Source organism: Mustela lutreola, chromosome 1, assembly GCF_030435805.1.
Source record: "Mustela lutreola isolate mMusLut2 chromosome 1, mMusLut2.pri, whole genome shotgun sequence".
Classification (NCBI taxonomy): Eukaryota; Metazoa; Chordata; class Mammalia; order Carnivora; family Mustelidae; genus Mustela; species Mustela lutreola.
In genome coordinates, this window is record NC_081290.1 from 108777826 (window position 1) to 108849914 (window position 72089).

The 72089-nt window shown below is 39.1% G+C and overlaps 2 protein-coding genes and 1 pseudogene across 4 annotated transcripts; all 3 read left to right on the top strand.

Annotated features, from left to right (window-relative positions):
• The first annotated feature begins 12633 nt into the window (after window positions 1-12633).
• Window positions 12634-14793, top strand: LOC131824195 (uncharacterized; annotated as a pseudogene).
• A 9753-nt stretch (window positions 14794-24546) lies between these two features.
• On the top strand, window positions 24547-57254 carry LOC131830028 (alcohol dehydrogenase E chain). Of its 2 annotated transcripts, none has more exons than XM_059172433.1 (10): window positions 24547-24758; window positions 30847-31023; window positions 34881-34982; window positions 35472-35610; window positions 38598-38685; window positions 38782-39001; window positions 41121-41258; window positions 49760-49895; window positions 50499-50637; window positions 53932-57254. In XM_059172433.1, the coding sequence occupies exons 2-10, from the start codon at window positions 31006-31008 to the stop codon at window positions 53954-53956; spliced, it is 1005 nt and encodes a 334-aa protein (XP_059028416.1). In that variant the 5' UTR covers window positions 24547-24758; window positions 30847-31005; the 3' UTR covers window positions 53957-57254. The 2 variants fall into 2 exon arrangements, with proteins under 2 accessions (XP_059028416.1, XP_059028413.1); XM_059172430.1 differs by having other exon boundaries at window positions 24552-24758; window positions 41121-41381.
• On the top strand, window positions 36818-37537 carry LOC131830046 (sorting nexin-3). Of its 2 annotated transcripts, XM_059172452.1 has the most exons (2): window positions 36818-37012; window positions 37079-37537. In XM_059172452.1, exons 1-2 carry the CDS (start codon window positions 36917-36919, stop codon window positions 37403-37405), a joined length of 423 nt encoding a protein of 140 aa, XP_059028435.1. In that variant the 5' UTR covers window positions 36818-36916; the 3' UTR covers window positions 37406-37537. The 2 variants fall into 2 exon arrangements, with proteins under 2 accessions (XP_059028435.1, XP_059028425.1); XM_059172442.1 differs by having other exon boundaries at window positions 36818-37537.
• Window positions 57255-72089: the final 14835 nt, after the last annotated feature.

Consider the following 72089-nt stretch of genomic DNA (forward strand, 5'->3'; position numbering starts at 1 on the left):
TTAAGGGTTTGTGTCTCTCATTTTCCCCATAATTCTAACTTATAAAATATCACATTTATTTAATACTAAGATATTTCTTGACAATACAACTTTCCTCTTATCAATACAAAATTGATACCTCTGTCAGTTTTCATACTTTTTTGCCTTGCCAGCTACTCTATATGATATTTATGAAAACATTTTGATTTCTTTTTCATTTGAATTTTCACAGTGTATGCCTAAAATGTAATAGATACTTAATATAATTAAGTTAAAATTAAAGTTACTGTCATCTTTTCTTTTATTTTTAATCCTTATCACTTTAAGAAATTCTTTTTTTAACTCATTCTACAGCTTCTTGATGAGTATCTCAAGTTTGTCCTCCAGATTATTGATATGTCAGAAGTGTTAATTCTATTTACTACTTCCATTTTGAGAGGATCTTTAAACTAGTGTACCTATAACTTATCGTATAAGTTTCTCATTCACTCAGATAATACTTGGATCCCAGCTTTTGCCTTAGCCCGATGGGCAAAGTACCTATTTCATGGAGGCTACCATTCATGTGTTTAGAGACCAATGAAGCAATTGCTTTCTAAAATGATATATATTTATATAGATTTGTTTTCTTTTATATTTGGGGGTGTTTCTCTCTTTCCTTAAGCTATAGTATCCTTTTATAAGCCCCATTGTAGATTTTTCTTGTTTACTTTTTCTTAAATGACATCCAGGCACTGTATTTTTCAAAAGATAGGATGAGTGGAATAGTCTTCAGTTTCCATTCTTTGCACTTGAGAGCTCATTTTATAACTAAAGCTAAGGATTCAGTCTATGTGCACAGTTCCTAGGTCATTTTACATTGGCTAGCAATGCAACTTCCATTCAGTGCTCGGTTCCTACTTGAACGAAATAACATATGGGACTAGACTTCATAAACTGTTCCCACACCTTAATTCTATCCACATTTGCAACACTTTTCCTTAGGTCACTAAGCATTTCAGGATGCCATGTGATTTCTCCAGGTCCCTTTTCATATAACATGTTATATTCATAGAAAAGCCTGGACCAGGGAAAGGAGGCAGTGACACTGTAGGATCTGGTCAGGAAGAGAAGAATAATTCTGATGGAAAAAGATAATACTTCATAGTTAAGGAACTCGAATTTCCCAATGGTTGTTTTAGAACCCTTTCCGAAGAAGAAAGAAGAAAGAAGAAGAAGAAGAAGAAAGAAGAAGAAGAAGAAAGAAGAAAGAAGAAAGAAGAAAGAAGAAAGAAGAAAGAAGAAAGAAGAAGAAGAAGAAGAAGAAGAAGAAGAAGGAGGAGGAGAAGAAGAAGAAGGAAAGAAAGAAAGAAAGAAAGAAAGAAAGAAAGAAAGAAAGAAAGAAAGAAAGAAAAGAAAAATAAAAAAGGAAAAGGAAAAGAAAAAAACATATAGGAGAGAGAGAGAAAACAAAATACTTTTCTTTTTCTTTGTTGTTAAATTTCCATCTGGTTCAAAGGCTGAAGTATGTGGTATGCTTCAAAGAAAATGCTTCTCAATACAAATGGGAACTCTATTCTGACTATGGCCATCTGAATTTCTACTGTGGACACCATTTTTATAGCATTGCTGATTTGGTTTTGTTGACTGGAAGTGTAGCAGACAAGCTACTCTCCTATCATGCTGAAGCAAGGGTGCGATAAGGTTAGAGAACTAAGACACCTGTGGTCAGACCCCTGTGTTGGTGAGATATACTAGAAAGCACATGAAGCTCCTATTCCAGATAATTTGTCAGCTCTGTGTGACCTGAATACATTGCATAATCTCAGAGAACCTTTGGTTTTATCATGTATAAAATAACTTAGACCTTAATTATCCCATCCAACCACAGAAAGTTTGTAAAAAAAAAAAAACCTCAAAGTGCAATAGGAGTGTTTTTATTTTTCTTACAGAGTTTTAGTGTCAGAAAAGCCTTATAAAGCAGATGTTCTCCACTTTTCAAAAGACAGAGGACCTAGAATTTAAAATGGTCTTAATGGAATATTGTGTAATGTTAACATTAAACTCAGAGCAACTAATTATGCAATTCTGAGATAATAGAATAAACACATAGACAGAGGTGTCAAAAGTTTAAGTTTATGGCAGGAAGAGAAAACATGTTCTTTTGCCTAAGTCTACTTCCTAACATTATTTTCATGCTCTATACAATAAACTGACACACATACTCTTTTCAATTATCTATTGTTTTTAAGATTTTATTTATTTATCTTAGAGAGAGACCACAGGGAGAGGGCCAAAGAGAGAGGGAGAGAATCTCAAGCAGACTCCATGCTAAGCACAGAACCCAATGTGGGGATCAATCCCAGGACCCTGAGATCATGACCTGACCCAAAACCGAGAACCAACACTCAATCAACTGCACTAAATGGGCCCCTCCACCTATTGTTTTTAGAAGTTTTACAAACTTAAGATTAACTTTAATTGAATTTCTGTCTTTCAGACCCTTGAGAATATTTTATAGGAGGTTGCAGAATACAGCCTGCTTTTAAAGTTTTTAAACTAATTATTTCAATTGTGTGACAACATGAGTAGGAAGAAATCAGCCAACTCTGACTCAAGGGCCCAGGCACTTTGCTGAAAGAAATACTGCTCCTCTTCACAGTCGCTGAGCAGTGTTCCAAACAGATTTTAATCCTATGAGAGTAAGATTTTACATTTCTTTTTTTCTTTTTCTTTTTTTTTTCAGGTCAGAGGTTTTAAAACAAAATTGAAAAGTGTGGTCTCATTGTACCTGGAACATGAAACAAGAAATACTTTCTATTATATTTGGTGAGCAGTGCAAACAGGGTTAGCACGTAAGGGGAAGCCACAACTGGCTGTGTTTTTATTAGTGTATAGGTGTATCTGGGAGGGCTTGTCTCTTAAGGACTGGGAGATTTTCATTTATTTTTCATGTGGTAACTCTAAAATTATTGCAAATCATTGCAAATCACTGCAAAAGCATTGCAATGTATTCAGTGAGGACATATTAAAGGTCAGAGAGCATGATGCTTTCCAAAAGTGAAGGAAAATATCTTCCTAGAAGGAGGGTGAATGGATGTTTCTACTCAACAGTCATACTCTGTAGCTTTGGTCAGAACAGGGAAATTAGAAAAACACTGGGGGGCGCCTGGGTGGCTCAGTGGTTTGGGCTGCTGCCTTCGGCTCGGGTCATGATCTCAGGGTCCTGGGATCGAGCCTGCTTCCCTCTCTCTCTGCCTGCCTCTCTGCCTACTTGTGATCTCTGTCTGTCAAATAAATAAATAAAATCTTTAAAAAAAAAAAAGAAAAAGAAAAACACTGGAATTTTCTACCCAGTTCCAAAAGCTGGCCTGCATTACAAATGTTTGCTTCTCTATGACACCATCTCCTGCTAAGAGCTTCTTCTCAATTGACCAGAAATATCCATTTGACTGGTGGTTAAAGAAATATGGATAAGCATTTTTCCTGTTCAATTCATGACAGTTAATATAGGACTTCTAAGTAAGACAAGAAACTCAAAAGCCAAGACTTTATAGGAAGAGAAATTTCTAAATTCCTTTCTTTCATTTGTTTAAATCTGGAGAAGACTCCGATTTCTCACACAATGTAACACCTATGTGCCCTCTGTGCATGATAGCCAGGTCTTATTGCATGGTGATAGGAAGAAGATGTGATGCAGAAGAAGGCAGGGAAGTCAGTCCCTGTTACTAGGGGGCTATAGGAAGGAAAAGGGAAAGAGAGATGTGGAAAACAGTCAGATCCAAGTGTCCCAGCTTCTCTCTGGGCTTCAGCCAGAATTGGGTGTTAGGAAAGACAATAGGGTTATTTTAGATATGGTTTTAAAAACATATCTTACGTATATAAGATGCAGTATGCATAAATTTTTTTTACCTTATTACAAATGCTTGTTGAATAAATTAATGATAAGTAAATGAATGAACCAAACAATATAAGGGAGAAAAAAATAAGAGCTTAAGATAATTAATCATCTTCAACAGTAAAGTTCTCCAGAGAAATACTAAAATCTCGGCAATATCTTTAGCACTAAGATTATGGTTTTCCCCAGTATTAGGTCCAGTAGGGATGAGCCTGAAAAAAATTGCCAAGTAGATAGTAATTTCTTTTCTTTTCTTTCATGAATATTTAATATTAATAGAAATCGCAAACAATTCTATTTATGATTTTTGGATAGAAACATGTTGCAGGAGCTACGAAATTCACACTTGTGGTCTTCGATGAGAGGTCTTTCATGATGGTGCTGGTGGGTAAAAAGAAGGAGTTTTAATTTGTCGGTTATGTTTTCTTTAACAAAAAAGATCTGAAACAAATATGACATAATGTTGCTGGTTTTTAAATGACAAATGTTAACATTGATTAATTCCATAGGCTTTATTTTTTTAATTTTTGTGTTTAAATTTTTCAAAATTAAAACGAAATCAGAGGAAAGGCACTGAATTTTCCCAGGGAAGCTTGGAAAATCTCCAAGAAAAGGTGACAGCTGGGTGTTAAAGGCAGGCTAGGAGTTGGCAGGTTTTACTGGGTGCAGGGGACTTAAGAAAAGGAGATGCAGAGTGTTCAAGGCCAGGGCATATGTGCATTTTTTTTTTAAGATTTATTTATTTATTGGTGGTGGAACAGAGGGAAAGAATAGTCAAGCAGACTCCCTACTGAGTTCAGAAGAACTTAATCCCAGGACGCTGAGATCATGATCTGAGCCAAAACTGAGAGTCAGAGGCTTAACTGACTGAGCCACCCAGATGCCCACTCTGTACTTTTTAAATGTTAGTTGAATGACTTATTTTTATCAAGATGCCCCTTCCCTGCTACCTTCCTCATCGTCATTCCAGCTCCTCTATTTCTGGGCTGGGTACATAGTAAGTAGGCTTTTGTTTGAAAAGTTAAGTGTCATTTGATGATTATTTTAGCCCCAGATAATCTAATGGGGTTGGAGGAGGAATGACCCAAATATATAAAATTGAAGATTAAAATAGGGAAATAACCACAAATTCAGAGAAAAGAGAAAGTATTCTTGGAGAATATTATGCTTGACCACACACAAATTCAGCTGGGAACCAGTTGAAACTGGAAATTTTCTGAGAAAATATAAGTCACCAGTTTGACTCAAAAAGAAAACCTCAACAGACTAATATCATGAAAGAAACTGGTAAAGAAGATCTCTTTAATGTGAGAGGAGGCAAGATGGAGAATAATCAGGGGACCCTGTTTCAACTGGTCCCCTGAATTTACCTGGATATCTACCAAAACATTTTTAACATCCACAAAATCAGCCTAAGATGTTAGAATATATATCTGGATCTCCACATGCAGAAAAGTGAGTGCTTTTTGCAAGCTAGGACAGGCGGAGCTGTGAATCTGCAGGGATATATTGGAAGATAAACAGAAGGCGGAAGGGGCTTCCATAAGCTGACTCCTGGAAAGTGATACAACATCAGAGTGCAAAGCCATAGAAATCTGCTTTAGGGATAGACAGTCCTCTCTGAAAGATGCTCTGGAAATGAAAAGGCAGAATTCTACATGGGACATTGTGGTCTCAGGATAGGAAGAGCCACAGAGTAAAAGAGGGGCCCTGAACCATAGAGTGCCCAACCAGTAGAGCCAGGGAGCAGGTTATGGTTAGTGAGTTCAGGAAGGAACTCTCAGATCAGATCACCATAAACAAGGAGCTATAATCACTGGTCTATAATCACTCTTCTCTTGGGCAGCCTGAAAAAATCTTGAACCTGTGTCCACAACCAGGCAAAATCTTGCAGAGTGGTAGAGGCCCAGAAAAGGCTCTAGAGTGGCACTCAGACATGATCCAGGAACTCTGGGTGTGACCTGAGCCTGCAGCTGCTTGAGGTTTTAGAATCACAAAAGCCAGTGCTCCTGAGCTCCTGGGCCTACCTCTGAAAGAATTGCTGTGGGTGTGCACCATAGGCGTCTGCAGTTTTCAGGGGTACATAGGGAAATGGAGACTGTTTGTCCTGGAGGGTTTATTAAAGAGGGCAGACTGTAAATTTTCTGCTTTGGGCCAGAGGTTTGGGTGTAGCCATTTTTGCTCTGATCCTCTGAAGAGGAGCAGATAACTCCAGGGAAAAAAAGACACATGAAATACCAGTTTCCACTGAACCTATCCCCCTGACAGAAGGTGGGAGAGACTCCACACAGGGAAGGTTACCTGAGAAAGAGTAAGGCAGGCCCGTCCCTCAGAAGACAGGCTAGAAGACCAGGTGGAAGACAATGCTATGGATCCCACAAGATTGTAAAATCGCAATGCCAGGGAAAAATTATATATTGAACTCCAGGTGTAGCCTCATGAGTTGTTTAGTTTTCAGTAAATTCTCACTTTCTTTTTATTTTTTATTTTTTTTCTTTTTCTTGTGCTTTTTCTTTTTTTTTTCCTTTTACCTTCTCATTTCAACTAGATGTTTACTATGTCAAATTGTATTTCATAGTAGCTTTTTAATGTATATTTTTTCACACCTATGTCTTTTATAGATATATGCTTTATTGTTGTCCTTTTCCCACTATTCAATTTTACCTTTATATATATACACGAGTTTTACTTTCTTTACAATTTTGGGATGTGGTTTCTTCTAACACACAGACCAAAATACACCCAGGAACAACTGAAACACCCTGTTTTGTCCACATTGAGAGATTATTCCACTCCCTTTTTAAAAATTTGTTGAATTTCACCCTTGTGTTTCATTTTGGCTTAGTTTTTTTGGTGGTGGCTTCAGACCACTCCAGATTTTGCTAGGGTTCATCTTGCTCAGGTCGTGGTTGGTATTTTGGACTCTGCTCATTCACTTAACCAACCCTTGACAGAATGAGCAGGAAGAACTCTCAACAAAGAAAAGAAACAGAGACAATGTCCTCTGCCACAGAACTAATGGATATGAATATAAGCAAGATGTCAGAGATAGACTTCAGGACAGCAATCATAAAGTCAATAGCTAGGTATGAAAAAAGCATTAGTGACAATGTAAGATCTCTAAGAACAGAAATGAGATCTAATCAGGCCATACTAAAAAAATATTGTGAAGGAGATACAGTCTAAACTGGATACTCTAACAGCCAGGGTAAATGAGGCAAAAGAAAGAATTAGTGATCTACAAGATAAGCTGATGGAAAGGAAGGAAGCTGAGGAAAATACATATAGCCCTCTAGTAGCACATGAGAAAAGGATTAGAGAGATTAAGATACTATGAAATGTTCCAGAGTTAGAATTATTAGGATCCCCGAGGGGGTGGAGAAAAAGAGGGCTAGCACATATATTTCAGCAAATCATAGCTGAGAACTTCCCTAATTTGGTAAATGAAACAAGTATTCATATCGAAGAGGCAGAGAGGACCCCTCCCAAAATCAATAAAAATAGATCAACACCCCAACATATAATAGCAAAGCTTGCAAATTTACAACTAAGGAAACAATCCTGAGAACAGCCACAGAGAGGAGGTTGCTTGCATTTGGAAGGAGGAGCATCAGAATAACATTAGACCGATTCACAGAAACCTTGAAAGTTAGAAAGGGCTAGCAAAGACATATTCAGTGTACTAAATTAAAAAAAAATATGAAGCCAAGAATATTTTATCTAGCAAGGCTGTCATTCAGAATGGATGGAGAGAGAAACAGCTTTCAGGACAGGCAGAAACTGAAAGAATATGTGACCACCAAGCCAGCCCTGCAAGAAATATTAAGGGAGATTATGTAAACCTGGAGAGACTCCCAAGAGTCACATATACCAGAAAGAAACAGAGAAAACCTATAACAACAGGGACTTCACAGGCAATACAATGGCACTAAATTCACATCTTTCAATAATTACTCTGAATGTAAATGAGCTAAATGTTCCCATGAAAAGACACAGGACTTCAGACTGGATAAAAAACCAGGACCCATACATATGCTCATTTTTGAACCTAAAGATACCTCCAGATTGAAAATACGGGATGGAGAACCATTTATCATGCCAACAGACTTCAAAAGAAAGCTGGGGTAGCAGTTTTTGTATCAGACAAATTAGATTTTAAACTAAAGACTAGTCAGAGATGCAGAGGGACACTATATCATACTTAAAGGGTCTATTCAACAAGAAGATCTAACAATTGCAAATATCTATGCCCCCCAACATGGGAGCAGCCAACTACATAAGTCAATGCTGACCAAAATGAAGAATCATATTGATAATGATACTTTAATAGTAGGAGACCTCAACACTCCATTCTCTGCAATGGATAGATCATCTAAGCAGAAGATCAACACCGAAACAAGAGCTTTGAATGACACATTGGACAAGATGGACTTCATAGATATATACAGAGCATTCTACCCTAAAACAACAGAATATTCATTCTTCCCAGATGCACATGGAACTTTCTCCAGATAGACCACATACTGGGTCACAAATCAGGTCTCAAATAATACCAAAAGATTGAGATTATTCCCTTCATATTTTCAGACCACAATGCTTTGAAACTGGGACTCAATCACAAGAAGAAATTTGAATAAACTCAAATTTTTGGAAGTTAAAGAGCACCCTGATAAAGAATGACTGGGTCAACCAGGAATTAAAGAGGAGCTTCAACAATTCATTTAAACCAATGAAAATGAAAACACATTGGTTCAAAACCTATGGAATACAACAAAGGCAGTCCTAAGAAGGAAGTACATAGCCATCCAAGCCACCCTCAAAAAATCAGAAAAATCCCAAGTGCACAAGCTAACCTTACATATAAAGGACCTGAAAAAAGAACAGCAAATAAGGCCTACACAAAACAGGTGAAGAGACATAATAAAAATTAGAGCAGAAATCAATGAAATAGAAACCAGAAAAACAGTAGAACAGATCAACAAAACTAGAAACTGGTTCTTTGACTCAATAAGATCAATAAACTACTAGCCAGACTTATCCAAAAGAAAAGGGAAAGGACCCAAATCAATAAAATCATGAATGAGAGATCATGACTAACACCAAGGAAATAGAAACAATTATTAGAAATTATTGGGAATCAAGATGGCAGAGTAGCAGGCTGAGACGACATCAGGTAGCAGGAGATCAGCTAGATAGCTTATCAAACCATTCCAAACACCTACAAATCCAACAGGAGATCGAAGAGAAGAAGAACAACAATTCTAGAAACAGAAAATTAATCACTTTCTGAAAGGTAGGGCTGGCAGAGAAGTGAATCCAAAGCAATGCAAAGATAGACCGCAGGGGGAGGGGCCAGCTCCTGGCAAGCTGCAGAACATTGGAGCACAAAATTAGTACTTTTAAAAGTCTGCTCCACTGAGGGACATCTCTCCAGAGGCTAAACCAGGGTGAAGCCCACGCAGGGTCAGTGTGGCCCCAGGTCCTGCAGGGTCACAGAAGGATCGGGGGTGTCTGATTGTTGCAGAGCTCACAGGTGTTAGAGTGGGGAAGCTGGCTACAGAAACAGAGCTGAGGAGTGAGCTCTCAACTTGGGGTTACCTTGAACCATAATCCATGGCACAGGCCACTGCTCTGTGAGTGGGGTCCCCACAAGATCCGGGGAGACTCCCCCTGGAAGACCTCAGGGATCTGCAAGGGTCAGAGACTCCAGGCAGAGTTGTGTGCCAGAGACAGAGATGCTTGGTCACAGGCTGGGTGAGCTCGGAGCACGGCCGGAAGCCAGGGAGATGGGAGTGATTGAGTGCTTTTCTCTGAGGGCATACTGAGGAGTGGGGCCCCGAGCTCTTGGCTCCTCTGGGCTGGAGCCTGGGAGGCCACCATTTTCATTCCCATCCTTCAGAACTCTACATAAAGCATTCAGGGAACAAAAGCTCCCGAAAGTGAATCCGAGCGGATTACTTAGCCCAGTCCCTGGTAAAGGCAGTGCAATTCTGCCTTCGGCAAAGACACTTGAAAATCACTACAACAGGCCCCTCCCTCCCTCAGAAGATCAACAAGAAATCCAGCCAAGACCAAGTTTACTTACCAAGGAGAACAATGGAATTCCAGAGGAGAAGAAAGCAAAGCATGGAATTCATGGCTTTCTCCCCATGATTCTTTAGTCTTGCAAAGTTAACTAATTTTTTTAATTTTATTTTTTTTCTTCTGCTAAATTTTTTTTAACTTTTACCCTTTCCTCTTTCAACATTTTTAAACTAGTTTATCTTAACAATACCTTTCATAAAATAATAATAATAATAATCTTTTTTGAACCTTCATTATTATAGTCATATTTTATCCTTCATTGTATCTAACTTTATTTTTTGTATACACATAGGATTTTTTCTTCTAAAAAATTTGGGGTACAACTTCTTCTAATAGATCAAAATACAATGTAAATCTAGCACTAGGATTGTTCTAGTCTCCAGCCCGAGCAAATTCTCTCCACTTTCTTTTGATTCCCCCAAGCAATGTACCTTATCAACTCCTTTTTTTAGAAATTAATACATTTTTTTTCATCTTTATAGACATAATTCATCCCTTCATTGTGTTTACCCTTATATATGTTTTTCATTCTTTAAAATTTTGGGAGGTTTTTTTCTTCTAAGAGACCAAAATACTCCCAAAATTAAGTGGGTGTCCCTGTTCTAGTCACCAGTCTAATATTTATATTTTTTTTCTTTTTTATATTTTTTTCTTATTTGTTTTCTATTTTAAATTTTTTTTTCCTGAACTTCTTTTTACCCCCTTTCTCCCCCACTCCCATGATTTGGGGTCTCTTCTGATTTGTTAAAGCACATTTTCCTGGGGTCTTTGCCACTCTTTCAGTATTTTATTTGCTCCTTCATATATTCTTATCTGGACAAAATGACCAGACAGAAAAACTCACCACAAAAAAAAGAACAAGAGGCAGTACTGAAGGCTAGGGACCTAATCAATACAGACATTGGTAATATGTCAGATACAGAGTTCAGAATGACGATTCTCAAGGTTCTAGCCAGGCTCGAAAAAGGCATGGAAGATATTAGAGAAACCCTCTCAGAAGATAAAAGCCCTTTCTGGATAAATAAAAGAACTAAAATCTAACCAAGTTGAAATCAAAAAAGCTATTAATTGTGGAGGCTGAGAAAAATCAAGGCCATCCCACCTCAGGTTTAGCCTTAACATAAATACAGCCATCTTCGCTCCAGCAGCCATCTGAGACTCCTGTGCCCAACGGCTGATCTTTCCCCTACTTTACTTTAGTTCTAAGGACCCCCGCCCTGTTTTAGTAACAAGAACCCCCACCCTGCTTTGGTTCCAGAAAGCCCCACCCTGCTTTAGTAACAGGATTATATAATAATATTATATAATATATATTATATAATATTATATAATACCCCTGCCTTAACTAAGCTTGGGGTCCAAGTCCCTACTCCGCTGTGTCAGGTATACTTGGGCCCAACCTTAAGCTTGTTAAATAAACCCTCATGTGATTGCATTGGTGTTGGATCCTTGGTGGTCCCTTGGATGCAAAAACTTGGGTACAACATTTGGAGGTCCCACCGAGATCTGGGAGACTCGCAGGACCCCAACCTGGAGGGTCTTGCGCCAGCTGGTGAGTGCACTCCTTTTTATCTATTTGTGCACATAATTTGGGAGCTCCAATCTGCATTTTTACCTGTAAAAATTCCAACTTGTATCTGGACCAACATTGGCTCAAGCAGACGCGGACACGTGGTGGGCTGTTGTCCCTTGCCTCCACAGGAGGTTTGAGTCCCCCACCGTTTCAGGGGGTTAGAGTCCCCCTAGGCCATCACCAGGGGGTTCGAGTCCCCCATTGTTTCAGGGGGTTAGAATCCCTTAAGCAATCACGAGGGGGTTCGTGGTCCCCCAAGACAGCCAGGGGGTTCGAGTCACCTAGGTGGTCAGGCGTCTTGTTTCTGTTGTCAGTTGTGCTGTTTGTTAAATGTATGCTAGTTGTTAAGTTTATGGGAATTTTTGGAAGAGGCATCCCTTACCCCCGCCTGGAGGGCAAGATCCTCATCTATGAGGAAAGCTGGCTGCCCTTGCGGTCAGATTCTCTCTTAACTTCCTTTCAATTTTGTCTTCGCGGCCACGCCAGATCATTTGTTTGTGTGAGTGTGTTCTTGTTAATTATTGTAAGTTTACGTGCCTTGTTGTGGACTGAAGGCGTGATGGGACAGACACAGACTAACCCTCTAATGATTAACCTGATGATTAACTACTTCTTGGATGTCAGGGAGAGAGTTCATAACCTGAGCACAGATTACGAAAGGGAAAGTTTCGGACTTTCTGCATGTCTGAGTGGCCAGCTTTAAATGGAAAATGGGCCTGGGAGGGAACTTTTCAACTGCCTATTATCCTACAGGTTAAGGCCATCATCTTCAGAGAAAAACCACACGGCCACCCTGACCTTATATACTCTGACCTTATATACTGGTCTGACAAGACATGATAGAGAATCCTCCCTCCTGGCTTAAACATTTTCTCCCTCCCAAAGCAGGACCTACACCCAACATCCTGGCCCTGTGGAAACCAACTCCTAAGTCTAACAAGAAAGCAGAGTCCAAACCAAAGACTCTGCTTTACCCGGTGTTCCAGGACACTCCCACGGAGGACCTAATTTTTCTGCTGCCCTACCAAGTCTCCCCAGCCCCCCATCTGCCCCTCCAGCAGAGGCCTCAGGGGCTGTCGAGGGAGTGCCACCCCCTCTCCCAGATCAGGGGCCCCCATGCATGGGCCGGCAGCAGGGACACATGGACGGACCCATTGAGTGGCCCCAGCCTCAAATCTGGGATGAGGCAATTCCATTGTCCTTCCCCTTAATGCCATGGGACCCCCCGAATGAAACAGGGGGAAAACCAATGTTATATCGGCCATTCTCTACTAGTCATTTATACAATTGGAGAACTCAACATGCAAAGTTCTCCGATAACCTAAAGGATCTGATTGGTCTTTTGGATACTGTTCTTTTCAGCCAACAGCCCACCTGGGATGACTGTCAACAGCTCTTGCAGGTCCTCTTTACCACTGAGGAAAGAGAGCAAATCCAGATGGAAGCCTGGAAGTCCATGCTGGGTGATGACAGACAGCCAACACAGAACTCCGATCTCATAAATGTAGCTTTCCCCTTGTCTTGCCCCATTAGGAACTACAACTTGGCAGAAGGTAAGGAAAGGCTCCGGGTCTACCGCCAGACTCTAATGGCAGGTCTCAAGGCTGCAGCACACAAGCCTACCAATCTGGCCAAGGTATATGATGTAAAACAGGGTAAAGATGAGAGTCCCAGTGGCATTCCTAGAAAGGATCATAGAGACATTCAGAAAGTACACCCCTATGAATCCAGAGGGTCCAGAGGCCAAAGCTGCCATAGTTATGGCTTTTGTTAACCAAGCCGCTCCAGACATGAAAAGGGAATTACAGAGGCTAGAAAGACTAGGAGAGAAGAGCCTACAGGATCTGATAGTGGTAACAGAAAGAGTCTACAATAACAGAGACACCCTGGAGAAGCAACAGGCTAGGATAAGTGACCACCATCAGAACTGGAACCTGGCTAAGATCCTACTGGCCATGACCATGTATGGCCCACATGAAAAATAGAGAAGTCTCAAGAAGCTGGCTTCAGGAGAAGGTAAGGGGGATGGCCCCCACTGAGAATGCCCCAAACTGAATATAAACCAGTGTGCTTATTGCAGGAAAGAAGGCCACTGGGCAAGGGCCTGCCCCTGGTTAAAGCAATCCCCCAACAAAAGACCAAAGGCCTCCACTACTATTAGAAGTCGAAGAGTTAGATGACTAGGAGAGTTGGGGTTTGGCACCCCTCCACAAGCCCAGGGTAACCCTTAAGGTGGAAGAGCAACCAATTAAATTCCTATTAGACGCAGGGGCCCAGCACTCTGCCTTGCTACAACTTCAAGGGAAGTTAGCAAATAAGACCTCATGGGTCCAGGGGGCCACAGGCACTAAACAATATTCATGGACTACCTGAAGAACAGTGGATCTCAGCATGAACTTGGTAAACCACTACTTCATGGTCATTCCTGAGTGCCCCTACGCCCGGTTAGGCTGGGACCTACTCACCAAGATGGGAGCCCAAATTAGTTTCCACCCTGAAGAGGCAAAGGTTCTGGATAAAGAGGGACACCCAATCCAGGTGCTTGTCATGAACCTGGAGGACGAATATTGTCTTTACCAAATGCCCCTAGAATCAATGACCAACATTGACCACTGGTTGCAGGAGTTTCCCCAAGTGTGGGCAGAAACCAGGGGAATGGGATTGGCCCAACACTGGCCAGGAATATACAATGAACTAAAGCCAGGAGCAGAACCAGTCAGAGTCCGCCAATACCCCATGCCTCTCACAGCACTCACAGGGATCACCTCACACATCCAGCGACTGCTAGACTCAGGCATACTGCAGCCTTGTCAGTCGGCATGGAACACTCCCCTGCTGCTGGTATGAAAGCCACACTCTAATGATTATAGACCGGTACAGGAATTGAGGGAAGTTAACCGACAGGTGATGGACATGCACTATGGTACCAAACCCCTACACCCTCTTCTCCACCTTGCCCCCAAATGAGACTTGGTATACAGTGCTAGACCTAAAGGATCCCTTTTTCAGCTTGCCCTTGGCCCCAAAGAGCCAAGACCTCTTCGCTTTTGAATGGGTGGACCTGGAGAAGGGCATCAATGGCCAACTCACCTGGACTCAACTACTGCAAGGATTCAAGAATTCGCCCACCATCTTCAATAAGGCACTGCATGAAGACTTAGGTGAGTTCCATGCCAAACATCCTAATCTGACTCTATTACAATATGTAGATGATACCCTGTTGGCAGCAGAGGACCAGGAAAATGCCTACAAGGCACCAAGGACTCGCTCCAAACAATAGCAACTCTGGGATACCAGGCTTCAGATAAGAAGGCTCAGATCTGCAGAATGGAGGTGAGCTACCTGGAGTACAAATTAAAAGATGGACAAAGATGGTTAATGGATGCAGGAAGGAGACCATCATGAGAATCCCACATCCCACATCCATGGGGCCATTTATAGAGAAATAGAACTCTTAACAACAGAAGGAAAGACTACTAAAAACAAGGCAGAAATCCTTGAGCTCCTAAGAGCCCTTTGGCTGCCTAAGGCACTGGCCATTATCCATTGTCTAGGACATCAAAAAGCAGACACACCAGGTCAGGGGAAACAAGCTGGCCAACTTAAAAGCAAAAGAGGCAGCTCTTTCAGTGGACCATGTCTTAGTCACCACAATGCCAGATCCAGGAGCACCGAGCTTGCCAGACAACCCCAACTTCGCTGACACAGACTTACAATGGATTAGGCATCTACCCAGGGCACAATGACTACATGGCTGGTGGAGAGCTGCAGATCGCAGCATAATCCTACCAGAGGAACTGGGATGGTGAGTCCTATCCAAAATGCACAGGAGTACACACATGGGAACAAAAAAAAAATGGAAGACTTGGTGCGACATGCAAAGATCACTATCAAAGACTCCCAATCAAAGATCTAACAGATTGTGGTAAGCTGCCACACATGCCAATTAACTTATGCCACCGCCCATGGATCTAACCCAGGCACCCGGCTCCAGGGGGACTGCCCAGGAGCCTACTGGGAAGTGGACTACACCAAGATAAAACCTGGAAAATACGGATACAGGTATTTACTGATATTTGTAGATACTTTTTCAGGATGGACAGAGGCATTTCCCACCAAACATGAAACCACACAGACCATGACCAAGAAACTACTGGAAGGCATCTTACCAAAGTATGGTTTTCCTGTTAAGATTGGATCAGACAACAGACCCGGATTCATCTCTATGGTAACAAAGTGTGCGGCACTAGTACTTGGGGCAGATTGGAAATTACATTGCACATATATGCCCCAAAGTTCAGGACAGGTAGAGAGGATGAACATAACATTAAAAGAAACCTTGACTAAATTAGCCTTGGAGACTGGCGGGGATTTGGTGACTCTCCTTCCCTTCACCCTATATATGGAGTGAAACTCCCCATATTAGATGGGACTTACCCCTTATGAGATCATGTTCAGTATTCTTCCACCTATTATTCCCAATTTAAAATCTGAGGTGCTTGCTGAGTTTGATGATCACCAGCTCCTTTTCTCCCTCCAAACATTACAACGAACCCATGAGCAGGTGTGGCCTAAGCTGAGGGCCCTCTATGAGACTGGGCCACCCCTGGACCCCCATCAATATCAGCCAGGTGACTGGGTGTATGTCTGGAGATACCAACACCAGACACTTCCATGCTGGAAGGGACCCTACATCATGATCCTGACAACTCCCACCGCTCTCAAAGTCAACGGGATTACTCCCTGGGTCCACTACACCCACGTCCGGCCAGCTGACCTACACGCCAGCATCAAGGACTTTGTCCCAGAATGGAAAAGTCAACCTGACAAGGACAATCCCCTAAAGCTAAGACTGCACCATTATCACTTACCCCACTAATGTTGCTTACTTTTGTCAAAGACAAAGTCAGTACAGTTCAGTTCATGGTACTCAGACAGTAATACCAACCATTGGACCTTGTTGCTGAGACCAGCCTGGACCCATGATTGGGTCCTTCCTTAGGTTCCTCTGAGAGGGGGAAATGTGGAGTCCAAGAAAAATTAAGGCCATCCCACCTCAAGTTTAGCTTTAGAATAAGTACAGCCATCTTAGCTCTGGCAGCCACCTCAGACCCCTGTGCCCAAGGGCTGCAGTTTCCCATACTTTGCTTTAGTAACAAGAACCCCCATTCTACTTAGGTTCCAGAGACCCCCACCCTGCTTTAGTAACAAGAATCCCCACCCTGCTTTAGTAATAGGAACCCATAAATACCCCTGCCTTAACTAAGCTCAGGGTCCAAGTCCGAACTCCGCTGTGTTGGGTATACTTGGGCCCAACCTTAAGCTTGTTAAATAAGCTTGTTAAATAAATCCTTGTGTGATTGCATTGGTGTTGGCTCCTGGTGGTCTCTCAGATGTGAAAACTCGGGTACAACATTAATGTGGTGCAATAAAAAATGGAGGCCCTTACTGCTAGGATAAATGTGGCAGAAGAAAGAATTAGTGATATAGAAGACCAAATGACAGAGAATAAAGAAGCTAAGCAAAAGAGAGACAAACAACTACTGGACCATCAGGGGAGAATTCGAGAGATAAGTGATACCATAACAGGAAACAAATTTGAATAATTGGGATTCCAGAAGAAGAAGAAAGAGAGAGGGGAGCAGAAGGTTTATTGGAGAGAATTATTGTGGAGAATTTCCCTAATATGGCAAAGGGAAAAAGCATCAAAATCCAGGAGGTGCAGAGAAGCCCCCCTCAAAATCAGTAAGAATAGGTCCACACCCCATCATCTAATAGTAAAATTTACAAGTCTCAGTGACAAAGAGAAAATCCTAAAAGCAGCCTGGGATAACAAGTCTGTAACATACAATGGTAAAAATGTTAGATTAGCAGTGGACCTATCTACAGAGACCTGGCAGGCCAGAAAGAACTGGCATGATATATTCAGAGCACTAAATGAGAAAAACATGCAGCCAAGAATACCATATCCAGCTAGGCTATCATTAAAAATAGAAGGAGAGATAAAAAGCTTCCACGACAAGCAAAAACTGAAAGAATTTGCAAACACCAAACCAGCTCTATAGGAAATATCAAAAGGGGTCCTCTAAGCAAAGAGACACCCTAAAAGTAGTAGACCAGAAAGGAATACAGAAAATATATAGTAACAGTCACCTTACAGGCAATACAATGGTACTAAATTCATATCTCCCAATAGTTACCCTGAATGTACATGGGCTAAATGCCCCAATCAAATGACACAGGGTATCAGAATGGATAAAAAAAAAACAAAACCCATCAATATGCCGCCTATAAGAAACTCATTTTAGACCTGAAGACACCACCAGATTTAAAGTGAGGGGGTGGAAAACAATTTACCATGCTAATGGACATCAGAAGAAGGCTGGAGTGGCAATCCTTATATCAGATAAATTAGATTTTAAGCCAAAGACTATAACAAGAGTTGAGGAAGGACACTATATCACACTCAAAGGGTCTGTCCAACAAGAAGATCTAACAATTTACAAAATCCATGCCCCTAATGTGGGAACAGCCAACTACATAAACCAATTAATAACAAAATCAAAGAAACACATTGACAATGATACAATAATAGTAGGGGATTTTAACACTCCCCTCACTGAAATGGAAACATCATGCAAGCAAAAGACCAACAAGGAAATAGATGGCTAAAGTGGCCAGATGGACATCACAGATATATTCAGAACATTCCAACTCAAAGCAACAGAATACACATTATTCTCTAGTGCACATAGAACATTCTCCAGAATAGATCATGTTTTGGGTCATAAATCAGGTCTCAACCAGTACCAAAAGATTGGAATCATTCCCTGCATATTTTCAGACCACAATGCTCTGAAGCTAGAACTCAATCACATGAAGAAATTTAGAAAGAACGCAAATACATGGAAACCAAACAGCATCCTTCTAAAGAATGAATGGGTCAACCAGGAAATTAAAGAAGAATTGAAAAAATTCATGGAAACAAATGATAATGAAAACACAACAGTTCAAAAATCTGTGGGACACAGCAAAGGCAGTCCTGAGAGGAAAATATATAGCAGTACAAGTCTTTCTCAAGAAACAAGAAAGGTCTCAAATACACAACCTAACCCTACACCTAAAAAAGCCGGAAAAAGAACAGCAAAGAAAGCCTAAACCCAGCTGGAGAAGAGAAATAGTAAAGCTCAGAGCAGAAATCAATGAAACAGAAACAAAAAAAAAAAAAAATAGAGCAAATTAACAAAACTAGGAACTGGTTCTTTGAAAGAATTAATAAGATTGATAAACCTCTGGCCAGACTTATCAAAAAGAAAAGAGAAAGGACCCAAATAAATAAAATCATGAATAAAAGAGCAGAGATCACAACCAACACCAAAGAAATACAAACAATTATAAGAATATACTATGAGCAACTCTATGCCAACAAATTTGACAATCTGGAAGAAATGGATGCATTCCTAGAGACGTATGAACAACCACAACTGAACCAGGAAGAAATAGAAAACTTGAATGCAGACCCATAACCAGTAAGGAGATTGAAACAGTCATCAAAAATCTCCAAACGAACAAAAGCCCAGAGCCAGATGGCTTCCCAGGGGAATTCTACCAAACATTTAAAGAAGAATTCATTCCTTCTCCTGAAACTGTTCCAAAAAATAGAAATGGAAGGAAAACTTCCAAACTCATTTTATGAGGCCAGCATCATTTTGATCCCAAAACCAGACAAGGAGCCCATCAAAAAAGAGAATTACAGACCAATATCCTTGATGAACACAGATGCAAAAATTCTCACCAAAATATTAACCAATAGGATCCAACAGTACATTAAAAGGATTATTCACCACGACCCAGTAGGATTTATTCCAGGGCTGCAAGGTTGGTTCAACATCCACAAATCAATCAATGTGATACAATACATTAATAAAAGAAACAACAAGAACTGTATGATACTCTCAATAGATGCTGAAAAAGCATTTCACAAAGTACAGCATTCTTTCTTGATTAAAACTCTGCAAAGTGTAGAGATAGAGGGTACATACCTCAATATCATCAAAACCATCTATGAAAAACCCACCACAAATAACATTCTCAATGGAGAAAAACTGAGAGCTGTTCGGATAACTAAGGTCAGGAACATGGCAGGGATGTCCATTATCACCACTGCTATTCAACATAGTACTAGAAGTCCTAGCCTCAGCAATCAGACAACAAAAAGAAATTAAAGACATCCAAATCGGCAAAGAAGAAGTCAAACTATCACACTTTGCAGATGATATGATACTATATGTGGAAAACCCAAAAGACTCCATTCCAAATGTGCTAGAACTTGTACGGGAATTCAGTAAAGTGTCAGGATAGAAAATCAATGCACAGAAATCAGTTGCATTCCTATACATCAATAACAAGACAGAAGAAAAAGAAATTAAGTAGTCCATCCCATTTACAATTGCACCCCAAACCACAAGATACCTAGGAAGAAACCTAACCAAAGAGGCAAACAATCTATACTCAGAAAAGTGTAAAGTACTCATGAAAGAAATTGAGGAAGATACAAAGAAATGAAAAAAATATTTCATGCCCATGGATTGGAAGAATAAATATTGTGAAAATGTCTATGCTACCTAAAGCAATCTACACATTTAATGCAATCCTTATCAAAATCCCATCCATTTTTTTCAAAGAAATGGAACAAATAATCCTAAAATTTGTATGAAACCAGAAAAGACTCAAATATCTGGAGGAATATTGAAAAAGAGAGCCAAAGTTGGTGGCATCACAATTCCGGACTTCAACTCTATTACAAAGCTGTCATCATCAAGACAGTATGGTACTGGCACAAGAACAGACACATAGATCAATGGAACAGAATAGAGAGCCCAGAAATAGACCCTCAACTCTATGGTCAACTAATCTTCGACAAAGTAGGAAAGAATGTCTAATGGAAAAAAGACAGTCTCTTCAACAAATGGTGTTGGGAAAATTGGACATCCACATGCAGAAGAATGAAACTGGACCATTTCCTTACACCACACATGAAAATAGACTCAAAATGGATGAAGGACCCAAATGTGAGAAAGGAATCCATCAAAATCCTTGAGGAGAACACAGGCAGCAAACTCTTTGATCTCAGCCTCAACAACTTCTTCCTAGGAACAACGCCAAAGGCAAGGGAAGCAAGGATAAAAATGAACTACTGGGACTTCATCAAGATCAAAAGCTTTTGCACAGCAAAGGAAACAGTGAACAAAACCAAAAGACAACTGACAGAATGGGAGAAGATCTTTGAAAACGACATATCAGATAAAGGGCTAGTATCCAAAATCTTTAAAGAGCTTAGCAAACTCAACACCCAAAGAACCAATAATCCAATCAAGAAATGGGCAGAGGACATGAACAGACATTTCTGCAAAGAAGACATCCAGATGGCCAACAGACACATGAAAAAGTGCTCCACATCACTCAGCCTCAGGGAACCTCAAATCAAAACCACAAGGAGATACCACCTGACACCAGTCAGAATGGCTAAAATTAACAAGTCAGGAAATGACAGATGCTGGCGAGGATGTGGAGAAAGGGGAACCCTCCTCCACTGTTGGTGGGAATGTAAGCTTGTGAAACCACTCTGGAAAACAGCATGGAGGTTCCTCAAAACTTTGAAAATAGAGCTACCTTATGACCCAGCAATTGCACTACTAGGTATTTACCCTAAACATACAAATGTAGTGATCCAAAAGGGCACATGCACCCAAATGTTTATAGCAGCAATGTCCACAATAGCCAAATTATGGAAAGAACCTAGATGTCCATCAACAGATGAATGGATAAGAAGAGGTGGTATATTAAAAAAAGAAAAATGGAACACTATGCAGCCATCAAAGGAAATGAAATCTTGCCATTTGCAAAGACTTGGATGGAACTAGAGGGTATTATGCTTAGCAAAATAAGTCAGTCAGAGAACGACAACTATGGATCTCCCTGATATGAGGAAATGGAGATGCAACATGAGGGGATTTGGGAGGTAGGAAAAGAATAAATGAAACAAGGTGGGCTCCTGAGGGAGTCAAACCAAAAGAGACTCTTAATGTCACAAACAAACTGAGGGTGGCCGGGGGAAGAGGGGTAGGGAGAGTGTGGTGGGGTTATGAACATTGTGGAGGGTATGTCCTATGGTGAGTGCTGTGAAGTGTGTAAAACCTGGTAATTCACAGACCTGTACCCCTGGGACTAATAATACATAATATGTTTATAAAAAATTTTTATTAAAAAAACAATTATTTGAAATTATTACCAGCACTGGGAAAATTGGACAGTTATGTATAGAAGAATGAAACTTAACCATCCTCTTATATCATACACAAAGATAAACTCGAAATGGTTAATAGACCTCAACATGAGACAGGAATCTATCAAAATCCTAGAGGAGAACATAGGAAGTAACCTCTTCAACATCAGCCACAGCAACTTCTTTCAAGATATGTCTCCAAAGGCAAAGGAAACAAAAGCAAAAATAAACTTTGGGAACTTCATCAAGAAAAAAAAGCTTCTGCACAGCAAAGGAAACAGTGAACAAAACAAAGAAGCAATCCACGGAATAGAAGAAGATATTCACAAATGACACTAGAGACAAAGGGTTGATATCCAGGATCTATAAAGAACTCCTCAAACTCAACATTCAAAAAACAGATAATCATGTCAAAAAATGGGCAGAAGACATGAACAGATACTTCTCCAAAGAAGACATACAAATGGCTTACAGACACATGAATAAATGTTAATCATAATTAGCCATCAGGGAGATTCAAATCAAAACCACATTGAGATACCACCTTAACACCAGTTAGAATGGCCAAAATTAAAAGACAGTAAACAACTGTTGGAGAGGATGTGGATAAAGTGGAACCCTCTTCTTACACTGGTGGTAGGAATGCAAGTTGGTGCAGGCACTTTGCAAAACAGTTTGGAGATTCCTTAAGAAATTAAAAATAGATCTACCTTATGACCCTGCAATTGCACTACTGGGTATTTACCCCAAAGATACAGATGTAGTGAAAAGAAGAGTCATCTCTACACCAATGTTCCTAGCAGCAATGGCCAAAATGTGGAAAGAGCCATGATGCCCTTCAACAGATGAATGGATAAGGAAGATGTGGTCCGTATATACTATGGAGTATTATGCCTCCATAAGAAAGGATGAATACCCAACTTTTGTATCAACATGGATGGGACTGGAAAAGATTATGCTGAGTGAAATAAGTCAAGCAGAGAAAGTCAATTATCAAATGGTTTCACTTGTTTGTGGAGCATAAGGAATAACATGGAGGACATGGGGAGAAGAAGAGGAAAAGGGATTTGGGGGAAATTGGAGGGGGAGATGAACCATGGGAGACTGTGGACTCTGAGGAACTAACTGAGGGCTTTGGAGGGGAGGTGGGTGGGAGGTAGGGTGAGCCTGGCGGTGGGTATTAAGGAGGGAGCATATTGCATGTAGCACTGGATGTGGTACATAAACAATGAATTCTGGAACACTGAAAAGAAGTTGAAATAGTAAATAAAAATTTTAAAAAAGAAAGAAGAAAAAAAACCTTATGCTTTTCTAATGACACCATTAAGGAAGTGAAAATGCAAGCCACAGAGTGGAAGAAAATATTCTTGACACAGATATCTGACAAAGTACTGGTATCTAGAACATTTCAAGAACTCTTACAATTCAATATTAAGAAGACAGCCCAATAAAAATAGGTAAAAGATTTAAACAGCTCACACAAAAGAAAATATACAAAGGGCCGATATGAACATGAAAAAATGCTCAGTAAGTACAGATTTTAAAAAGAGTTATTTATTTATATATTTATTTGAGAGAGAGAGAGAGAAAGCATGTGCACGTGTGTGGGGGGAGGGGAAGAGAGACAGAATCTGGAGCAGACTCCCCACTGAGCAGGGAGCCCAACACCAGGCTGGACCCCATAACCCTGATCATGACCTGAGCCAAAACCGAGAGTCAGACTCTTAATTGACTGAGCCACCCAGGAGCCCCTGAAGTAAGTGCAAATGTAAACCACACTAAAATAACACTATACCCAATACACTGGCTAAAATTTAAAAGACTGACAGTCTCAAGTGCTGATGGGGATGCAGAACAATGGGAATTTACATGCAGGGCTTGTGGGAGTGTAAAATGGCAGAGTGGCCATTTTTCATAAAATTCAATATCCACCTATCACATGACCTGCAAATCTACTCCTCAATATTCATTCAAAAGAAATGAAAACATATGTCCACAAGAGAACTTGTCCACAAGTGTTTCTAGTGGTTATTTTCCTATTGTCCCAAACTGCAACAACTGAAATGTCCATCTCCCAGTAAATGGATAAACAAATTGTGGTAAATCCATGCTATGGACACAGTCTAACAATAACAAGGAATAAACTACTGATACCCACAAGATACTTACATCTCAAAAACTGCAGAAGCTAAACACAAAAAAGGGTGTACTGGCATGATTTTATTTATATGAAATGGTAGAATAGACAAAACAATCTATATTAATAGAAAGCGCAGCAGTGGTTGCCTGGCATTGGGTATATGTGGGTGGATTGACTGCAAAGGAGCCTTAGAGGAACTTTGGGGGGTGATGGAAATGTCCCATATCTTGTTTGTGGTAGATTTAAAGGTCTATTAATTGGTCAAAACTCATTGAATATACACAGCATGGGTGCATCTTTCTTTGTGTAAAGTTGACATCAATCAAGTTAATTTTAAAAATAAATAACTAAACTGCTCAAAGGAGCCCAGAACCCTCAGACCTGATAATTGCCTACTGCTTAAGTTGTAATCTTTGGAATGTCCCTGTAGGAGGAGAAGACACCATGTGTCTTATAAATAGCCCATGAACTCCTCTAAACCCTTCCTGCTATTTTTATTGGAGCATGGGGGGAGGGGCAGGGGAAGGGTGGTGCCTTTGAACTCTCTTTTATAAAGGAATATACTGCACTCCAGACTTTCTTTTAGAGTCTACTTTACCAGGGTCTGAATTTAGACTCAGGAGAAAAACCTATTCCTAAAGTTGTTTTTTTAGCATTCTTCCCTTCTCCTCTCCGCAACTTAGATTCCAGACAAGGCATTTCATGAAGATACTTACTTTTAACATTAAAGTAAACGATATTAGTTCTGTTTTGAGACTACAGTGATCGACTTTAAGACAACTAGAGTCTGCCAAGATTACCACAATTCCTGGATTTCCAGGTGAGTAGTAAATCAGAAACATCAGGCTTACATAAGAATGATCTTGCTTTTTCTCTGATTTGCCTTCATTGAAAAGAAAATTTATTATGTTTGTTGGCATAGTAAATGCCTTAAAAAGCTTACCTGGGCAATCTTTCACACAGCTGTGCAAACCAGGATTTTTTTTTTTTTTTTAATTTCCACTTAGCATGCAGTTTACACAAATAAGCAAGTTCTTTCTCTGTTGTTTATACTAGCAGCACACAGAATGTCTTCTGGATTGTAAGTCAGGGAAAAAAGAAAAACAACCAAGTCCACATTTATGACCATTAAATTCTACAAATACCAATTTGATTAAAGCTATAGTATAACCATTGCACTTTTCATTCTTTCTCATTCCAATAATTCTATCTGTTCTTATGCAATGGCCCATTTCCAGGTTCTTGCAAGTTTTATACAAATAAAACTTCAATGCAGTCACTGCTTTCAGATCTTTCAGTGACTACTTGATTAAGGTTTTGTTCTACTCATTTCCTAACAAAATTAAATATTTAACTATTATATAAATATTGAATACAGAATTTGATTCATTCTAACTCAGCTTCTGAGAGTAATTTTCTTATGAGTCTGTCAAATTTTTTAAATCACATTAGTCTTTTCTTTTTTTAACTCTAGACCAGCTTATATATTATTCATAAAGTAGTAAAGGTTAGCTAAGTGATACTTTGTACTACTCTTTATAGTTAATTGTCACAATATCACTGAAATAGATCACAACCACCAGAACTAAGTAAGTGGCAAGCAGTTTTTAAGTTCTAATTCTTGAAACTCTGAGGTTTGTTCTCTTCCCAGCAAGCCTTTTGGAGCTAACTAAATCTAGGTCCCATCCAGGGTGTCCATGAGCCTCTGTTCAGGCTCACACAGAAGGAGAAGCAGGGTAATCCCATAATTAACCACCTGAACTAGCACACTTCTGAAAGCAAGGGGTAAGCTATTATAATCACTCTGGGATAACAGTCAATGTCTCTGGCACACTGAGATGTGTTATTATTAAGCTGTCACTGTTCAAGCTGTAGCAGAGGTCTGAACTGGACCATGAACTTATCCGTCATCCTAGCAATATTATCTACAATTTCTCAGGAGACTAACAGGCATGGTAACAAAAAAAAAGAAGAAAGAAAGAAAGAAAGAAAGAAAGAAAGGAAGAAAGAAAAAGAATCAGGTCTCCTGTTTCCATGAATATAAGATGTATAAATTCAGAGGTGACAATTTGGGGGCAAGCCAGCCAAAGTAGAAGCTCTTAATCTTGGAAATCAAATTTTTCATTGCTGGCACCCTGCTGCTCATCACCCCAGGCTTCAATTCCACGGCACCTCCTGCCCGAGACCTGCAACTGACAATGAGGCATCAGTGCTAGGTTAGCTGGTACCCTCAAGCCCTAGGAGGACTGTGCAGGCTTTGGAAACCCTATGCCACCTGTGCCTTCATGTAAGAAGAGGTTTGAAGCTGGAGGGAGCACAAATACAAAGAGATAGTAAAAGGAAAAAGGGGCTGGGGAGAGAAAGAGAGTAGTGTGTCAACATATTCCCTATATGAATAAGAGGAGTTCCAGAATGAAGGAAAGAACAGAGAAGGCAGGGTGGGAGAGAGAAGGAGTGAGTATGAATGAAACCGTTTAGATAAATTTTCCCAAACTGAAAAGTTAATCCTCATTTTGTTTAAAACCACTGCATGCCAGAAAGACAGCACGTGCCTTTAGTCTGACCCAGAACAGATCACTGTAAAACTGTCATGTGAAGGAAGAGGAAGAAGGGAGCTGGGAAGGAAAGGGTGGAGTGTGAGGCCGCAAGCCGGGGAATGTGGCAGCTGCCGGAAACTAGAAAAGGCAAGGAATGGAGTCTCTCTTCAAACCTCTGCTGACACTTGATTTCAACCCAGTGATAGTGACTTCAAATCTTGGGCCTCCAGAACTGGGGAAAAATAAAACTCCACTGTGTTAAGCCTCCCAGTTTGTGAACATTTGTTACATCAGCCACTGGAATTCAATACCACACGTTGCCCCAGGGGCAGAGCCATTCTGGAGCACCCAGGCCATTCTGGAGCAAGTCAAAGCTCTAGGTGGGATTTCTCTACAAGACAAAATGGGGGGGGGGTGTGCTTGATGGCATCTATTTGTCTAAAGTGGTGAATTAGACCACTGGAGACACTTTGGGCATTGAATTTGTTATAAGTATAAAAACAAAATCAAGCGAGGTGGTTTTTTTTTTTTTTTTTCTCATTCATCAATAATATTTATTTTTTTAAATTTAATTTAATTTAATTTTCAGTGTTCCAAGATTCATTGTTTATGCACCACACCCAGTGCTCCATGCAATATATGCTCTCCTTAATACCCATCACCAGACTCACCCAACCCCTACCCCCTCCCCTCCAAAGCCCGCAGTTTGTTTCTCAGAGTCCACAGTCTCTCATGTTTCAACTCCCCCTCCAAGTTCCCCCAACTCACTTCTCCTCTCCAGCTCCCAATGTCCTCCATGTTACTCCTTATGCTCCACAAGTAAGTGAAACCATAGGACAATTGACTCTCTCTGCTTGACTTATTTCACTCAGCATAATCTCTTCCAGTCCCACCTATGTTAACACAAAAGTTGGGTATCCATCTTCTGATGGAGACATAATGCTCCATTGTATAAATGAACTGTATCTTCTTTATCCATTTGTCTTTCAAAGAGCATCTTGGTTCTTTCCACAGTTTGGTGACTGTGGACATTGCTGCTATGAATGTTGGGGTACAGATGGCCCTTCTTTTCACTACATCTCTATCTTTGGGGAAAATACCCAGTAATGCAATTGCAGGGTCATAGGGTAGCTCTATTTTTAATTTCTTTTTTTAAAGATTTTATTTATTTATCTGAGAGACAGAGATCACAAGCAGGCAGAGAGGCAGGCAGGGGACGGGGGAGCGGGGAGCAAGCTCCCCACTGAGCAGAGAGCCCAATGCGGGGCTTGATACCAGGACTCTGGGATCATTATGTGAGCCAAAGGCAGAGGCTCTAGCCCACTGAGCCACACAGGTGTCCCTATTTTTAATTTCTTAAGGAATCTCCACACTGTTATACAAAGCGGCTGCACCAACTTGCATTCCCACCAACAGTGTAAAAGGGTTCCGCTTTCTCCACATCCTCTCCAACATTGTTGTTTCTTGCTTTGTCAATTTTTGTCATTCTAACTGGTGTAAGGTGGTATTGATGACGTTTTAGAATATAAGTCAGGTACGGTGGGGTGAGGTCCAGGGCCAATGACCAAGAAAGAATTCTTGAGACATCTTCAGTGCAAAATAGTGGTTTATTAAAGCATGTGGACAGGACCCATGGGCAGAAAGAGCTACTGCTCCAGGGCTGTGAAGGGTGGTCCATTATATTCTTGCAAGTGGGAGGGAGTCAGGGATGGTGTAAGTCTCTAAGGAACTTTGGAAGCAAGGTTTCCAGGACCTTGAGGGGCTTCTATTATTGGGGAAAAGGTTATTCATTACTGGTAATAAAACTTTTGTCCTGAGACCCTTTAGATCAGTGGGCCATATGCTTGGGGATAATTGTCAACACTATCTTAGAGGGTTTAGAGATAAAGGAAGTTCCCAAAGAAATTGTTAAAGTAGGCTCACAGGATCCTGGTTGGGCATAGGGGTTGGTGGGTCAGGCTAGGATAGCCCTTTGCCCTTAGCGAAGCCTTAAGGTGGAGAATCCCTAGAGGAATCACTCTGCCTATTTCAAGGGCTTGTCAGTGGGTAAGGAAACTTAATAATTTTTCTTCTGCCTCTGTTTCCCACATTAGTATCTCAATGTGGTTTTTATTTGAATCTCCCTGGTGGCTAATGGTGATGAACATTTTTTCATGTGTCTGTTAGCCATAAAACCAAGCTAGTTAAAAAAAAAAAAATTTAATCCTAGGGGAAAGCAGAATTGCTTAGGTAAAGGGAGAAAACAAAAACAAAAAACACTTTAAACTACACAGCTCACCCGTAAGCAGCATTCACATAGTCCTAATAATACGAATTATTCTGTTACTCCTTTGAGAAGCAGAAGAGTAGAGTATTTTTGTGGTATTGTCAGTCTCAAATTTTTATCCTCCAAATTGTGAAGTTAATAGACATGCACAAAGAAAAACCAAGTTAAGAACATAGGCATACTACTTAGAGATGTGGAAATAAAAAACAATATAGTAAGTTTCAAAAGTTGAAAGCTGTGGATGCTAGGGAGGAATAAATGTAGGAAGAAGTAGGAGGGTCAATACTGCTGCTTGTCTTAAGAGGTTGCTTCTTTTTTCCTTTTTAATTATATTTATTAACATATAATGTATTATTTGCTTCAAAGGTACAGGTCTATGAATCATCAGTCTTACACAATTCACAGCACTCACCATAGCACATACCCTCCCCAATGTCCATCACCCAGCCACGCCATCCCTCTCCCCCAGCCCCCAGCAACCCTTAGTTTGTTTTGTGAGATTAAGAGCCTCTTACGAGATTTTGTAGAAAAAAATTTTTGCCTACGTATAGGCATGTATAATTTTGGTAAAAATGAAAATGAAAAATCAAAAACTAGAAAAATGATGAAGACAAAAGAGTTGGTCATATTCTAGGAGTCATAGAATACAAAATAAATGGGAATTCTAAAACAAATTTCATAGCTTTGCGCAAATAGGTGGTTGTGACCAATCATTACATTTTCAGTGGCTTTATCATATCAGGATTCAAAAGGTACTATATTTTGAACCCCTTGCAGGTGCTCTGGAAAACTACTGGAAGGCACATGGACAGTGTGCAAAACATTGCAGATGAGGCCTACATTCGATCTGTAATGGAAAAGAGCAACTGGGTCCTGTTAGTCATCTCTCCACTTCTCTATTGATGATTCTGGATCTTTTCCTTTCTTCTCAACCTCCTTAAACATACCCATTCCAGTGCTTTCTGTCAGCAAACTGCGACCATTACAAAGACATCAACTCTGTCTGCGCAAATACTTTTGTTTACTTGAGAATGCACTTCCAGGAGGACTCTTGGTGAGAAGAACTGTCTTAGTTTCCAGTAAGGGAAATAGAAAACTATTTCAAACAAAGGGGATTTAATACAGAAAACTGGTGGCATAATTGCTGGAAAGATCGCAAAAGGCATGTTAAGGCCACACAGAACATTAAGAACATTCAGCCCCTGGAGTGCTTGGAGAACAAGAAGAAAGTGGTAATAAGGCAGTCAGCACTGAAACCTTAGCAAGTAGCTAATATGCATCCAAGTTTGTCCTATTTCAGGCTCTCTTTTAAGCGCTTTAAAAGGATGATCTGTTTTCCTCAGACAACTCTTTTTTTTTTTCAAAGATTTTATTTATTTATTTGACAGAGAGATATCACAAGCAGATGAAGAGGCAGGCAGAGAGAGAAAGAGGGAAGCAGGCTCCCTGCTGAGCAGAGATCCCGATGCGGGACTCGATCCCAGGACCCTGAGATCATGACCTGAGCCAAAGGCAGAGGCTTAACCCACTGATCCACCCAGGCGCCCCTCCTCAGACAACTCTTTGATGATGTTAGTCATCCTCATTTTATAGATAACAAAACTGAGACCAAAGACACTTAAACAAAAAATCCAAATGCACACAGCTGGTAGGGTTAAGGTCTGCCTGGGGTGCCTGGGTGGTCCAACTGGTTAAGCATCTGCCTTCAGCTCAGGTCATGCTGCCAGTGTCCTGGGATCGAGTTCCGCATTGGGCTCCTTGCTGAGCAGGGAGCCTGCTCCCCCCCCCCCCCCACCGCCTGCTTGTGCTTTCTCTCTCTCTCTATGACAAATAAATAAATAAAATCTTTAAAGATTAAAAAAAAAAAAGAAGAAGCAGTTGGACATTAGTGCAGGCAAAGAGAAAACAGAACTCTGAACACCCTATGTGGGATTGAGAGAGAAGAAATATAGAATCCAGGAAAAAGAGGGAGATTAAAATTTATATGTAGGGAAATATTTAACCTAATGAAATCAAGATATTAATTGAAGTTGGCATATTGCAAAAAAAAGTCAGGTTGTGAACGCTGGCTCAGTGATCTTTCCTTTCTGATTTGACTTGGCTAGAGAATAAACGGAGGAGATTGGCTTAACACCCTCAGATCACGTGGGTGCAATGGGTCGTTACTGAAGCAAACAACCTGTGCAATGTATCAGCTTTATGTACTCAAGCAGAAAACAGTATAAGGATTCACCAGTCTCCTGCCTTGAAGAGAAAACGGAGCCATGAGCACAGCAGGAAAAGTAAGCAAAAAAACTTTTTTTTTTCCTTTCGGAAATATATTCTTATTATATAATACACAAAGAGATAGTATTAATGAATAATTTAAAATTCACATGAAAATTAGAAATAATAATGTACTTAGGGGTGCCTGGGTGGCTCAGCTGGTTAAGCGACTGCCTTTGTTCTGCTCCGGTTGTGATCCTGGAGTCCTAGGATTGAGTCCTGCATCCGGCTCCCTACTTGGGAGTCTGCTTCTCTCGCTGATTTCTCTCCTCTCATCCTCTCTCTCTCTCTCTCTCAAATAAATGAATAAAATCATTAAAAAAAATTTTTTTAAATAAATAAGATGTACTGAAATACAACAACATTATGTGCTTCAATATGCTATTCTACTACACTACAATGAAAATTGGCTATTCCTCTGTTAAGAGTATTTATAGACAAATTTATTGTGACAAAACTGGGACTTATTTCTTATCAATTATTTTGAAGTATAACTTATAGTACACTTATAGTTGATGACTTTCAGAACACTTTTTTCTAAAAAAATTTAGCTCTTTGTACACCTGAGTGTCCTGTCTGAATTCAGTTTTAAATGCTATGCAATGGCAATTTAATGTTTCCTACAGCATTTGCTGTAATTTGCAGAAGTCACATGAGAAAACTAAGAGTACCTTCATGAAATCATGCAAAATATCTGTTTATGCATTGTCTCCCTATCTGTTCAATTAAAAGGAAAAATATTTTTTAAATTGTCTTGTTAATAATTGGTTTATGCAAAGTTCATGTAAAAAGCAGTGGAGGGTTTTTTTTTTTTTTTTTCTGTTGAACTGGGTGATCTTTAAATTTAATTTCTATTTCTCAAAAAAAAAAAAAAGGCAATTCCTAAATATCTTTATCAAGAATGAATAGCATCTGTACCTAATAGTCTTGACTTCCTATATTAATGTGCAATAGGTATGGCCAATCACTAATAATTTGCAAACCTAAAATTCTATGTTCTTAATCAAGAAGTTATCTTTATATGAAGAAACCATAATTTAAATGTGGGGGTTTTTTTTTGTAATCATATATTTAGGAACGCAGGGAAGTTACATCTGACAAAAGGTCTATGACAGGAATTTGATTCAGAGAACTTTATCCTTTGAAGCTTCCTATGAAATCTCTTACAAAAGGCATATCGATTTCAAAGCATTAGAATCATCAAGGTTAAGCAAGCCAATATCAGCATGCAAATTCTGAATTAAAAGGGTCTTATTGGGGTGCCTGGGTGGCTCAGTGGGTTAAAGCCTCTGCCTTCGGCTTGGGTCGTGATCCCAGGGTCCTGGGGGGGATCGAGCCCCACACTGGGCTCTCTGCTCCGTGGGGAGCCCGCTTCCTCCTCTCTCTCTGCCTGCCTCTCTGCCTACTTGTGATCTCTGTCAAATAAATAAATAAAATAATTTCTAATAAATAAATAAATAAATAAATAAGCGGGTCCGGTTGTGGCATAATCCAGGAAATTTCCATAGAAATCCTATGGAAATCCTTTTCTGTTTCTTGTTTTTTGTTTTTTTGTTTTTTACAAAAAAGTAGTAAGACTAACACAGTTTGAATCACTTATTAGCACCGGGAACACAGATAACCGGTTCCAAGTCTTCCATAGATCACGTCTATTTGTTCAGGGTGCTCACGGGGGCAGAGAAACACGCAAGTGGTCATGCAACATAAACAATTCATGTTGTTTAACTGCTTAATTGCAAAAGCCTGTGCAGCTGTTTCCAGTATAGGTGTTATGCTAGGAGTGGACCCCACCCACAGTATGCTATCTTGCTAAGAGAAATTAAAGATTCAGAGGTTTCTGCACACACTGTGATACAACACTCCTGTTGTATCAGTAAGATCTGCTGAAAATCACACAGGCCACCAGCTGTCAGTTTTCTCATTGCAACTCTCTTTATTTTCATTCATTACTAGTTACCCTTTACAATGGCATTAGGTTTCAAATGAAGAACAGTTAGGAAAAAGGAAAGTTAAATATGCCAAAACTCAGCTTAAAAGAAGGAGGTCAGAGAGCAAAAGCGTAAACCAAATGTATTAATGAAAACAATCCTCTCCTTTGGATGCAACATCAACACTTTCAGCTTTGTGCAACACCATTCATGTTTATCCTTCCTGCATTCTATTGTCCTCAAATGCCAAGAGGCAGTAATATCTATTTTATAAGGTGGTTATGAGAACTTAATAAATCAATACTGTAAAACACTTAGGATAGTGCCTAGCACATAGAAATAATTCAATAAACATTAGTCACCGCTATTACTACTGTTGTTGCTACTACTATTTAACCTTTGTTAATCTTTCACTGCCATGGGGTAGCAAACAAATAAAGTTGGATGATTCTTTTTTAAGTTGGAGTCTCTGGACAGCCAGCTTTGTGACTTTTGGGGAAATTATTCAATTAATTACTGAGTCAATTGAGCTCAATCTTCTTAGTTGTAAAATAAGACCAAAAATTCAATAATACTGCTATGGTAGCATCATGTGAGGTTTACAGATCAAGCATGTAATTCACCCAGAACAGAATCCTATAATTAGGACCTATCTACATTAGTGTTTTTTCCAAGAGCTTTCACATTTTTTGTGGCATTGACTATGGTCAATGCAAAAGTCTTGCAAAGTTTAAGGATTTGACATATAAATAATGAAAATGAATTGTCAGAGGATATATTCCTATTGAAGATTTTTTTTTTTATCATATTTGCAATTACATCAGTTCTTTTTGGAAAAAACTCCCTTACCCGTATAAGCTTTGCAACAATGAAGACAAGCTTTTTTGTTTGTTTCTTTTTTTGTTTGTTTTTGTTTTATTTTGTTTTGTTTTTAAGAGAAGGAACACAAGCAAGTGGAGTGGGAAGAGGGAGAAGTAGGCCTCCCGCCCAGCGGGGAGCCCGATGCGGGACTCCATCTCAGGACCCTGGGAGCTCAGGATCCTGGGATCATGCCCTGAGCCAAAGGCAGACACTCAACAGCTGAGCCACCCAGGAGCCCCAAGACAAGTTTTATATTATATTCCCAAGCACTAAAAACATGTTTTCACCTTTTTATTTTAAAGAACTTCCATGAGTCACCTGTACAAGCTAGAAATTCAAGCACACCATTCTCCCATTTTTATATATATACATGCAAATTTGTGGGTATGAGTGGGTGCGTACAGCTATAACCTGGGCAATTTTTGTTGCAAATCTAATATGGAAGAATTTCTATACATACATTTGATGAAAAAGACAGTACTACCAAAGCTAACTGCCAAATGAGTGATGCAAACAAGTAGCACACACAAACAGTAGGGAAAACAAAGTCAAGAGAAGAGAACAGGCAAATAGAGAAAAAGAAGGCATTGTAGGCAGGGAGGCAAATGTGCAAAGGAAATAATAAAGTTAGATCATTTGGGTTGCAGCAGAGAACTGAGCAAGAAGGCAATAGATTTCATGTGAATAGCACTATACCTGTCAGCAAAATTATTTCGATTCAGAACTTCATGCACTAGCAACAGGTGTGGATAAACAACCAACTTAAGGACCACATTAAGAAATATAAGAAAGAAACATCCCTTGGAGAAGAAAAACCAACATACAGAGGCCCAAAAGAATATATTCCTTTTTATCTCAATATCTCATTATAGTTAATTCTGTTTCTCTTTCCTTGTGTTATTGCTTTGCCTGTTGTTTAAAAAGGTATTTTTATTCTCTTTGTAAATCAGAGGTCCTTCATGTCTATGGAACCCTTGTTAGTTTCCAGACATGGGGATAGATGTTGCACATAACAAAATGAAAGTCACTCTCCTTGACTTTAAGAGTGGGGAAAAACTGGTATCATCGTTCTGTTCAATTTTCAGGTAATCAAATGCAAAGCAGCTGTGCTATGGGAGATAAAGAAACCCTTTTCCATAGAGGAGGTCGAGGTCGCACCACCTAAGGCCCATGAAGTTCGTATTAAGGTGAAACATTTTTCCATTGCTATTTAGTTTTAGGTTTAAAAATTTCAGAAAATGGTAAAATTGGAAATAAGCAAAAATCCATTAAAAGGCACTTTTTATATGGTGATCCAAGCAGTGGAATTACATTTATTGTCAAGAAAGATGTACATACAAATCATCACATTTTTAAGAAGGAACCAAGGAGTATATACAGGATAATCCTAATAAAATAAAAAAAGAACTTATGCGTTTGTACAGGAAAAAAGCACAAAGGGATATACATCAAGATTTTGAAATCAATTAGCATCAGATGGTAAAACTTAAGTGACAATTTTCTTAGTGTTAACCTGAAATTTCTACTTCTATAAAAAAGGATATATTCTTATATATTAAATAAGATTTAAATATTTCAGAAACAACTATTTTATGGACTATTCCAAATTATTTGATGAGGAAAAGGAAAGGGTCTTTATCTTTTATAAATCTAAATATCCTCCCTTTACTGTGTAGATGGTGGCCTCAGGAATCTGTCGTTCTGATGATCACGTGGTTAGTGGAACGCTTGTCACACCTCTCCCTATAATCTTGGGCCATGAGGCAGCTGGCATTGTGGAAAGCATTGGAGAAGGAGTGACTACAGTAAAACCAGGTACAGAATTCTCACTTAAGGAATGTGTCTCAGTTCAGGACCCCAAGATCATCCAGCCTGGAAAGACCTTACAGAAGGTCATGGCAAAGCTGGGACTAGAACATAGGTCTCCTCCTTTCTTTCCTCCCTCTCTGACTCAGACATGTGTGCATTCATGCACTCATAAATTCTCTCATTCAGCAAGTGCCTTTTGAGTACCTACTAGATGTCAGACACTAGGTTAGATCCCAGGGACACATCAGGATTGAGAAAGATGCAGCGCCTGCCAAAGTTAGAGTTCATAAACAAATAATTTCCATTTTACTGTTGCTGAGTATTGTCTTCTGTCAGGTCCAAAAAGAATGACAAATGAGATAAAATAAGAAAAATTAAGACTATGTCCTGATCCTCCAAATCAGTGTGTGGAAACTGTTCCATGCTGATTTCACAGGATGGGGGCCATGAGTCTACGATTAAATCAACATGATCTCCTCTTAGATGGGAAGAGGAGCCCATTCACTGGTTTCCTCTCCCAGTATGGCCTCCCATCGTGAACACTAAATGAATGAGACAGTCTAAATGGAAGGGAAGGAAGTATACCCAGCAGAAAACTTCCTGACATAAACAATATCTGTTTTAGTACCTTTAAAGTGGTTAAATGTGATTGGTGATAAAGTACTACTTTATCTTTAATATTTATTTTATCCTATAGAATATCCTATCCTAATAGTTTAACAATTAAGGGGTGACATAGAAAATTTCCATGTCATCATCTCCATATACAATTTATGTATTAAATGTTATGACCTAACCACTTTTCTGGGTTTTGTGGATAGGTTGCTTAGGTGATTAAAAATAAAAATTCTGTCTAATTTTAAAAAATCACTTTAACAGTAAATGTGTCCTCCCCCTTACCAAATACTTAATTGGCCTATCATCAGAAAATAATAAAATAAATCATCTGGCTTGAGTTTCAGCTCTTAATCTTTCCTTTAGTTAGAAATAAATTAATAATAAATGACACACTTACTTTTTAGCTCTGTTCCTTCTACCAAAGCAGAAAAAATAATTAACCAATTCGGTTGCCAGATACAAACATTTGAAAGACAGTTTTTTTTCCTCAAAGAGCACGACTAACTCATTGTTGAGGTCTACAGAGGGATTTGGTGAGTTCTTTTTGTTCCATTTTTGTTAGTTTTCCTTTAAAAAACAAAACAAAATCCTAGGTGCGCGAGCCCGGTGTCCCCGCGGCGGGCAGCAGCGGCGGCGTCGGTGGAACGCGGAGGGGGCGGAGGGAGTCCGCGGCGGCGGCGGCTGCAGTAGAGAAATGGCGGAGACCGTGGCGGACACCCGGCGGCTGATCACCAAGCCGCAGAACCTGAATGATGCCTACGGGCCGCCCAGCAACTTCCTCGAGATCGATGTGAGCAACCCGCAGACGGTGGGGGTCGGCCGGGGCCGCTTCACCACCTACGAAATCAGGGTCAAGACAAATCTGCCTATTTTCAAGCTGAAGGAATCTACCGTTAGAAGAAGATACAGTGACTTTGAATGGCTGCGAAGTGAATTAGAAAGAGAGAGCAAGGTTGTAGTTCCCCCGCTCCCTGGAAAAGCATTTTTGCGCCAGCTTCCTTTTAGAGGAGATGATGGAATATTTGATGATAATTTTATTGAAGAAAGGAAGCAAGGACTGGAGCAGTTTATAAACAAGGTCGCTGGTCATCCTCTGGCACAGAATGAACGTTGTCTTCACATGTTTTTACAGGATGAAATTATAGATAAAAGCTATACTCCATCTAAAATAAGACATGCCTGAAATTTGGTGAGAAGGGGCAAAAAAAAACAAAAAACAAAAAACAAAAAAAAACCACACCTCTCCGTGACTATTAATGGTTCATACGCACCAGTGAAGAAGTTCTAACTAACTGTCAGCATGCCGCACAAAAACTGGTATAACATGCCCTCGGTATACTAACATCCATACGCTCAGTTTGGTTTGGTTTTGTTTTGGCAGTTGACAAGAAGTTAATTTGCTTTAGTGAAAATCCCTCCTTCCAGCCTTTCTATATAAATAGCTCTTCCTTGCCGTTCTAATGTGGTCCCCATGATCACCTCGCAGACCTGTTACTCCAGTATAACCCGCAGTGTCCTAACTAAAGTTACTAACTTGGTCTTATCTGCACAGTTTTTGTGTCCTGTTTGCTTCTTGAATCTGATTAACTAGAATATTTCTCTTATCCTTTTTAATATGTGATGTCCCTTGACCTAATTTATGTGTAGAAGCACTACACCATTGGTTTCCAGTCCCCTGTGTGTAAGATACACACTTGTGTGCAGAAAAGTCTCCCTTCAGGCTTGTAATACCCTTCACGTGGAAGATTAATGAGGGAAATCTTTATATTCTGTATAAAAACAAAATCAAATTTATATACTAAAATCATTTGTCTAAAAATTTAAGTTGTTTTCAAATAAAAAATAAAAAAGCAAAAACAAAACAAAACAAAACAAAACAAAAAAATCCTAAATGCATAGTCACTCTGAAAAGCCAAGAAATGGTTGCTGAAATATGCATTTTTACTTCATCCCAAACTATTAAAACTACTGAGGGCAACCAGGCATCTAATGGACCGATGGCAGCCTGCTCACAGCTGAAAGTTGTATGTACAGTTACAGGGAGAATATTTAAGGTTTAATTATCAAGGATTTATGGGATGGTATGTATAAAATCCCCAAGAGAAAAGGCACCCCATGAAAGAGAACTATTAACACAGGAGAAATAGTCCTTTAAATCCACATTGTTTCCTATATTCACATGTCCTCTTTGGGAATCTTCAGGCACATACAAACAGTGCTGGCAGGGAGGGACCAGTGACTTGGTGGTGACTGAGCTCTATTTCTTGGAGATTTTCCAAAGACACACACCTCTAATACATACACATAAGCTTCCAGTTCTTACTGCCTTAACTCCTGAGTAGAAATTTAAGAAGAATGTGTTTTGTACCTTCCAGGTGACAAAGTCATTCCACTCTTCACGCCCCAGTGTGGAAAATGCAGTGTTTGTAAACACCCGCAAGGCAACCTCTGCTTGAAAAATGAGTAAGTTTCTGATACTCTCCTTACATAGCCAATGGATTTGTGCATCGGTTATGACCCTGTCTCATGCCCTCTGTGTCTATGTGTTGTGTTGGCCAGTCTGAGCAAGCCTCGGGGGTTCATGCAGGATGGAACTACCAGGTTCATCTGCAGAGGAAAGCCCATCCACCATTTCATCAACACCAGCACCTTCTCCCAGTACACAGTGGTGGATGAGACTGCAGTGGTCAAGGTCGATGCAGCCGCACCATTGGAGAAAGTCTGTCTCATTGGCTGTGGATTTTCTACTGGGTATGGGTCTGCAGTCAACGTTGCCAAGGTAGGAATGACAATGGGTGATAAAATTGGTTATACTCAGACTATTAGGAACTAAAAGGAGAGCCATTTCTCACAGTAATCAGAGATCACTCTTCATAGATTTGCTGGTAGCTTTCTGCCTTGTTACCACAATAACATTGATATACTCTACAAAATTTAGGTTATCAGTTATGAGCACAAAAATGGCCTCGGAAGGAATTGAAGAGCATTTCCTAGATAATTCATCTGTTTACCACAGATGAAAAAGCTTTTGATGCTTAGTTAGGCAAAAGTAAAGTTGTAATCTTCACAATTATTATTATAATTATTCTTCTCTACTTGTTCTTTATGTGATCACTAAATTTTAGAGCTGGGAGCTTATTTAGTAATTTACTGTATTGCTATCACCAATATGCATCAGGTAGAGTAGGTTCTGCGAGCTTCTGAGGCAGCAGACGTCAGTGAGATGAAGGGGTTGCCTCTGAGGAACATCTAGCCCACGGACCTCTACTCCCAGAATTAAGACCAGCAGTAGATTCCAAAGCCTTATGTGTCACACTTCCAAACCAAGAGTCAGCAACCCACCTCCTCTGTGGATCCTTGAAAGGGAAGTAATGAAGCTTCAATAATGCATTTGGCATTTAGTCCAGTCATTACAGGATTTCACTGCTACATCTCGCTGCACACACACACACACACACACATACATTTTAAAGGTGGCAGATTTTAAAGAGCAAGGCCTCTTTTCTCAAAAGGTTGGAAATCTCACAGTATCCCTTAATTTTATGAAATGGAGGCTCAGAGACATAAAGCTATTTGCCGAAAATCTCACAGCTGGTTAGTGTGAGAGCAGCCACTAGCCTTTCTCTCAAAACTGCTGAATCATAGGGGCACCTGGGTGGCTCAGTGGGTTAAAGCCCCTACCTTCAGCTCAAGTCATGATCTCAGGGTCCTGGGATTGAGCCCCGCATTAAGCTCTTTGCTTAGCAGACAGCCTGCTTCCCCCTCTCTGTCTCTGCCTGCCTCCCTGCCTACTTGTGGTCTCTCTGTTAAACAAATAAAATCTTTTTAAAAATTGCTGAATCTTAAGTCATGATACATAAATACCTTCACCTTTAAACCTGAATCACAAGTCTCAATTTTTTCTAAGTAAGGTAAAAAGTGGTGCTGTTTCCCACAGAATGATTACTTGGGAAAGGAGAAATATAGTCAGCCACCCAGAAGGCTGACCATAGAAGTTTAGATTTACTAACGGACCAATTTAAATCATTGAGTGCACTTGTTTTCCAAATTTCTGTGGCTCTAGCATTAGGTGCCTTGTGCGATTACATCATCTGTTTGAGCAAAGCAGAAGCAAGGGCACCCGTAATAATTAATTTCAGCCATTAATAAAATACAGACCAACTTTTCAGTGCACTATTGTTTATTAGTACATTCTTAAAAGCAGGGATAACAACCGACAAGATCACAGCAGTCTCAAGCTGTATTATCTTAGTTATCTGTTAAATTTCCCCTGTTCTCAGGCTTTCCTCTAAACTAAGGATAACTTTTTTATGTTTCACAGCTCATTTCTGTTCTCACGATACTGGTCATGATACTGAAAGCTAATGAACCAAGGAATTAATTATTGAGGATCTGTTTGGATTATTTTTCAGTATTGCAGAATAATCTTTCCACTTATTATTTCATTTCCCCAAACTTGCATTTCTGTGCAAAAAAAGCTGGGCATTGGTGGCTTTGAGCTATTAGATTCTCTTCAAGATGGGGCTCATTGGCATTTAGAGCTTAAAGATCATCCAATGCACTGGCTCCAAACCTGGGCTTCCCATTGGGGTCACCTGGAAACTGGGTCCCACCAGCAGAGACTCTGATGAAAATGATTATGAGCCATGAACTGGGCACGGAGACGTTTTAAACCTCCCCAGGTGAGTCTTACGTCCAGCAGAGTCTAAAAATCACTCATCTAATTCAACCCTCTTAATTTCAACACAAAGCAACTAAAGCCGAAAGAGATTTGACAGCCGGTTGGACCTAAGAGTTTGAATAGCTTCTCATAACAGACAAGGCATGGCACTTTCTTCAGCTTAGATAATTTCTAGTAATCATTATTTAATCCATTCTTGCATTTTCTGTAAATATAGGTCACCCAGGGTTCCACCTGTGTGGTGTTTGGCCTTGGAGGAGTCGGCCTGTCCGTGATCATAGGCTGCAAAGCAGCAGGAGCAGCCAGGATCATTGGGGTGGACATCAACAAAGACAAATTTGCAAAGGCCAAACAGGTGGGTGCCACTGAGTGCATCAGCCCTCAGGACTACAAGGAACCCATCCAGGACGTGCTGAAGGAAATGAGTGGTGGCGGTGTGGATTTTTCATTTGAAGTCATTGGGCGGCTTGACACCATGGTATGTAACAGGAAATGCCCTGAGATATTGGTTTCTACATTCCAGGGTGTACTTTTAGGCAGCAGAATATAAATATTATATATAAATAATATTTTTAAAACTATGAATGGTGGTTTTCTATCCCCTGCTGGTTACCTGGGATATTCAATTTATTCCTATGAGAAATCTTTAATTCCATCAGCTAAGCAAATCTGTCTCAATAGTTCCCCTTTAGAGAAGGAAGAGGGTCTCTTTTTTTTAATTAAGTCATTACAAATTTACTTTGTTAATTTTTAGTAAAAAATTTCAAATTCAAGTAAATATAGATTATATAAATTCTGTTTTCAGACTGCCAAGTTTGACCTTTCCCCACATTCTTAAGAAAAATGGTTTAACAATTTTTTATGTTTTAATAAGTTTTGATTTCTTTTCATATATCATACTTTGGCCAGAAGAGATAATGGTCAATTTTAGACCAGTATCGTTTTATTAATAGAAAATATTACATTTTACCATTTACCACACTGCCCCATTTTGCCACAGCAGACAGCACAGTGCCTGGCACAGAGTTAGCATCCAATATCTATGTGTTGGGCTGAATGCTTTAGAAAGTCAAAAAATTTTTCCCACCAAAAATATTTAAGAGATACATATTGTATAGCATGGTTTATAAATTACATGAGTTAACACACGTAAAATACCTAGCACAGTGTCACCTGTCAGATGATAAGCCCCACAAACAGTAGCTAGTATTATTGACATGCAATACTGTTTCTTTTTTTTTTTTTTTTAAGATTTTATTAGTGACAGAGAGAGAGAGCACAAGCAGGGGGAGCAGAATGGGGAGTGAGAAGCAGACTCCCTGCTAAGCAGGGAGCCTGATGTGGGACTCGATCTCAGTACCTGAGGTCATGACCTGATGCATAAACATCTGAGCCACCCAGGCGCCCTGCAATACTGTTTCTGATCTTGCAGTGTTTCCATCATCATTGGAATATGCAAAACGCTACTTTCAAATAATTATAAATATCATCAATTGCAATGAGGAACACATCTCCAGTTATAGTCCACCTAACCAGAACTCTCTAGAATCCTACTGAAACAGTCTCCAGAAGCCAACAAATCCACCTTTTGAGGTTCTCCAGTAAATCCCAGGAGTGCTGTAATAGGGGGCACTGCCCTAAGAGTTAAGCTCTTCATAGCCTTGACAATATGCCAACTTCAGAGATCAGAAGTTCCAAGGGAATCCAACTTTATTCAGGGTGGTAGCATTTCTTTTTATGCCTTTTTTCTGTTGTTTTCTCTCTCTTTTCTTCTGTGAAATTGGATTTTTACTTCATGTGAAGATACCAAATACCACCCAACAGCCACATGTTCTGAGGTTACCTGGTCTCATATACATCATATTCCAAAATCAAAGGATGAATCCTTACGTATTGCTGGGGCAGGAGGTCCTCAACAATTCTCTTACAATGGAACATGTTTAAAAACTTGATTGGAGGACAGCTGAGTCAAGATGGCAGAGAAGTAGCAAGCTGAGACTGCTTCAGCTAGCCGGAGATCAGCTAGATAGCTTATCTAAAGATTGCAAACACATGAAAATCCATCGGCAGATCGAAGAGAAGAACAGCAATTCTGGAAACAGAAAAACAACCACTTTCTGAAAGGTAGGACCGGCGGAGAAGTGAATCCAAAGCGACGGGAAGATAGACCCCGGGGGGAGGGGCCGGCTCCCGGCAAGCGGCGGAGCAACCGCGCACAAAATCAGGACTTTTAAAAGTCTGTTCCGCTGAGGGACATCGCTCCAGAGGCTAAACCGGGGCCACGCGGGGTCAGCGTGGCCTCAGGTCCCGCAGGGTCACAGAAGGATCGGGGGTGTCTGAGTGTCGCAGAGCTTGCGGGTATTGGAACGGGAAAGCCGGCTACAGAGACAGAGCCGACAGTAAGCTCACAGCTCCGTGTTACCTTGAACCGGTCGCAGGCTCGGTGAGCTCGGAGCGCGGCCGGAGGTCAGGCAGACGGGAGTAACTGGGCGCTGTTCTCTGAGCGCGCACTGAGGAGTGGGGCCCCGGGCTCTCGGCTCCTCCGGGCCAGAGACCAGGAGGCCGCCATTTGTATTCCCGTCCTCTGGAACTCTATGGAAAGCGCTCAGGGAACAAAAGCTCCTGAAAGCAAACCGGAGCGGATTACTCACCCCGGCCCTGGGTAAGGGCGGTGTAATTCCGCCTGGGGCAAAGACACTTGAGAATCACTACAACAGGCCCCTCCCCCAGAAGATCAACAAGAAATCCAGCCAAGACCAAGTTCACCTACCAAGGAGTGCGGTTTCAATACCAAGGAGAGCAGCAGAATTCCAGAGGAGGAGAAAGCCAAGCACGGAACTCATGGCTTTTTTCCTGTGATTTTTTTTAGTCTTGCAGTTAATTTAATTTTTTCTTTTTCATTTTTTTTTTTCTCGCCTTTGGGTTAAATTTTTTTTTAACTGTTACCTTTTTCGTTTTTAACGATTTTATACTAGTTTATCTAATATATATATTTTTTCTTTTTTACATTTTTCTTAGGTGTATTCCTTTTTTAAAAATTCTTTTCTTTTCTTTTCTTTTTTTTTTTCTTTTCTTTTCTTTTTTTTTTTTTTCTTTCTTCCTTTTTGAACCTCTTTTTATCCCCTTTCTCCCCACTCACGATTTTGGATCTCTTCTAATTTGGTTAAAGCATATTTTCCTGGGGTTGTTGCCACCCTTTTAGTATTTTACTTGCCCCTTCATTTACTCTTATCTGGAAAAAATGACAAGACGTAAAAATTCAACACAAAAAAAAGAACAAGAGGCAGTACCAAAGGCTAGGGACCTAATCAATACAGACATCGGTAATATGTCAGATCTAGAGTTCAGAATGACAATTCTCAAGGTTCTAGCCGGGCTCGAAAAAGGCATGGAAGATATTAGAGAAACCCTCTCGAGAGATATAAAAGCCCTTTCTGGAGAAATAAAAGAACTAAAATCTAACCAAGGTGAAATCAAAAAAGCTATTAATGAGGTGCAATCAAAAATGGAGGCTCTAACTGCTAGGATAAATGAGGCAGAAGAAAGAATTAGTGATATAGAAGACCAAATGACAGAGAATAAAGAAGCTGAGCAAAAGAGGGACAAACAGCTACTGGACCACGAGGGGAGAATTCGAGAGATAAGTGACACCATAAGACGAAACAACATTAGAATAATTGGGATTCCAGAAGAAGAAGAAAGTGAGAGGGGAGCAGAAGGTATACTGGAGAGAATTATTGGGGAGAATGTCCCCAATATGGCAAAGGGAACGAGCATCAAAATTCAGGAGGTTCAGAGAACGCCCCTCAAAATCAATAAGAATAGGCCCACACCCCGTCACCTAATAGTAAAATTTACAAGTCTCAATGACAAAGAGAAAATCCTGAAAGCAGCCCGGGAAAAGAAGTCTGTAACATACAATGGTAAAAATATTAGATTGGCAGCTGACTTATCCACAGAGACCTGGCAGGCCAGAAAGAGCTGGCATGATATTTTCAGAGCACTAAACGAGAAAAACATGCAGCCAAGAATACTATATCCAGCTAGGCTATCATTGAAAATAGAAGGAGAGATTAAAAGCTTCCAGGACAAACAACAACTGAAAGAATTTGCAAATACCAAACCAGCTCTACAGGAAATATTGAAAGGGGTCCTCTAAGCAAAGAGAGAGCCTACAAGTGGTAGATCAGAAAGGAACAGAGACCATATACAGTAACAGTCACCTTACAGGCAATACAATGGCACTAAATTCATATCTCTCAATAGTTACCCTGAATGTGAATGGGCTAAATGCCCCTGTCAAAAGACACAGGGTATCAGAATGGATAAAAAAACAAAACCCATCTATATGTTGCCTCCAAGAAACACATCTTAAGCCCGAAGACACCTCCAGATTTAAAGTGAGGGGGTGGAAAAGAATTTACCATGCTAATGGACATCAGAAGAAAGCAGGAGTGGCAATCCTTATATCAGATCAATTAGATTTTAAGCCAAAGACTATAATAAGAGATGAGGAAGGACACTATATCATACTCAAAGGGTCTGTCCAACAAGAAGATTTAACAATTTTAAATATCTATGCCCCCAATGTGGGAGCAGCCAACTATATAAACCAATTAATAACAAAATCAAAGAAACACATCAACAATAATTCAATAATAGTAGGGGACTTTAACACTCCCCTCACTGAAATGGACAGGTCATCCAAGCAAAAGATCAGCAAGGAAATAAAGGCCTTAAACGACACACTGGACCAGATGGACATCACGGATATATTCAGAATATTTCATCCCAAAGCAACAGAATACACATTCTTCTCTAGTGCACATGGAACATTCTCCAGAATAGATCACATCCTCGGTCCTAAATCAGGACTCAACCAGTATCAAAAGATTGGGATCATTCCCTACATATTTTCAGACCACAATGCTCTAAAGCTAGAACTCAACCACAAAAGGAAGTTTGGAAAGAACCCAAATACATGGAGACTAAACAGTATCCTTCTAAAGAATGAATGGGTCAACCGGGAAATTAAAGAAGAATTGAAAAAAATCATGGAAACAAATGATAATGAAAATACAACGGTTCAAAATCTGTGGGACACAACAAAGGCAGTCCTGAGAGGAAAATATATAGCGGTACAAGCCTTTCTCAAGAAACAAGAAAGGTCTCAGGTACACAACCTAACCCTACACCTAAAGGAGCTGGAGAAAGAACAAGAAAGAAACCCTAGGCCAGCAGGAGAAGAGAAATCATAAAGATCAGAGCAGAAATCAATGAAATAGAAACCAAAAAAACAATAGAACAAATCAACGAAACTAGGAGCTGGTTCTTTGAAAGAATTAATAAAATTGATAAACCCCTGGCCCGACTTATCAAAAAGAAAAGAGAAAGGACCCAAATAAATAAAATCATGAATGAAAGAGGAGAGATCACAACTAACACCAAAGAAATACAAACTATTATAAGAACATACTATGAGCAACTCTACGGCAATAAATTTGACAATCTGGAAGAAATGGATGCATTCCTAGAAACATATAAACTACCACAACTGAGCCAGGAAGAAATAGAAAGCCTGAACAGACCCATAACCAGTAAGGAGATTGAAACAGTCATTAAAAATCTCCAAACAAACAAAAGCCCAGGGCCAGACGGCTTCCCGGGGGAATTCTACCAAACATTTAAAGAAGAACTAATTCCTATTCTCCTGAAACTGTTCCAAAAAATAGAAATGGAAGGAAAACTTCCAAACTCATTTTATGAGGCCAGCATCACCTTGATCCCAAAACCAGACAAGGATCCCACCAAAAAAGAGAGCTATAGACCGATATCCTTGATGAACACAGATGCGAAAATACTCAACAAAATACTAGCCAATAGGATTCAACAGTACATTAAAAGGATTATTCACCACGACCAAGTGGGATTTATTCCAGGGCTGCAAGGTTGGTTCAACATCCGCAAATCAGTCAATGTGATACAACACATCAATAAAAGAAAGAACAAGAACCATATGATACTCTCAATAGATGCTGAAAAAGCATTTGACAAAGTACAGCATCCCTTCCTGATCAAAACTCTTCAAAGTGTAGGGATAGAGGGCACATACCTCAATATCATCAAAGCCATCTATGAAAAACCCACCGCAAATATCATTCTCAATGGAGAAAAACTGAAAGCTTTTCCGCTAAGGTCAGGAACACGGCAGGGATGTCCATTATCACCACTGCTATTCAACATCGTACTAGAGGTCCTAGCCTCAGCAATCAGACAACAAAAGGAAATTAAAGGCATCCAAATCGGCAAAGAAGAAGTCAAATTATCACTCTTCGCAGATGATATGATACTATATGTGGAAAACCCAAAAGACTCCACTCCAAAACTGCTAGAACTTATACAGGAATTCAGTAAAGTGTCAGGATATAAAATCAATGCACAGAAATCAGTTGCATTTCTCTACACCAACAGCAAGACAGAAGAAAGAGATATTAAGGAGTCAATCCCATTTACAATTGCATCCAAAACCATAAGATACCTAGGAATAAACCTAACCAAAGAGACACAGAATCTATACTCAGAAAACTATAAAGTACTCATGAAAGAAATTGAGGAAGACACAAAGAAATGGAAAAATGTTCCATGCTCCTGGATTGGAAGAATAAATATTGTGAAAATGTCTATGCTACCTAAAGCAATCTACACATTTAATGCAATTCCTATCAAAGTACCATCCATCTTTTTCAAAGAAATGGAACAAATAATGCTAAAATTTATATGGAACCAGAAAAGACCTCAAATAGCCAAAGGGATATTGAAAAAGAAAGCCAACGTTGGTGGCATCACAATTCTGGACTTCCGGCTCTATTACAAAGCTGTCATCATCAAGACAGCATGGTACTGGCACAAAAACAGACACATAGATCAATGGAACAGAATAGAGAGCCCAGAAATAGACCCTCAACTCTATGGTCAACTAATCTTCGACAAAGCAGGAAAGAATGTCCAATGGAAAAAAGACAGCCTTTTCAATAAATGGTGCTGGGAAAATTGGACAGCCACATGCAGAAAAATGAAATTGGACCATTCCCTTACACCACACACAAAAATAGACTCAAAATGGATGAAGGACCTCAATGTACGAAAGGAATCCATCAAAATCCTTGAGGAGAACACGGGCAGCAACCTCTTCGACCTCTGCCGCAGCAACATCTTCCTAGGAACAACGCAAAAGGCAAGGGAAGCAAGGGAAAAAATGAACTACTGGGATTTCATCAAGATCAAAAGCTTTTGCACAGCAAAGGAAACAGTTAACAAAATCAAAAGACAACTGACAGAATGGGAGAAGATATTTGCAAACGACATATCAGATAAAGGACTAGTGTCCAGAATCTATAAAGAACTTAGCAAACTCAACACCCAAAGAACAAATAATCCAATCAAGAAATGGGCAGAGGACATGAGCAGACATTTCTGCAAAGAAGACATCCAGATGGCGAACAGACACATGAAAAAGTGCTCCATATCACTCGGCATCAGGGAAATACAAATCAAAACCACAATGAGATATCACCTCACACCAGTCAGAATGGCTAAAATCAACAAGTCAGGAAATGACAGATGCTGGCGAGGATGCGGAGAAAGGGGAACCCTCCTACACTGTTGGTGGGAATGCAAGCTGGTGCAGCCACTCTGGAAAACAGCATGGAGGTTCCTCAAAATGTTGAAAATAGAACTGCCCTATGACCCAGCAATTGCACTATTGGGTATTTACCCTAAAGATACAAATGTAGTGATCCAAAGGGGCACATGCACCCGAATGTTTATAGCAGCAATGTCCACAATAGCCAAACTATGGAAAGAACCTAGATGTCCATCAACAGATGAATGGATCAAGAAGATGTGGTATATATACACAATGGAATACTATGCAGCCATCAAAAGAAATGAAATCTTGCCATTTGCGACAACATGGATGGAACTAGAGCGTATCATGCTTAGCGAAATAAGTCAAGCAGAGAAAGACAACTATCATATGATCTCCCTGATATGAGGAAGTGGTGATACAACATGGAGGCTTAAGTGGGTAGAAGAAGAATAAATGAAACAAGATGGGATTGGGAGGGAGACAAACCATAAGTGACTCTTAATCTCACAAAACAAACTGAGGGTTTCCGGGGGGAGGGGGTTTGGGAGAAGGGGGTGGGATTATGGACATTGGGGAGGGTATGTGATTTGGTGAGTGCTGTGAAGTGTGTAAACCTGGTGATTCACAGACCTGTACCCCTGGGGATAAAAATATATGTTTATAAAAAATAAAAAATTTAAAAAAAAAAAAAAACTTGATTGGAGGGGCTAGTCTCTCTTGTGAAGTTCCAGGAGGCCATCAAGTGGATAAGAGACCAATTTTGATGACGTAATTGATTTAATATCTTGTTTGCCATCAAAACATGTGGTTCAAAGTACTGCATTCAAAATATCGACTTGATAAATAAATGAAAAATGACTTAATCAACTGCCTGAGAACCATGTAATGACAAAACAATAATTTTACTTGAGGACTCAGACTTTATATAGATATGTTTGTAATGATGTTTGCCTCCATTATTTTATAAGGAAGAATTATGCTTGCACAAATTATTCATCCACTGGTCTCACTAAAAAAAAAGATTTTCTGGACATTTCCTAAAATCACAGCATGATTCTAGGCACAATGGGGAATAAAGAAACAAAAGACATTATCTCTTCCCCGAACACACTCACAATCTAACTAAATCAGTATTGCATACCATGCATCATGAGTGGGAACTATCAGAAAATTCACTTTAATGATGCTAAATACTAATTTTATTCTAGGTGGCTGCCTTGTCCTGCTGCCAAGAGTCCTATGGTGTAAGCGTCATTGTAGGAGTACCTCCTAATTCACAAAATCTCTCTATGAACCCCATGTTTCTACTGACCGGACGTACCTGGAAAGGAGCAATTTTTGGTGGTATGTGGTTAGGCTTGATGGCTGAATTCTTATTAACCTCAGGAGTTCTTCCCTTTTACAAGTGACAAAACCGGGTTTTAAAAAGCAATATGGTTAAAAATAAATTAAAATTCCTTTATAAGCTATAGGCTCTAAATCAACTAGATTTATGGATCTGATGCACACAGAAGGTTCAAAGACACAATTTTTGGTGTTCCCATAAGTTAACTAGAATCTTCCAGTACCCTTCTTTTATACCAATGATGGCACAAGGCACTGAAATATCTCACAGGACCCAGGAAATCCATAGCAGTCATTCACGTGTGCCCTCATTGCCTAAAATTAGGCTAAATTTTCTCCTTGATTTTGGGAACAAGCACCTATGGTATAATTTCATTATGGAGAGCTAATAATTAAGAACCCCAGTTTATCCAGGTGGATTAAAAAAAAGTCTAACATGGCAAAACGATATTGAAACACTATCTCTTATTAGCCTCAGTAATAGTAGTCTGTGGGACATAGCACTTTCTATAAACTTTCCTCTTAATTCTGCTTGGAAAGTCTCCTCTCCAATTCTCCTTTTACCCATGCCTGAAACTTACAATGATGTCATTTTCTTTTTAGGCTTTAAGAGTAAAGATTCTGTCCCCAAACTGGTGGCTGATTTTATGGCTAAGAAGTTTCCACTGGATCCACTAATAACCCATGTTTTACCTTTTGAAAAAATAAATGAAGGATTTGACCTGCTTCGCTCTGGAAAGAGGTAGATAATAAATTTATTTTTATGGTGGGTATGGGTCAATAAAGAAAAAAGGTGAAAGAATGAAAACATACTGGAGTTCCTTGTTTCTCCATTTGCAGTTCAGTCTTTGGATATAAAGAACAATTAAGATTGTATTGGTAGAAACTAAAACAATTGCTTTCTTTTTTTTTTTTTTTTTTTAAATTTTTTATTTTTTATAAACATATATTTTTTATATACATATATTTTTATCCCCAGGTCTGTGAATCACCAGGTTTACACACTTCACAGCACTCACCAAATCACATACCCTCCCCAATGTCCATAATCCCACCCCCTTCTCCCCAACCCCCTCCCCCCGGCAACCCTCAGTTTGTTTTGTGAGATTAAGAGTCATTTATGCTTTCTTACTTCCTCTTCTACTGAAACCAAATTCTTTTGGTTACAGTGACTCTGAATAATCAGAACCACTCAGCTTTACTTACTAAAGAAGAGTCACCCTTGCAAGGAAAAGAATCAGTCACACAGTCTTAATTTGAAGTCACTGCAGCCTCTGTCTGGCCACCTATAAAGGTTGAACTTTAATGGCTACAAATAAATTTAAATTATATTAAGGGCCTATTTCATTAAGGAAGCAGGTAGAACTACCTTGATATTTTTTTATAAACAGATATCACTAATTTTTTCATTAAAAAACACCTTTTTTTTTTTTTTTTTTTTTTTAGTTTACAAAGAACTTTTCACAACTAAAAATTATAGGCATACCTTAGAGGTATGGTGGGCTTGTCTCCAGACCACTGCAATAAAGCACATATGCAGTAAAGTGAGTCAAAGGAAGTTTTTGCTTTCCCAGCGCTTATAAAAGTTACTTTTACACTGTACTGTAGTCTAGTAAGTGTACAATAGCAGTATGTCTAAAAAACAGTGGACATACCTTAGTTAAAAAATATTGTGTTGCTAAAAAATGCTAATCATCATCTGACCTTTCAGTGAGTTGTAATCTTTTTGCTGGTGGAGGGTCGTACCTCAGTGTCATTGGCTGCTGACTGGTGTGGGGGTTGCTGAAGTTTGCAGTGACTGTGGCAATTTCTTAAAATAAGACCGCAATAAAGTTTGATTCTTCCTTCCACCAGAAGACTTAGAGACCACTGCAGTGTTATTAATTGGCCTAATTCAATATTGTTGTGTCTTGGGTGATAGTCGCAGGAAATAGAGGGAGATGGGAACAGCTAGTAGCAGTCAGAATACACACAATACTCATGGATTAAGTTCACTGTCTTCTATGGGCTCATTCATGATAGCACCCAAACAATTACATAATACATAACAATTACCTAATAACATCGAAGATCACTGATGACAGGTTAGCAGAACAAATATAACAACAATGAGAAAGTTTGACATATTGTAAGAATTACCCCAATGTGACAAAGAGACAGGAAGTGAGCAAACGCTGTTGGGAGAAGTAGTACTGGGAGACTTGCTCAACACAGTTGCCACAAACCTTCAATTCATAAAGAACGCAGCATCTGCAAGGAGAAAGGGTGAGGGATGCCTGTGTTGTAAAGGGGAATGCTCTTTTAAAGGCTGAAGTCTTTCTTACATTTTCTTCCATGATTAGGAAAATAAGCCGATTTCATTTCCTACCTCTAACATTTAACTATAATGACCACCTAAGAAGAATTCTGTCGTCTGCATTTATACATGAGGTATAATTTGACCTAGGCAGTTATAGCTAACTCCCACCTTCTAGTTGCATCGCCTATAACTTTTTCTGCTATCACACACTTCTCATGAGGTTTTCAACTTTAAATAAATTTCTTCAGCACCCGCCCACATAACATACTGGGCAGTCTGACAAATCTTATTGAGAAAGGAGAGCACCAGATTTCATCCTTTCTGGAAAGTAATTTGGTTAATTTGCATCAGAAACCTTTAAAACAACTTAGATCCTTAGTCCCAAGCAATTCCATTTCTGGGAAACTATTCTACAGAAATAATCAGAGACACAAATATACATCTATTTAAGCACACTCATCTATTATCTATATTATCAAAACTTGGAAACATACTAAAGTCCAACATTAAGGGGATGGTTAAATAAATTCCAACAATGTACTAGAAATCAATGAAGCCATTAAAAAGAAGTTATTTCATGAAATTTGGAAATTCTCAGATTGTAATTTTAAGTTACAGAATTGAGAATACAAACATATATAGGATGACCCCAAGTTTTCAATATGAGCAGTAAACAATTGACATACTCTAAAAAAAAGTTGATCAAAATTCAAGAAAATATTAGCACTGATTATCTGTGTGTATGAGATTACAAGTAATTTTTATTTTCTTCCTCACACTATCTTTGTTTCTAAAATTACATATATTTTCCTTATTAAATATAAGAATATATATATATATATATATATATATATATATATATATATGTATGTATTTAAGGCACAAAGACCATCTTTTTCTAAAAGTATATATCCATCAGAAGATAGATTATAGGAAGGACAATAGTTCCAGTGTAAATATTACATTTCTAATCTCCACAAGAATGAAGTTTCTGAATACAAATCAACTTTATTATCTATTTCTAAGAATCCTTCAACATTTCTTTATCAAAGCTCTATGAAACCTTCAAGATGGTCTTTATTACATTCTGGTTCCTTTAGGCAAGTTATCTATCATTTTTTAATTTCTGCAACTTTATATTTAAATTTAAATTCTCATACCCCACACTAGATATGTGACCTGGAACAAGTTATAAACCTCTCTCTCAGTGTTTTTAATCTCTAAAAAGGAAACATTATGACCTGCCTCCTAGCATGGTTGCTTCAGCTGAGGTTTAAATGATAAAATATATGAAGAGCATTTACAGAATATATGACAAACAGCAAGAACTTATTACACACCATTACCCATTGTTGTTTTGCATTATTATGCCAGATATGCATGCTCTCCAAAGTGATTTTTGGAGGATGTTCATATACAGTGAAGCCTAAATGACAGTCCTACTCAGGATGTTATGATTGAGCTTAAGGCAGGAGAACACACAAGAGAGGACCAGCAAAAGAAGACCCACCATACTACTTGACTTGACATGAATGCAAGGGATGTGAACAAAGTAGAGGGAACCACAAAGAGACTCTACTTGACTTGACATGAATGCAAGGGATGTGAACAAAGTAGAGGGAACCACAAAGAGACTCTCACTGCGACAAGGCTGAACGTTCCTTGAACTCTCACATGGAAGAGGGTGGGTTATCTGAACAGTAAAACAACTAATATATCTTTTATTTCCTGTTGCAGCATCCGCACCATCCTAACATTCTGAGACCATATGAATGGCTTCATTGCAGCAGGCTTTTGGCTCGTGAACCTTCTGGAACGAGCAGCCAAACAACATCACCAGTTCTGTTCTTCAGAGATGCAGTCAACAAATCATGCATGAGAGCTATCCAAAAGAAACAAAAATTCATGTGAAATCCTTTTTCAAGCCAATGTTTAAAATTCAAGTGAGAGCTAGATGAATCATTAGCTGCATAGTTGAATCCAGTAAACTTTCCTTCTTAATCATTCTACTCATGTTGAATTATGGCATCTTTCCATTGAAGAAAGACAGGTATTTCTTTGACTTCTTGAATTTCTTTTACCTGTGCCACCCTTAGTCCCTGAAACCTAGGGGAGAAGGTCTTCATTATACTTTATATGATACATAATGACCTCCAACATACATTGATTAGCTACTGTGCTTGAACTCTTCTATTTCTATTTCCACTGTCTATATTTTCCTTTTTATGAAATGTACCAAAGTCCTAAGGGAAACGCTATCATCTGGGAAAGGATACACTTAGATTTACCAGTAGGGAAGGTCTAGAACCTCTATATTCAGGGAATTTCTTTCTTCTTTTTTTTTTTTTTTTAAACTGAAGTGTAGGGGCGCCTGGGTGGCTCAGTGGGTTAAAGCCTCTGGCTTCTGCTCAGGTCATGATCCCAGGGTCCTGGGATCAAGCCCCATGTCAGGCTCTCTGCTCCATGGGGAGCCTGCTTCTACCTCTCTCTCTCTGCCTGCCTCTCTGCCTACTTGTTAACTCTGTCAAATAAATAAATAAAATCTTAAATAAATAAATAAATAAATAAATAAATAAAATCTTAAAAATAAATAAACAAATAAATAAATTGAAGTGTAGCTGACATACAATCTTATATTAGTTTCAGATGTACTGATGTAGTGCTTCAACACTTATGTACATTATGAAGCGATCAACACGATAAATTAGCTACTATCAGGCACCATACAAAATTGTTACCATACTATTAGCTATATTCTAAAAACGAGGAATTTTTTAGGGAAATGTCACACATTTTTATGTGACAGAGGGAAGTACACGATAAATTAGCTACTATCAGGCACCATACAAAATTGTTACCATACTATTAGCTATATTCTAAAAACGAGGAATTTTTTAGGGAAATGTCACACATTTTTATATGACAGAGGGAAGTACACTTACTGCTTTTCATACAGTCCACAGTGGAAATGCCATTATTCTTTAAACAGAGCAGTTTCATGCTACATGTGATAAATATGAGGTTCAAATATTAAATGTTAAAACTGAACTATTCCTAGAACCATATTCAAAAATCTGTAATTTTTTGGTACTTTATTGGCCACACAATTAATTATTACAATTAACTAAAATGAGTCATAAGGTAATTAAAAGGTAATATGGTGGCTTGAAGTGTAGGGATCAGAAAGAAGCAGCTGTGGACCCAACATGTAAAATGGGGAACTAGGAAATGCACAAACATCCAAAGTGATAGATTTTTTTTTTCAGTAAACATACATGCATATACAGATGTGCATTTTCAATCTAGAAGTTTTCTAGTAACTATCATCTCTTAAATCTATAATCCTGGAATTAATGTTATTTTTTGAATATGCAAGAGCCTGTGGTACTTACCCATTTGTCCATGCTTTCCCACTCTTGAGGGAAGATTTGCATTTTAAGCTTTATCTCCAGATGTACTCTTTTAAGGGGTTTTGTCTCTCTCTAAAAGTGTTATTTGTTTGTGTCTACAGTTTGTTTGATATTGTGGAAAAGACTTCAGACTGAGAGCAAGTGATCTAACACCTACATAATGGTGACCTTCCCTAAGTCTCTCAACCTTTCTGAGGCTGTTTCATCCATTGCTTTAAAGAACTACTTAAAACACAAGGCCCATGAAACCTTTTTGTTTGTTTGTTTTAAAGTATAAAAGATTAATTTAGTGCCTTTGACACATTTTTTTATTGTGGAGGATGTATGGTATCAGCACTGACAGATGACACAGATACAAAGAACTCTAGCTTATGACAATATTGAGGGTTTATCCCAATTCTGCAAAAGAGCTTCTTTTTTTTTTTTTTTTTTTTTTTATTTGACAGACAGAGATCACAAGTAGGCAGAGAGGCAGGCAGAGAGAGAGGAGGAAGCAGGCTCCCCGCTGAGCAGAGAGTCTGATGTGGGGCTCCATCCCAGGACCTTGGGATGACCTGAGCAGAAGGCAGAGGCTTTAACCCACCGAGCCACCCAGGCGCCCCCTGCAGAAGAGCTTCTTAAAGATGCTGTGAAGGCCTCAGAGCAGCAGGGTTCAGATAAGAGATTCTCCATAGACTGAAATGTCGAGGACCTAACACCTGTGTGTTGATTATTAACCAACGATGTGTTTCCTATTAACCAACGATCGCATATGGCACATACACCTCGCCCCTCAGGACCACACTCACCAGGTGATTCTGGATTTTCTGCAGGCCAGGATAGAGCAGATAACACCTATCCACCCCCTATCTGACACATAGTTTACAGTCTCAGACCAACACTTTAGTCACAACAAAAGTGGAAGGAAAAGAGAGGGATGCCTTTTCCGTCAGTGCAGAAATGTGGAGGGGAAAGTAGCTTGCAAACAAAATGTGAATCAGTGTGATAAAATGATGCCTGTGTCAGCTGGACTTTCAGTGAACACCAAACCAGCAGCTCTTAACTATCAGCACCATTCGCCCAGATACCCCTGAAGTTTCAGTCCTGTCCAGCAGACAGCCTGACCATTGTACTTCTTTGTGCCTGTTTCTAATGTCTGTGCATTGGCAATGCATTGAGAGATGATGTATATCTGATATATTCCCTTGAAATAAATTTCCAGCAAACTTTCTAACTTTTTAACTATTGAAAAAGAGATTTAAAACTTTTGCTTAAATCATGCCCAAATTATGGACTGTGCCTCTTATTTTTAGAAATCATTTCTTACCTTTAAAATTTTCAAAGAAAAAAAAACTGAGGTACTGGTGAAGTCCCCAAGTAAATGTGTTCTCTTTTCTCCATGCTGCCAGTAGACCAAATCAAAAGCCATCGCCCTCCCCCCAAAAAATGTGTTTGAGAACATGTGTGGATGAGAAGTGAGATTTATAGATCGCAGTCTTTGTTTCATGAAGCTACCAAACTTTTTCATTCTACACCTAAAACTTATATTACACTGTATGTTAGCTAACTAAAATTTAAATTAAAACTTAGGGCAAAAAAAAGTTACCCTTTTTCTCTTTGTTATGTAATTCAGTGATTGTAAAAAGAAAAATGAAGGTTTGTTGTATTTTTGATGCTGGCATGAGGTTTACTTTGTCAACTTTTATTCATATATCTGGGTATAAAAAATTCTGTCCAAATGTTTACTATGAGATTAGCATTATGTTTTGAGGTAAACAGAAAAATTTATACTACTTGATAAACTATTGTAAATTTTAAAAGGTTTCTTTACCTCAATTAACGTAATGGACCAATAAATCTTAAAAAAACAAACAAATAAACAAACAGATTACTCTACCAGGCCAACACAGCTTCATAAAGATTAGACAATATGATGCTAGTGATAGGGCTCTGTCAACATGGAGTGCCATGTACACATAGGGCATAGTTTAATTGTTTTGTCAAAGAGGCTGAGGGAGATATTTATGGTTAAGGCAGTTTTCAGAGTGGTTCTAAGAAAACACCATGGAATACTAGGGGTCCCATATTACTCAGCATACCAATGTTTTATGCTGGTGCTGCCAGAGAATGAAGGCATGGTTCCAAATGCACACAGCACAAGAGTGGGCATAAAATCCTACTGGTTGTCCAGAGGCCTATAATCACCTCCAACACTCCTTCCTCCCAGGCTATGGGTAGCAAGTGGAGAGTAGAACCGGGCATGTCACTGAGTGGCACAGTTCTCCATGGAGTATCTGTGGGGGAGTTGGGGATAGGTACCTTCCGCACCCAGCACTGGATTGACATTAAAGGGAAAAGAGGCAGGTTGAAATCCAATGTATAAAAATGGTATCCTGATGAGGCTATAATGGTGCATATGGTCACGGTGTCCAACTGGTCTCCAGCAATGAAAATTTTGACTCTAGAACCAAAAATTTCCATATTGCTGTTTTCCTTTAAAAAATATAACTGTGAATATACATAACTTGCACTGACTTTTATCCAGCCCCAAATGCTGAGTCAAATTGAAGAAAATTTTCAGTTTCCTGAGAAAAAATTTCATGTTGATGGTGTAGCTAATAGCTCTGATACAGTGACACGGCTCCTTCTGAAATAGTAAATAAGCAAAAAAGAAGCAATAGGATTTCTTAATTAACCCTTTGCCATTTTATAAATCATGTAAGCTGGTTTAGGATTAGAAAGGAAGTCCTTTTGATAGAACCATTAGAAAAATACTCAGAAGTTGAAGCAGAGTGAGATCAAGTCTGTATTTGAAAATTACATTTCTTAGACACTTGACTACTTAATTCTGTTAGTAAATGATTATTGCACAAATAACCTCTATTAAATGTTCCCTGAAAATGTTAAAATAACAATTTTATTGAAGTTCACTAAGTTCTATTTGTCAAAAACCTAATAATACTTGGGAAATGGGTCACCAAATAAAAAGAGAAACCAAAATTAGGGAGGCAAGAACAAAAGAAGAATGGGAATATGAGACTCGGGGCCAAACACAATTTCGATGAGGTTAACGGTTGTATATGTGGCCTTGTTTGCTCATTGTATTCACTTGGGACCCGGTGTCCAGAAGATCATCTGCACAGTCCTGTCAGAATCAAGAGAACCCAGAAGTGCTTAATTCGCAAAGTTTGAAAAAAAAAATTCTCAAAGTTGGGATGCCTGGGTGGCTCAGTCGGTTAAGTGTCAGCCTTCGGCTCAGGTCATGATCCCAGGGTCCTTGGATCGAGTCCTGAATCAGGCTCCTTCCTCAACAAGGAGCCTGATTCTCCCTCTGCCTGCTGTTCCCCCTGCTTGTGAGCTCTCAGGCTCTCTCTCTCTCTCTGTCTGACAAGTAAATAAGATCTTCAAAAAAAAAATTTAAAGATAAATAAAAATAAACAAAAATTAAAGAGAAGATTGACAAAGAAAAGGGGGTGGAGGGTTCCAGACAGAAGGCTCAACATGAAAGAGCAGAATGTGTTCAGGGAATTATAATCATTTTGTATTGCTGACCTGCCAACTTTAAGATGGGAAAAGTAACACTGATTCCTGAATTCTTCAAAGAAGGTTTAGATTTTATCCTCTGGGTCATGGGAGCTTTACTGAAATTTTCTAAGCAGAGGGGTGATGGATCACAACACATCAGTAGCTCATTCTTGCAGCCCTGGGGAGGGGGTGTGAGAGGTGAGGAGAGTAAGAAGTCTTTCACTAAGTAGAGACAATAGAGAATGGAACCTGTTCTAGGGCAGTGTCAAAGGGGGAAAAGGGCACCAGATAAATGAGATGTCCTTAGGGAGTACAAGTGACTTGGCAGCAAGACTGAGAGAGTGCAGGATGCACCATAATGGAGGCGATAGAAAGTCTTCAAAAGATGACCAGTAAGTGGATGTGAGATGTGAGGTCCAAGATGGCACAGGAGATGAGGTGATTATTGCCTCATTCCCCAGTCATACCAGGCAGAGGTAATAGTAAAAAGCATGAAAATAAAAACAGTTTTTGAGAGTAGAGTATTGGGATGTGTCCCCATCTTTAGGGTAAAAAAACAAAAAACAAACAAACAAAAAAAAAAAAAACAAAACAAAAAAAAAAAAGAGAAGGATGTTCTCTGAGGAGGAGAGACAAGCAGCAGCCAGTAAAGACAGTAAGCCAATGAGGAGACACTGGGTTATGAAGGCCAGAGATCTTAGGAAAGAGCTCCCTTTTACCTCTGGAAGTGACAATTCTAGCAAAAAAGGAGAGAGGGAGAAGTAAATGGAATAAATGAAGAAACTCAAGAGTTTAGCAATAAGGGAAAAGAGGCAAGTATGATCAACTTTAAAAGGTTGGACAAGTAGACTGTAATAGCAGTAGCAACAGGGTGGAAAGGAAATTCTTTTTAGGGAGCCATGAGAGGAAAATCTCTAGTATGGACTTCATCTTTCCCATAGTTTTGTGCATGGGGAAATGCTTTCTAAATTCCAAAAAATCTAGAAGGGAACTTCTAAAATATGATGTGTGACCTGGACATTTCTTGTAAGAGCCATCTCAGTCAATTCGCCTTGCAAGTTCATGGGCTAACTGATTGTTAATAACTCTAAGTTGAAACTTTGGACTGTGAGATTGTAAAACATAAAAATTAAAAATTAATAAATAAGATGACTGGTTATCAAAGTAGTCACCAACCTAGTGCACCTTTTGTATGGGTAGCAGTGTATTGTAGTTTATACATACAGAAAATAAAACTTACATCCTAGGATAAAAGCACAAGATTTTGATTCTTTTGGTGCTGGGAATGCTTTCTGTGATCCCAGGCAACAGAATCTTCACTGTATGCCTTGTTAAGTGTGGTATACATTTCAAACATGAGTCCAGAATGGTAGGCAAATAACCAGGTAGACAGGAAGATATTGGGAAGTCTGAATATAGATTCTTGATGTGAGGGAGGAAAAGCCTACCCATTCCCTTGGGCATCCCAGTTACAACACTACAATGCAACCCACTAACTACCTGTCCTACAGGAGGCCTCACGAAGATCCCAAGTGAAGAAACACAATTTTCATTTGTCAACCAAGTATCAATCCTTATGAGTTCCTGAATCTTACAAATTTTTAGTTGAGTGAGATGTTTCACATAAAAGAGACCAACTAACTGCCAAGGAAGGACTTTTTAACTCTGATTTGTGCATACATAAAAACAATGAGAGTCTGATGTTTAAAGGCACACAGCTTAAACAAACATCATGCTCTGAAAAACACTGTCAATATTGGCTCTACCATATTAGAGATGTTTTTTCTATAAGGTCCACCAGTAAATATGAAAACTCTGAAAAACCTTAGATAGCCTTCTTTCTCCCACATTGTTAGCATTTAAACTAAATTTACCAGGAAATGACTATGCTTCAAAGATAAATAACGAAAATAATAACAAGTCAAACTCCTGGTAGACAGTGAAGCCAGATTATATATGTTTACCTCACTCTAAAAACAAAACAAAACAAACAAACAAACAAAAAACCTAACTTGTTCCCAACCTCATAGATGACACCCTATACAATATGTTGTCCAATTGAATATTACAAGGCTTTCAAGACTATGTCATATGTCAAATTCCCGAAGAGAAAGACTGAAGCAGGTTTTTTACCAGGGTTACAGAGCCCCGAGTCCAGTGGTCAATTCTCACTATCATGCCAGCTCTTCCTTGGGGCCACTGCCCAGAACATGCTGTCAAAGATCTGCACTGACTCTCTTTCAAGTATGAAAACTGACAATATGAAAAATAAGATGAAGTTTTTAAAAAGAAACAAAATTTATAGATTCAATGGGCTTTCATTTTATTATCTTTATTTTTTATTATTTTTGTAAAGATGTTATTTATTTATTTGACAGAGAGAGATCACAAGTAGGCAGAGGCAGGCAGAGAGAGAGAGAGAGGGAAAAGCAGACTCCCTGCTGAGCAGAAAGCCCAATATGGGGCTCAATCCCAGGACCCTAAGACCATGACCTTTGTCAGAGGCTTAACCCACTGAGCCACCAAGGCACCCTAATTTTATTATCTTGAGAAGTTGGTATGTTTATTCCAGTCATGTTGCCGTTGTTCAAAATATGTTTTTAAGCATGGACATAAAAGTCTGTCACATCTGATTTTAAAGGCAGTAAGAATATGAACACTGCTTAAAAAAAAAAGTTTGAATGTTGAATGTCAACAAATAATGCAGATCCCTGCAACTATCTAGTTTGAATCCTAGCAAGTAACTAGTACAAATTAGCTAACCTCAGTTTTTTCATCTGTATAATAAGGATAATAAAAGCACCTACCTTTAGCATCATTGTGATAACTAAGTGAGACCATTCATGTAAAACACATATTCCTACCTCCAGTAGTCCTTTGTTCCTGACCAATAATATCCATTGCCTAAACCAGTATACCTCAAACCACGTCTACCTTGCTGCCTCTACCACAGGGCTTAGGAGTTATATACTTGCTTTCCCAGCCTTTCTTGCATCTAGGAGTGGCCATATGACATTCTTCTTACCAACAGAGATGTAACAAAATTTTGATGAAGTCTTCTAGAATGAAGCTGCCCATTTTTTTTAATGAATAAAGCAAATGTGATTAGCACTATCCCTTTTTTCTGCCTTCTCCCCTTTGCCTGTTTAAACATAGTTGTAAAACGTGGAGCTGGGACATTCATCTTGGACCCAATGGTAACAATCATGGGAAGGGCTAAGGTACCTTCTGAAACCCTAGCCTTGATGTCTTCATGCTGTTGAACACATGCAGGAAAATGTCTACCTTCACATTCTAATTATCTTTGGAAGAAAATAACCCCTAACTGTTAAGTTCATTCTGAGTCAGGTTTTCAATTACTTGCCCTTGAATCCATTTCAAACTAATGTACTTCTTAGACTTCGTAATCCCCACACTGAAAGTTGAACTTGAGCCCCATTACCTGGTGTGCTCCTCCTCCCTCGTGGAAGCCTGTCAAATATCAAATGTCATCATGCTGATGTGAGAAATGAGAAAGTGAAAAAACAAAAGGAGCTATTAATGTGTTTCTGTGAGAGACACCAAAGCTCCCTTATTGTGACAAAGGCTACCCAACAGTGAAAACATGGATATCCCAAAACATGGCAGCAAGAGAACTTTTTCTCCTCTGACTCCTGAACAGATAGTTCTACAGCTTATAAGTCAAGTGTTCATGTTATTGCCTTACATGTACCCTTTAATATTCTGTTTAACCTCAAGGTTATATTGACCTTTAATATGTTTATTATGTTTAATATTATGTTAAATTATGCTGAACTTTCACTTAAATCTCTCACTATAAGGGAGTGTCTTATGGTGCCAAGACCTTGTTTTGTGTGTATCTAGTCTCCCCAGAACCTAACACTGCAATACACATAGTAGGGGAGGAGTAAATGTTGTTCTGAAACTTAATCTTGTGCAATTTAGACATTTGCAATCAGCAATAGAACACACTGGTGTGATCAAATTTCATCATGTCCATTACCCTGAGGGTAAAGTTTAAGCTCACGAATGAGTCTTGTTGCCTCTCTGGGTCTACATTTCCATTCAAATCCGTGGCTCTCCACTGATCATTGAAGAGACGATAATTCTTGTGAAATAGTCAAAAATTATTATTTTCCCTAACACAGTTCCTAAAAAGAATTACATCTCTTTCTAGTTTGGTAAGTGAAGAAAAAGTGAGGAATTCTAACTGAATGATAGTTCATATATGGAAAATTAGTATTACATAAAGAAGAAATGATAACTTTGAAACTGATTTTCTTTTTCTTTTCTTCTCAGTACAAACTAGTCCACTCCCTGGGCAACTTGGAAGCTGGGAAACTAGAAAAAAATGACTCATAAATTAAACATTAAATGAAAAGTAAATCATTAACAGTCTGAAGAAGTCATAGTATATTCAGTTATCTACTTTCATTTGGGGAAGGGAGAGATTTATATAATAAATTTCCAAAATTTGAAGACTGATAACACCTTGGGACCTAGCTATCATGATTATATCATGTGCATTGCTTCAGGAGTAGAAATCTCTGCAACTTTCTGGGTGAGCAAATGTCTTACAGCTCTTCCCACAAGTTAGGAAAAAAAATAGGAAGGGAAGGAAGAGCTATAGTGCTTCCAAGTGGGACAAAATCTCGTGACTAAAAACTCCTCCTTCCCCTGACCAATCTCCTAGATATACTGGGGTTGTTGTAGGGCCAATAGTTAATGATATTCCAGAAGAAGGAAGCACTGGCCCAAATTGTTACTGCAGTCCTTAAGGTCTCTTTGTTATACTTTCAGAACTATAAAAACTGTTGGTTAAATGCTCTCCTTAAACTCCTTTATACAGGGATGCCTGGCTGGCTCAGTCAGAAGAGCATGTGACTCTTGCTCATGGATTGGAAAAACAAACATCATTAAAAATATCTATGTTGTCCAGAGCAATCTACACATTCTATGCAATCCCTACCAAAGTACCATTGACATTTTTCAAAGAGCTGGAACAAACAATCCTAAAATTTGTATGGAACCAGAAAAAAACCCAAATCAACAGAGAAATGTTGAAAAAGAAAACCAAAGCTGGTGACATCACAATGCCTAGTGTCAAGCTATATTACAAAGCTGTGGTCCTCAAGACACAATGGTATTGGCACATAAACAGACATATAGATCAATGGAACAGAATAGAGAACCCAGAAATGAACCCTCAACTCTGTGGTCAACTAATCTCCAGCAAAGCAGGAAATAATATCCAATGGAAAAAAGATAGTCTCAATAAAGGTGCTAGGAAAATTGGACAGCCACATACATAAGAATGAAACCAGACCATGCTCTTACACCATACACAAAAATAAACTCAAAATGCATGAAAGATCTCAGCGTGAGACAGGAATCCATCAAAATCCTATAGGAGAACATGGGCAGAAACCTCTTTGACCTGCGCCACAGCAACTTCTTACTAGACATGTCTCCAGAGGCAGGGGAAACAAAAGCAAAAATGAACTATTGGGACTTCATCAAGGCAAAAAGCTTCTGCACAGCAAAAGCAACTGTCTAAAAACTAAAAGACAATCTATGCAATGGTAGAAGATATTTGCAAGTGACATATCAGATAGAAGGCTGGTATCCAAGAAGTATCCAAAGAACTTATCAAACTCAACACCCAAAACCCAAAAAATCCAGTCAAGAAATGGGCAGAGGACATATACAGACACTTTTGTTTATATATACAAATGGCCAACAGACCCATGAAAAATGCTCAAAGTCATTCAGCATTAGGGAAATACAAATCAAAACCACAATGCAATACTACCTTACACCAATTAGATAAACAAGGAATATCAAATGCTGGTGAGGACATGGAGAAAGAGAAACCCTCCTATACTGTTGGTGGGAATGCCAGCCAGGGCAGCCACTCTGGAAAACAGTATGGAGGTTCTTCAAGAAGTTAAAACTAGAGCTACCTTATGACACAGCAATTGCACTACTAAGTACTTACCTCAAAGATACAGACATAGTGCAAAGAAGGGACACATGCACCCCAGTTTCATAGCAGCAACGTCCACAACAGCCAAACTGTGGAAGGAGCTGAGATGTCCTTCAACAAACGAATGGATAAAGAAGATGTGGTTCATATATACAATGGAATATTACTCAGCCATCAGAAAGGATGAATACCTACCATCTACTTTGACATGGATGGAACTGGAGGGGATTATGCTAAGTGAAGTAAGCAGGGAAAGACAATTATCATATGGTCTAACTCACACGTGCAATATAAGGAATAGCGTAGAGGACCACAGGGAAAGGGAGGGAAAACTGAATGGCAAGAAAGCAGAGAGTAAGAGACAAACCATGAGAGATTCTTGAATTCGGGAAACAAATTGAGGGTTGTGTTAGGGAGGGGGTAGGGGTAACCAGGCGATAGGCATTAAGGAGAGCACATGATCTGAGGGGCACTGGACATTATATGCAACTAATGAATCATTGAACACTACAACAGAAATTAATGATGTACTATATGTTAGCTAATTGAATTTAAATTTAAAAATAAAGAAAAGATGTCAATGTTGGGGTTGTGAGTTCAAGCCCCACACTGGGTGTAGAGATTACTTAAATAAATAAAACTTTTTAAAAACTCCTTTACATAAATATCAGAAGTAAAAATAAATAATTTTAACATTTAGCCAGTTTATAAGACTTTTTAAATTATTTTAGAGCTTATTTCTATCCTTGTATCACACTTTTTAATTTCAAACTAAATTTTCCATTTTCAAAAATTTCCTAGCAAGTAGTATTCTATTGTTAGTTTCCCAAATGCTTCCCCCTCTGGAGTCAAAATCTTAGCCCAAGTGACTTCCCCATCTCTACTCACCCATCTCCTTCACCCTTCATATCACTAAAAAAATTCCATAATTTCCCATCCTCCCTAATGTCTGTCCTTATTACCTGAAATCAATTCCTTTCTAAACATCTTCCTTGATTACACATAAAGGTTTACTCTAAATTTGAGACAATGTACTCAAAGAATAAACATTGTTGTAGGTGATTCATAATGGCATGAAACATTTTGCCATATGTATATCAGTTTTCTACTGCTATGTAACAAATTATCATAAAATTAGTGGCTTGAAAGAACATCCATGTGTTATCTCATGGTTTATAGCAGCAATGTCCACAATAGCCAAACTATGGAAAGAACCTAGATGTTCATCAACAGATGAATGGATAAAGAAGAGGTGGTATATATATACAATGGAATACTATGCAACCACCAAAAGAAACGAAATTCTGCCATTTGCAACGACGTGGATGGAACTAGAGGGTATCATGCTAAGTGAAATAAATCAATCAGAGAAAGACAATTATCATATGATCTCTCTGATATGAGGAATTTCAGAGGCAGGGTGGGGGTCATGGGGGGTAGGGAGGGAAAAAAATGAAATAAGATGGGATCAGAAGGGAGACAAACCGTAAGAGACTCTTAATCTCATGAAACAAACTGAGGGTTGCCAGGGGTGGGGGGAGGGATAGGATGGCTGAGTGATGGACATTGGGAAGGGTGAGTGCTATGAAATGTGTAAGCCTGATGATTCACAGACCTATACCCCTGGGGCAAATAATACATTTTATGTTAACTTTCTTTAAAAATTGGGGGACCAGTTAAACTGGTCTTTCCATTCAGGGTCTCCCAAAGTTGATATCAAGGTGTCAGCTAGGCTGAATTCCTTTCTGGAGCTTGGAGTCCTCTAAGTTCACATGGCTGTTGGCCAAATTCAGTTCCCTGTGATAAAGAACTAAAGTGTCACTCTTGATGGTAGTAGGCCAGGAAAAATCTTAGCCTGGTTTCTTCCATTTGTCCTTTCATGTTTACAACCTCCTGACTTTCGTTTTTTATTTTTTATTTTTTAATATTACATTTTTTTCAGTGTTCCAAGATTCATTGTTTATGCACCACATCCAGTGCTCCTTCCAATCCTCCTCCAGTCTTGTGTAATGCAACATAATCGTGGCAGTAACAATAGCATCACCATTTATTATACAAAATAACCTAACCAAGCAAGTGACTAGCCCAACATATTCAAAGGTGCCAGATACACTTAAGTCTAGGGGATTATGCAAAGGGTATATGCAGGGTAAGGAATTCTTTGGAGTCATCTTAGAATACTGTCTACTGCAATATGACAATACAATTCAGAACTAGAAACCCTCAATATCAAGTTCTTATAAATTATTAAAGTATGTGCTTAACAGCAATTTGTTTACCTGTCCACTCTTTAAGACTTTTAAGAATATTGGATCAGGGCACCTGTGTCCTCAGTCAATTAAGCATCTAGCTCTTGGTTTTAGCTCAGGTCATGATCTCAGGGTCATGAGATCTAGCACCCCATAGGGTTCCATGCTGGACGAGGAGCCTGCTTGCTGCTTGGGATTCTCTCTCTCTCTCCATCTTCCCCTACCCTCCCTCTTAAAAAAAAATCAGATTAAATCAACTTTTACTAATGAGAAGGTTGATTAAATAGCTCAAGTGATTATATTTATATAAAAATATGTATTCCAGCACAGAAGTTATTGACTAGGACCATAATTGAAAATTTCCACAGAAAAGGAGAAGGCACAGGCAGATGTCATAGATATTGATAACAGGATTTTAAGAGTAACTGAAGCATAGGGCATGGAGGATAAAGGAGAAAATGTGTGTGGTATATAATAATCCCTTTAAATCTCTGACTTCTCATGAGATATATTAATTCAAATAAAATAAGAAGTTGATGTCAATAATTTCATGAAAGTATTTAATATCAAACTCTGAGTATGTAGAAAACTTGTAATTTTTGTATAAAAAATGAAGTCAAAAAGAAAATAATACACAAGGAAAAATATTTACAACATATGATTAACAACAATTAAGATCGCTAATATCGAAGAGCTTTTTTACAAAGAAGACAAACAGTTCAATAGGAAAATGAGCAACAATGAAAATTCATAACAGAGAAAATACAAATGGCCAGCAGGCATATGAAATGAGGCAAGACCATGATAGTAGTCCATAAAACATAAAATAAAACAAAATCAGAGAACATCTGGGTGGCTCAGCCAGATAAGTGTCTGCCTTCAGCTCAGGTCATGATCCCAGAGTCCGTGGATGGAGCCTCATGTCGGACTCCCTGCTCAGCGGGGAGCCACTTCCCTCTCTCCTCCCTGCTTCTCCCTCTCCTCTCTATCTCTGTCTCTCTCTCAAATAAATAAATAAAATTTTTATTTTATTTTATTTATTTATTTATTTATTTATTTATTTATTTTATTTATTAACTCACCTCCCAGTTTGTGACTTGTTACAGGTTCCTAGCAATTGACAATATTTATGAAAATTTTAAAACATACATTTTAAAATTCCCCCAGGAATACTATACCTGGGCATCAAGCATCTGGGTGTAAGGATATAAAAACAAGGTCATTTATTGCAGCTTTATTGTAGAAGAAAAAAAAATCTTTAAACAGGATAAGAAATAATAAACCCCTCTTTTGAATTTTAAGTGGATTTTTATAAACTATATTTTTAAGAGGGATGAATATGATGCATCATTACATGTAAATAAAAAAGTACAGAGTAACGTATTATGTGATCCAATTTTTGTGAAAGACGAAGTAAAAATATTGCCATTTGTTAATACATAGGTTTATATGAACAAGGAGAAAGGTGTGGAAATGCTCAAAACCGTCTGTTTACCTCAGATACCTGTGACTGAAGGGAAGTAGAGAACTAAATTTACTTTTAACTGTAACATTTTGGTTTTACTTGTTACAGTGAGATTTATGGCTTTATTACTTATAAAGAAATATTGAAGAAATAAAGCTTTCAGCTGCCAACATTCACATGTAACTATAAAATAACTTGAAGTTATTGTGATTTTTCTTTTCATTAAGAAAAAACCCTCTGGCCAAACAATTGTCTAAATAATGTAAGTTATTCTAAGATGGCTAAATCCTTGAAAAGATTCAAAACTTTGTACATTTTGCATGTACTCTTAGAGTCGTAGATGTGTTTTTCTCACTGGATCATTTAGGAACCTGAGAGTATCTAAGGCAGATATATAAGTCTAGATATAAAAAAAAATTCACAGGCCTTAAAAGAGACCATTTAAGAGCTAGTAAACATGAGATGATAAGGTCTAATAGAGTTTTGGCTTATAGTCATATGAGGTTAATGTAAACAAACTTTCTGGAGTTGCCTGCACATTCCTAGATTCTGCCTTTTTCTTCCAAGAAACTTACACTGGGATCTTCAACTGCCCTCTTGGACCTCTAAATAGTGGCAGTTGGGCATGTATGCTCCACACAAAAAACTGGAAAATCCTTCTGTGAAAGATTGGGGTATCAATCCTTCTGACTGAAAGAGACCAAGGAGAAAAGATTTAGACATATTGACATTGCAGATTCCCTAAAACTAAAAACCACCAGATAGCTCCCTAGTAAATCTCATGGTCAGCAAATGCCACCCATGTATCCAGAGCGTCCTAGCTGCTTGTTGGTGCCCCATTCTTCAACAAAAAATAAACAATCAAAACCTACCAGATGTCAGAGGTGATTCTAACTTTCCAACATGACAGAGAACAAAGAAAACAAAGAAAAAGAAGTTAGAAGAAATAATCCATGAAAAAAATTTTAAAATCTCCCCAAAAGCTGTTATTAATATCCGGAAGGAGGCAAGATACTGAACATATGAAATAAGAAAAGGTTGCAATGGAGAAAAAAGCACTTGAGAATTGAAAGTTTTCAAAGAAGGAATGAAAATCCAATAGAAACATAAAAGATCTCAAGAATTTATGCCCCTGTGCACCTTTTCTCATGAAGTTGCCTAACGTTCTACCAAAGTGACAAACCAAATCAAGAGAAAGACACTAGATTCTACCTCTGAAACAGAGGAAGAAGGAGGGGGAAGGGGGAGAGAGATGGAGGAGGAGGAAGAAGAAAGAAAGGAAAAGGAAGAAGGAAGAGGAAAAAGAGGGAGAGAAAGGAACCAGACCAAACCATGGACTCCTCGAGGCTAAGCAAGCTGATCAGAGTGCACACCCAGAACTTACTGCACAGTCTGGCACATACAACAGGAACACCCAACCTTCAGTGTGTACAAGAATTTCCCGGGCTTTTAACGACCTAGACAGTCTGGAGTACAGTGTGAGATTCTGGGTTTATACCAAGGTTGGTGCTGATGATGCTGGTCTTCAGATCACACACTGAAGTAGCAAGCTCAGAGATCAGGATTCCCACATGGCTGTGCATCAGCCTCTCCTGTAGGCCTGATTAATTGATTCCTGGGGCCACGCTCAGCATTCTAAAATGGTAGGTCTGGGGAGAGTCCTGAGTATTTGGGGTTTTTTTTTTGTTTGTTTGTTTGTGTTTTTTTTAAAGATTTTATTTATTTATTTGTCAGAGAGAGTGAGCACAGGCAGACAGAGAGGCAGACAGAAGCAGAGGAAGAAGCAGGCTTCCTGCTGAGCAAGGAGCCCGACGTGGGACTCAATACCAGGATGCTGGGATCATGACCTGAGCCGAAGGCAGCCGCTTAACCAACTGAGCCACCCAGGCATCCCCGAGCCCTGAGTATTTGTAACAAAACCCACAAACAATCCTGGGGCTCCCACCACATAGGGAAGCCATTGATGAGAGTGCTTATTATGGGAAGATCTTACATCCACCTTTGAAAGGTTTTTGAGGGAAGAAAAATGCAAGACATGCTAGGAGATATATATTTTCTCTTCCATGGGGCACAACCAAATGGCAGACTGAGGAAGTTGTTATCAGCTCCACATAAAATCTCTGTGTCGGTCAGAGTGTAGATCTTAAATGTTTGTACCACATTAAAGAAAATAACTATGTGACATGATGCAGGTATTAGCTGATGCTGTGATGAAATCATCTGCAGTATAGAAATGTATCAAATCAATAGGTTGTACCCTTAACCTACACATGGATATGCCAATTACATGTCAATAAAGCTGGGAAAAATCTCTGAAAAAGAGAGAGAGAGAGAGAAAGACATGGGATCTAGAAGCCAATGTTCTCACCCCAGAGAAAGTAGAGTAATTTTCCTTGGACAAGGGTGGGGAAGCTCCAGGGTGGCAGGGACGCTCAGATGCAAGGCACTGCCAGCCTATGCTAGAATATGCCAAAGACTCCAGTAGGAAAGGTGTCTGGCAATAAAATTTCCTGTGCTGTATCAGCTCTTCCTTGAAAAATGTACTGTGTCTCGAGCAACTTAGATGGAAGTGTAGTTGACATGTTCTGGAAAACTGCCACAAAGCGAAAAAAGTGGTTTTAGTGATGACATAGACATTGATGAAAAACATGCATCTCTAAAATGGGGATAATAGTGAACCTACCACACAATCATTGTGAGGATTAAATGAATTGTTAAATGTAAAGCATTTAAAATGGTACCTGGAACATAGCGAGAATGACAAAAATACCAGCTATCACTGCTGTTGTTGTTGTTGCTGTTGGGCTATTAGGCAGGTTATTTAACTCTGGAGCTGGGTTACCTGGAATACAGGCTCTACCACCAGTTATTTTACCTTGAAACATTTATGTAAACTCCTTAAGCCTCATTGTCCTCATTTGTGGAATGTGCATCACAAAGATATCTACCTCATACATCAATTTTAAGAAATAGATTAGATGCAACAATGTATGCGAAGTACGTGGCAAACTAAGCACCCCATGAATATTAGATACTGATAGTAATAATTTGTTTTTCATGAAAAATTGTATTCTTAAATTGAGGAGAAAACCCTCTACCATTAAAGGACTATTTTTAATTAAGATATTTGTATGCTGTCATAACCATGGCATTTGTATTACTTTGTATTATTTCAAAGTATTGTGAACATTTGGTGTTTCTACATCATCTCAGTAATTTTATTTTGCCTCTGCCAAACATACCATAAAAATTATTTAAAATAAGTCCCCAAAACATTTGGG

What these genes read in the sequence shown, in the direction of transcription:
- LOC131830028 (XM_059172430.1), top strand. An exon ending in GAAAGGAGCAATTTTTGGTG is followed by an intron (nt 49,896 to 50,498) that starts GTATGTGGTTAG and finishes TTTTCTTTTTAG; the next exon opens with GCTTTAAGAGTAAAGATTCT. An exon ending in CTGCTTCGCTCTGGAAAGAG is followed by an intron (nt 50,638 to 53,931) that starts GTAGATAATAAA and finishes TTCCTGTTGCAG; the next exon opens with CATCCGCACCATCCTAACAT.
- LOC131830046 (XM_059172442.1), top strand. Translation starts at nt 36,917, where the DNA reads ATGGCGGAGACCGTGGCGGACACCCGGCGGCTGATCACCAAGCCGCAG.